The sequence below is a fragment of the Sceloporus occidentalis genome, unplaced genomic scaffold, assembly GCF_023333645.1.
Source record: "Sceloporus occidentalis isolate IW3139 unplaced genomic scaffold, rSceOcc1.0.p SCAF_8, whole genome shotgun sequence".
In the NCBI taxonomy this organism is placed as follows: domain Eukaryota; kingdom Metazoa; phylum Chordata; class Lepidosauria; order Squamata; family Phrynosomatidae; genus Sceloporus; species Sceloporus occidentalis.
In genome coordinates, this window is record NW_028316988.1 from 23,146,702 (window position 1) to 23,204,161 (window position 57,460).

General features: G+C 50.4%; 5 protein-coding genes across 6 annotated transcripts; 2 read left to right on the forward strand and 3 right to left on the reverse strand.

The window, feature by feature from the left end:
* Positions 1–9,703: 9,703 nt before the first annotated feature.
* LOC149308230 (growth arrest and DNA damage-inducible protein GADD45 beta-like) lies at positions 9,704–12,819 on the reverse strand. The gene is made up of 3 exons (XM_089535364.1): positions 12,486–12,819; positions 11,531–11,789; positions 9,704–10,631 (listed from the first exon to the last, which is right to left on the reverse strand). Exons 1-3 carry the CDS (start codon positions 12,641–12,643, stop codon positions 10,518–10,520), a joined length of 531 nt encoding a protein of 176 aa, XP_089391490.1. The 5' UTR covers positions 12,644–12,819; the 3' UTR covers positions 9,704–10,517.
* A 4,580-nt stretch (positions 12,820–17,399) lies between these two features.
* Positions 17,400–18,452, reverse strand: LOC149308231 (3-galactosyl-N-acetylglucosaminide 4-alpha-L-fucosyltransferase FUT3-like). Its single transcript, XM_089536850.1, has one exon. The coding sequence runs from the start codon at positions 18,450–18,452 to the stop codon at positions 17,400–17,402; it is 1,053 nt and encodes a 350-aa protein (XP_089392976.1).
* Positions 18,453–21,149: 2,697 nt separating this feature from the next.
* LOC149308232 (cocaine- and amphetamine-regulated transcript protein-like) lies at positions 21,150–22,431 on the forward strand. The gene is made up of 3 exons (XM_089536851.1): positions 21,150–21,293; positions 21,861–21,944; positions 22,324–22,431. The coding sequence occupies exons 1-3, from the start codon at positions 21,150–21,152 to the stop codon at positions 22,429–22,431; spliced, it is 336 nt and encodes a 111-aa protein (XP_089392977.1).
* Positions 22,432–25,462: 3,031 nt separating this feature from the next.
* LOC149308233 (zona pellucida sperm-binding protein 4-like) lies at positions 25,463–34,993 on the reverse strand. The gene is made up of 12 exons (XM_089536852.1): positions 34,801–34,993; positions 33,781–33,902; positions 33,147–33,246; positions 30,831–30,995; positions 29,872–30,059; positions 29,086–29,183; positions 28,867–28,994; positions 28,208–28,397; positions 27,352–27,499; positions 26,652–26,745; positions 26,176–26,292; positions 25,463–25,623 (listed from the first exon to the last, which is right to left on the reverse strand). Exons 1-12 carry the CDS (start codon positions 34,991–34,993, stop codon positions 25,463–25,465), a joined length of 1,704 nt encoding a protein of 567 aa, XP_089392978.1.
* Positions 34,994–36,288: 1,295 nt separating this feature from the next.
* Positions 36,289–55,244, forward strand: MAP1S (microtubule associated protein 1S). Of its 2 annotated transcripts, XM_089535365.1 has the most exons (7): positions 36,289–36,471; positions 42,644–42,745; positions 47,086–47,168; positions 47,670–47,810; positions 48,489–51,744; positions 52,293–52,507; positions 53,166–55,244. In XM_089535365.1, the coding sequence occupies exons 1-7, from the start codon at positions 36,303–36,305 to the stop codon at positions 53,319–53,321; spliced, it is 4,122 nt and encodes a 1,373-aa protein (XP_089391491.1). In that variant the 5' UTR covers positions 36,289–36,302; the 3' UTR covers positions 53,322–55,244. The 2 variants fall into 2 exon arrangements, with proteins under 2 accessions (XP_089391491.1, XP_089391492.1); XM_089535366.1 differs by lacking the exons at positions 36,289–36,471; positions 42,644–42,745 and adding an exon at positions 43,025–43,163.
* Positions 55,245–57,460: the final 2,216 nt, after the last annotated feature.

Consider the following 57,460-nt stretch of genomic DNA (forward strand, 5'->3'; position numbering starts at 1 on the left):
AAATGACTCTTTGCGGAATAAGCTCAGCCCCAGATTTGTTTACGAGAGTTCGGGCTGCAAGCCAGAAATCCCTTTTGGAGCTCAGCGCTTTCTTCTGAGTAAAAGGGTCTTCTTCCTGTGGGCTCCATTCAGCCATTATTAGTTTTAATTGTCATCATCATCATCATCGTCATTATGCATTAACTATTGTGCTGCATTAAATATTAAAAATAATATTAAATAACAACAATATGCATTGCAATTGTGTAAATCTACAGCACTATATACATAAAGAATAATAATAATAATAATAATAATAATAATAATAATAATAATAATATCAAACACATCACAAGCAAAGAGCTCAGACCAGGATTGTGTCCTTCTTGGCCAAGGATTCAAGGGGAGACTTTATTTATAGCGCTCTGGAGTGAGAGATCCCAGGGCTGTGTATGTTTATGTCTTTCTTTTCTAAATCACAAGAGTGACTCAGAAAGCCTTGTTTTCAAAAACAAACAGAGAGAAAAACAATGGCCATGTGGCAAAGTCCCATTTATCGGGGGCAAGTCAAACAGGTTTGCATACTCTTGGCATCATTCACCTTTTGCAGGTGAATTGAGGGCACTCAGGAGCAAAGCCTCCCTTTGCATCCATGAGGACCAGAAGCCTTAAAAGCAGAAAAACAACACTTCTCCCGTCTTTTCTGGATCCCCGAAAGATGCAGTCAATCCCTGAAATACACATTTACTGTCAATGGATTGTCAAGCAGAACTTTGTATGAATACAGCTGCAAAATACAGAGAGCATTAATTCTCTTGTTCCAAAATGCCTTCTTTGACACAGGCCACTTTTATTTTGAGTAACTGAAGAAGGAATGACCCAAAACATTTTGCTAATATGATCCTAAATATAAACCTGTTTGTTAATCATTCTAAAACACACACACACACACGCCTAGGTTGACTTGACAACAAACAACAACCATAATAATTGCTACCCACTACAATCATATAATCTGCACAATTTGTACACAACTCGTATTGGTTTAATTGTCCTGTGTGTGTTTTTGTTCCATTATTCTTAGCTGAGGAGTGTTGCTTTCAATGTTGCCGATGGTTTAGTTCCGTTTTGACCTTTCTCGTGTTTTCACTGTATTTTGTTTCCTTTCATTCGCACATAATGCTTTTGGGGAAAAGGTGGGGTAGAAGCGATGCTAATAATATATTTTTAAAGTGCCAATAAAAGCTCTATAATAAGTCATCAGGAGCTGCGTACAGAGTTCTCCAAAACGCAGCCCAGCTGGGTATCATTACAATGCCACCATTAAACTCCGTGGCTGCCTTTCCCTCCCGTCCTTGAAGGCCATTTGTGGCTCAGCGTGGCCTCCATCCGTGGCAGCCTGGATCAGGGGTGATAAGGGGCCAGCCGGACTGGATCTGGGGCCTGGCTCCCTTCCTTGCCCTTTTGGGGTTTATCTCTCCTTCTTCTGCAGTTCCTCCTCCAGGAATCTGTTTTTAGGCTTCCTTGCTTGTTTGCTCTGGGCCTTCCTCCTTCGGAAAGAGATAAAAGCCACAGCTGCAAAAGGAGAAAGGCGCCTGGCGTGATCCACCTTGCATACTTTTCCAGCTATTTTTATATTTGGAGAGGCTATGTATAGCAGCAGGGCAAGAATTCTCTCCCTCCCTTTGTAGCTCCCAAAAAAACCCCAAAGATTCAAAAAGCATTGGGTCTTTTGCACAAAGGGGCCATAGCATGCCCTCCAACTCTCCCAGTTTGTGCCATCCCACTTGGTCAGCTGCTTTTGAAATGCCCCAGTTCCTCCTACTTTCCCCCCTCTTCCTCTCTAGCTTACTTCATTATCTCAGCAGGAAGGAGAAGAGAGGAGAGGAAGAGCAGGATCATGCTCTGCAAATGCCCTGCAAACTCAAGCAAAAGCACACTGCTGCAACATCTCCTGATCTGCGCATTTTCCCCCATCAGTGACTTTTGTCATCTTGACCACACGCTGAGGTCACTTGGCTACTTGTGTCCCAGTTTCCACGTCTGTGAAATGTTGGGAGAGAGAAGGCAGGGTGGCTCAGTGCATGGATCAAGGAGTGACCCATGGGACCCTCTCCAAGGTCCTGGGATCCAATCCTGACCCTGCAAGACTGTGTTGAAGTCTGCGTTCCCTGCAAATGTTGAAGCCCGATTTCCCAGCCTCACCCCAAATATGCCTATCATCTGTCCCTGAGCAAGTGTGCACTTGTAAGAATGCACTCTGCACATGCACAGGGGTGGCCTTTGTTTAGTACAAGGCTAGATACATCAGGATGGGAAAGCAATCCTCTCATTTAAGAATAAATACAAAGGGATATCTGCAGGGGGGTCACTGGCAAGGTCTTCATTCCCCTCCAGCGTGAAAAAGGCCTTGTGCCCAGAAGCTGCTTTTATTTGCACAGAGCTTGGATCTGCAGAAACCAGTGGCCCTTTTTTCAGGCTTGGGAGAAAAGTTGCCAAGGCCTTGCAGTCGTGGGCACCTCTTTCCAGCCTTAAAAGCAGCCAGAAATGAGTTGGTTTCTGCAGACTAGCAGCCATTTGCTCTTTCTCTGTGTTTATCTGGCAACTCTGCAGAGTCAAAGCCTTCCCCTCAAGGCAGCCTTGCAAAACTGAACATTTAGAACAACAAAAAGCGCAATCCGCCAAAAACAGCAGCCCCAAAATGATTAAAACAGCAGCTGCTGTCAGAACGCATATTTAAAAAGCTGCTCAAGAGGAGGCCGGGGCTCAGGTGGATTGGGGCCTAAAAGGGCTGGAGGCTGATGGATGCAACCGCTTCTGGCACCATGATTGCCCTTGGAATGTGGGAATGCTGGGATTTGAAGTTAGCAAGGCTGGGGATTCAAAGTACACCTCCCTAAACTGCAAATCCCAGGACTTCACCGAACGCAGTCCAAGGGGAGTCTGCCTCTTCCAAAGGGAATGTGGCCCAACTCTTTTTGGAAGCATTTTGGGTCGGGAACAGTGGACAAAATAGTATTTTATTTTATTTTATTTTATTTTAAATAAGGCCCTCCGGCCGTGACATCTTCCTCCAGACAGTCCTTTTAAAAACAATACTTTGAAAATAAAAAGGGAGCAGCCCAGTCCTTTCGCCCTTGCCTAGTGCTGCCCTTGTCTGCAGCTGGGACCAAACCCACATATATTTTGGTGTGCTTTTTCCTCTCTGCACTGGAATAAAAACATTGCAACCGGTGGCATTTGAGGTTTCGGAGCAAAATGCCGGAGGAAAAAAACTGGCTGTTTTCCTTTCCCTCTTTTATTTTCCACGGCTCAGATATTATTATTTCATCTGGGTGCTTTCCATCCCGCCTTGTTTTGGAAAAGCTGCAGGGAGGGAGGCAAGCAAAGAGCCTGCCTTCCTCCTCCTCTCTGGCCTGGACAGAATGAACTTTCTGAAAAGGCCCACTTTTGGTTTGGCATTTGAGGGCAAGCACCACGCTCTTGGGTCTGAAAGAGCCTCTGGCTGCTCTGGTTCCAGGGGGTATTTGGGGAGGGTGCAAAAGGGACCCAGGTTTCACACCCAGGGCCCTTCTCCCGCAAGCGGCCAGGTGTGCTGCAAGGGCAGGGCCAGGGCTGGAGGGGAAGAGGACATCCCAGGGCAGGAACACCGAGAACCTTTTGCAGGGAACAGCCAAAGGCAGAGAAAGGAGAAGGGAACAGGACAGGCCTGGCCCCATCCATGCTCCTGTCCTCAGCTCCCCTCGGCCCCTGGCTCTGGCCCTGATCTGGCCCCAGCTGGGAGGGACTGGAAGGGACAGGAGGGCTGTTCTTTCAGGAACTCACAGAGGGATGGCCCTGGAAGGGCACCCAAAGCAGGGCATCCATGCTTCTTTCTGCACACATGCATGCATGCATTCATGCCCATGTGGTCCCTGGAAGTCTCCCATCATTGCTAGAGGAATAATAAATGGAAGGGGCTGCAACCACACTGGAGAGAAATAACCTGGTTTGGCACCACTTTTCAGCATCCTGGTTCAAAGCTATGGAATTCTGGGAGTTGGAGTTTGTTGTGGGCCCAGAGCGGAGCTCCGCTCTGGGCCCCACAACATACTCCAACTCCCAGAATTCCATAGCCTCGAACCAGGGCAGTAAAGTAGTACCAAACAGGGTTATTTCTCCAGTGTGGATACAGCTGAACATAACTTTTCTGGGCATTTTCAGCAGCTGCCTGGCAGGCCCCAATCCGGCATCAGGCCCAGCATTGTCCCAGCCCCTGTCTCCCCTTCCTCTTCCGCAGCCCCATCCCTGCCTCTCATGCAGCCCTTTGCAGGAGCTTCCAGGAGGAAGGCCAGGGCTGGGACGCCTGGATCATCCTTTGCCAATGCCTCTCTCGGTGCAGCCATGTGCCAATGTCACCCTCCTGGCCTCTGTTTTACCTCCGCCTTCCAGGAAGTTGGACTCATTGGAGAAAAACATGGCTGGTTGTTTTGCTGACTCTGATGCCATCGTCAACAGGGAAGGTGATTGCAAAAGGAAGGGGGGGTTGTTGCAACACACAGCTGCACACACAAACACAACGTGCACAAGTACATAGAGAAACCTGGCAGCACCTTTGAAAGCATGAGCTTTCCTAGACTTCAGTCTACTTCCTCAGATGCATATTATTATTATTATTATTATTTAAAGATATAGCTCTGTTGGTCTGTAGAATCAGTATGTAGAGAGATCTTGTAGCCCCTTTGAAACTAATGGAAGGAAAGAAGTTCCTAGACTTCAATCTACTTCTTTAGGTGCGTTTAGATGCAATAATAATAATGATGATGATGATGATGATGCTGTGTAGAGAGATATTGCAGCACCTTTGAGGCTGGCTGAAAGAAAGATGTTGGCAGCATGGGCTTCCCTGGACTTCAGTCTACTTCCTCAGAAGCATCTTTAGTCTAGGAAAACTCCTGCTGCCAATGTCTTTCTTTCAGTGAGTCTCAGAGGAGCCACGCAATCTCTCTGCATACTGATTCCACAGATGAACATTGCCATTATGTCTTTGGATTCTGAACATGCGCAAGGCCAGGGATGCTGGAGGTGCCACTCTGGAAGGAAGGAAAGCTCAGCAGTGTAAGGTGGACCAGCACCGGAGGGGCACTAGAAGTCTTTGCTTCTGGACATAGGAAACCATCCCTCCTTGGTCGCCTTGGTCCTTCTAAAGCAGGGTTCTCAAACATAGTCTTCCAAGAGTTTTGGACTTCAGTTCCCAGAAGCCCCGGCCAGCTTGGTCAACAGTCAGGAGTTCTGGTAGCTGAAGTCCAAACCAAAGGACCCCACTGACCTTTCCCAATCCTCCATCTGAGTTGGACTACAATCCCCCTGAAATCTCCCACCTGGCAGTATCATGATGGGAGTTGTAGTCCATCCTGTCATGGTGGAAACCATAACAGAGGAATGCTAAGTGAGCTATTTTTAACAATTTATTTTTGCAAAGTGTGATGTTTTTGCTGTTCATGTCTTCTGTGTTGTCTCACGCTAAGTGCCTCCATTTATTTATCGAAACACATCTGAAGAGCCTTCAATGCGACTGTTGCTATTGTTGCTGCTCTTAATTGCCTGCCCTTAAGGCGGATTACACATTAAACACAATATCTGCAAATTAAACACCATTTATGACCACAGATGTCCCCAAAATGCCTGGCTCTGCTCTCCCTTTCCCTTGTTTAATTTACAAATAAAGGACGGAGGCAGATAAGGAAAACCCTCCTGTTCATTCTGGCAGCGCTTGAGAAAGCGACTGAGGTGCCTAGCCTGGCTGGGGATTCTGGGTCCTGTAGTGTCCAAAAGAAACCTTTCCCCCAAAATTGTGCCATGCAATCTGGAGGGACATGACATTCCCAGGTTGTCTGCCTTTCTCTCCACAGCAGTTGCTCTGGATGAAACCTAAATCTATCATGTTAATCTTTTGGACCAAGAGAGTGGGCCTCCAAATGTGGCCAGACTACAGCTATTATTATTATTATTATTATTATTATTATTATTATTATTATTTGAAAGTAAAAGAGATTCTTCTTCACTGCTGTTTCTGCTGGCGAAGGGGGTCTGATGAGGTTGCAGTCCAAAACAACTTCATTGCCCTCCAGTTCTTGCAAAGCTTATCTTGCTTCTTTTTTCTTCCTGTAAGGAGTCTTCAAAAGCTGTTCTTGTTTGTGGTTTTCTAAGCAACATTGATAAGCAGTTAATTAAATATGTCCTGGGCAGTGAGTTAGAAAAGCAAACAATCACTTCTGCAAAAACCAATGGCGCAGGTGATGTTTAGATAAGGCTGGTCAGGCAAGAGCAAAAAGCTGTGACTCTAAAGGAGCTGAAGGGAGAAGAGTCCCTTCTTTTTTGGGGGGGGACCTAGGACTCTGGCTGCATTCATTGCCCATGAAAATGGTGTGAAATGCCTGTTTTTGTGATACGTAAGGGCTGCCTGTGTGTCTCTGGCGCAAGAGCCGCCCTTGGAGTGACACACTTCCTGCCGCTGGGAAGCCACCATTAAAGACAGACGTCTTCTACCTAAGAGGCATGTCTTGATAGGATCTTCACAGGGGTGCATTATGGCTACCTGAACAGCACTGAAGTGCATTGGACTGTACCCTCCCTCCCCTGCCACCAAGGAGAAATATTTATCTTTATTTCTGCCCATGTATTTGGGGGCTAGTTGCCTGAGTCTTGTCTCAGGGGAAGTCAAGCAATATATCCCCCCCCCAAAAAAAGAAATTGTTGGTGAAAGGAGAGGAATGACCTGGCCATTGGGAGCCATTGTCCAAGTATGCCGACACTTTGTCTTCTTGGAAGCCACCATCCCATAGCATCCAGTGGCCAGCCAAGTGGCTTGTTCAGTAACCCAGGAGCAGTGCAGAAATTCCCTGCCGTTTCTTGACCCCAAGTGACTGATATTTATTTGCAGGTAAGCTTCCCCTGGAGAAGGAGGCTCTGTGGGCCAGTAGGTCTAGTGGTCTTTCCAGAATCCAGACCAGCCCTGGGAGCCTGGCCTCTGTGCCTGAATGACCAACCCAACCAGGCCCCCGAAGGCCCTGGAAATGTCCTTTTGTGGAAGACGTCTCCTACAAGTCAGGGAACTATTATCCAAAGACACAGACACACAGAAGAGGATTTTCCCCAGCCTGGTCCTTGCTTGTTTCAGGCAGCCAGCTGCATATTTGCATAGCCCTTTCCCGGTTCTGACCTATTCAGTGGCCTTCCTGCTCAAACCCTGCCTTGGCACTCCAATAAAACCTCCTGCCTTTGCCGTCTGCATTTCTGGCTCAGGGGAAAACCCCAAGCGCTTTTGTAATTTTCCTCCTTTCAAAGCCAGAAGAGCAAGAGGCAGCGGCGGCAGTGTGTCCAAACACCAAAAGATAGGAGCCTTTCTCCCTCCTCTGCTGATGTGAAACCGGCTGAGGAGAGCAAAGGTCTTGTTTGGTTAGCAAAAGAGGGACCTGTCCCATGGATGGGCACTTTCCACACAACTTTCTGCACAATTAAATTCTTCTGTCTTTCGCAGATTTCTGGCACTGCAGCACAGAAACCTGGAACTTCATTTTTATTCCTGTACTTAGAAAACAAAAACTAAACATCTGGCCCCAGCTGCAGGGGCATCTGGCAAAGGGGTGAGCTTGGTCTGTTTTCATTCTCAAAATCGGTTAGTTATTGGCAAAATCAGGCCACTCTCCTTCCCCCCAAAAAGAAGCCTGCCCCAGTTGCATTTTCCTTCAGGAGATGGGGTCTGAAGGAAAAGTGGCCAAACTTGTCTGCTAAGAGAGACCAAAGACCGAGTCCAGAAGGAAAAGCAAGGCTTTGCCCCAATGAGGCACACTCCCCAGGGAATCCCAAAAACACCACAAAAGTGGCTCTGCACAACTTCAGCCACAAAGTCCCCAATCCAAGCTTGCGGCCATCTAGATGGAGAGATGGAAAAATCCCCTTCCTTGGACTTTGGCCACTATCCGGCTCCTGCAGATTTGGAGTGGCTTTCTCTTGTGGGTGTCTCACCTTTGCCCTTTCAAAGCCTTTGCTCCTGACCCACACTGGGTTTGATTTGATCCTGAAGAACACAACACTTCCTCCCAATCTGCTTGAGGCTTTGGGCCCCTGAGTGGCACCCACCCATTTCTCCCTCCAGCCCCTGGGTCTGCAAAGTGGGGAACAGTCCCCCAACTCCTTTGCGAGGGTTGTGTGTGGGTCGGCCATGTGGTGTGTGGGGTTTCCACTGTCTTGTCTGTGATGCAAAGCATTTCCCCACGAGATAGCCAAACCTGTGGTTTTGTGGGGGAGGCACCACTCAAAGCTGCGCAGAAGAGAGAGGAAGGAGGCCAGGAAAGTTGCATGCTTCCCCGCCTCGCTTTTGTTTTTGCTCCATGAGCATCAAGGCAAGTGGGGAACCCCAAGCCATGCGCCTTTTGAGGGGGAGAAGCTGAAACCCAGCCATTGAGAGAATAACGGAAAGATAGACACTCGCTGGGGGAGCCCCAAAAGCAGGAAACACACAACAACCCTGCTTTGCAGGCTTCATGTCATCCTTGTGCTTTTCGGGGAAATGCAAAGGTGGAGGAGGGGAAGATGTGTGTGCAAAGTAGCTTGTCTGCATAGCAGGGGACAGACATTAATTCCTCATATTTGCATCATTTTCCACAGATCCTTTCCTGGAACAAGGAAGACTTTCCAACCCTCCAGAGCTAGTTTTCCTTCCCACAGACTGTGCTTCTTAAGGACTAGCAACCATCCCTTTGGAAACCCAACCTGCACCCAGGACCACTCTGCCCATTGCAAAACCTCCACCCGAGATTTCCAAGAACCAGCGTTTCAGCTCCTGCTAAATACAAGGCAGGCTGCTGCACTTAAAAAACACCTAAAGCTTTCTTCCTTGGAGGAGAATGGGGATTTCCAGTGGGGTGAGAAGAAAAAGCAAAATAATTCCGGGATGGAAATGGAAATAAACAACGCAAGTAGTTCCTAAGTGTCCCTCCCTGTGGTTTGAACCTGGGTTTCACAGGCTTCCTGCCACAAAGGTGTTTTTTTGGGGGGAAAGCGAACACACCCCGCCTGCTCCTGGCCCCAGGCTCAAGCAATCCAAGGGAAGCCAGGTGCCAGTCTCTTGGGCTGGGATCAGCCGGGAAAGGAGCAAGACTAGCTCCCACTCTCTGGGCTTGGCATGCAGGCTCTTCCCTCCTGCTTCCTCCACCCCGAAACTAACCGGAGCATTGTTTTTCTTGCCTTTTTTGCAAAGCAAAGAGGAAACACACCAAAATGAGAAGTTGGAACATGTATGGAAGGGATGGCACAAGGCTGTTCCCATGCCCTCCAACGTTTCACAGGTGAAAACCGGAATGCATTGGGCCTGATAGCAGTATCTGACGATGCAGAAAGTGAAGGAGTTAGGAAAGGCTGCAGCAATTTGCTTTTGCCTGAGCCTCCTGGGAACGACAAGGCTCTTTCCCTCCCCTCCCCTTCATCAACTGAGGGCAAATTGCTTCTGCCCTTTGAACTCAGTTTGCAGCAATGGAAGCAAGCTGAGGACAAAGCAAGAAATTGGGATACTTTAAAAGCAGATGAAAAAGTGGAAGGGCTGCCCCAATAGAGGGTGCATTTTAATGGGGTTGTGTGCATTGCTATTCCAGAAACCCCTGGCTCGCCTTTACTGGATTTAAAGGCTTTCTGCAGATGAAAAGGCAATGTTAAGAAGAAGGCAAATGAAAGAAAATACATTGGATTTCACTTTCAGGATATAACATTTTTATTGTAATTTCCAAATCAGGTAGAAGAATAAATCCAATTTTTAATCTGTCTTAAGAGTGCAAAAAAGTTAAAAGATTTGCATGTGAGTTTGCGTGTGGGATTTTTCTCTCAAAAAGATAATCCTTCGATGCATCCAAGTCTTTGTTAAAAATATACATATAGGAAAGTTTATTTGCCGCTGTCTTTTGAAGTCGGTCCCTTTTTATTTCTGCGTTAAGCTCAGAATAGTGAAGACACATCTTCTCTCTTCCTTCCTCTCCCCATTTCAAGAGTCCTGAGCGAGGGCAAAACGGCAAAACGCTTGGGCTTTTCTTTCTCTCCTATTCCTTTTCCGCGCAGAGAAATGCCGCCGCACTCAGTCTCCGGAGAGGAAGGCAGCTACAAAGGCAGGCCGCTTGGGCACTGACACTTCAGCGCTTGCTCTGCTTTCACACACCACTGCAAAGGAAAACAGAAGGAGAGGGGTCCATCCCCATGTGGTTTGGGCCTGCTGCAGCTAGCCATGTGCCTCCTCTTCCTTCTCGGCAATCAGCTGACGCATCCGCCTCCTCCTCTCCTCGGCCGTCATCCGTCTCTTTCTCAGGGACTGACTCATCGTCATCCCCACCTCTCTCATTCTCTCTCTCTCATTCTCTCTCTCTCTCTCTTGAACGGACGGACTGAGCCTCGTTTAATTTGTTTTTGTTTTAAGAAAAGGGGGCATTCCTCTCCCTCCTCCTTTCCATTGTTGTCTCCTTTGTCTGCTTCTCTTGGCGAAACCAGGAAGACGTGGGCGGGAGGCTGGGAGCTCAGCGCGCCTGAAGGGAGACGTAGGGCACCCACTGGTTGTTCCCCCGGCAATCCTCGCAGTAGCTGGCCACCTCCGCCAGGCCCTGGCTCTTCCAGCCCTCCGTGTGCGGGTTCTGTGGGGTGAAGGGAAGTGGAAGCACCAGTTAGAAGCATGACCCACACATTGCACAAATGCATCTGAGGAAGTAGACCTACGACTCTAGGAAAGCTCAGGCTGCCAACCTCTTTCTTCCAGCTAGTCTCAAAGGTGATGCAAGTGCTCTCTAAACACACAGACTGCTCTTGCAAAGCCTACTCTATTTTCCCGGAAGGAGCTGCAATCCTGCCTCCCCACAGATCCAGCGCTAGCCCCATTCTTGGCCCTTTCCCTCCCAGAAGCCCCTGGGGCAAATGGCACCGCAGGAATTCCCCCTCCTCTTCCCTCCGGACCAAGGAAGGAAGGACATTCCGATCTTGCACCGTCAGCCCTGCTCTCCTCCTCCTTCTCCTTAAAAACAACACCACCCTCTTGTTATTTTCTGCAAGGAAAAAGCAGGACACTCCTGCCAGCTGTGCCAAAAAGGGAATGAGGCGAGGGAGGCACCCAAAACACCTTCTGCTGACCTCCAAAGGGCTGCAGTTTAAGGCTTGCATGAAAATACATAACAAAAAACAAAGGGCTGCATGCTCCCAAGGACCAGGGCATGATACAAGCTCTGCAGCCCCACAGATCCCCTCTTTCCAGTGACAAAGAAGGGGATGCACCCCTGAAGGAAAGTCCACCTTGTTTTGCTTCAGCTTCGGGAGCCTCTATTAAAATGGCAAATAAACACCTTTCCTGGACACACAAACTCCCCTCATCCACACAAATTCCTCCTCCCTGTTGTCTGCCTGCGGAGAACAGTCCAGCCCTTCTCCTGTGACCTGGTCAATGGGGCTGAGGCTGCCAACAGTCAACACCTTGGCATGCCAGGCATGCCGGCCATGCCAGGGCCATGTTTGCCCTGGGGCTGGAAGGAGGAAAGCCACTCACCGTCACCAGGATGCAGTGGAGGTCCTTTGGCTCAGCTTCCCCGACAGGGTTGGCGTTAGTGTTGGCGTTGGGGGTGCCTGGCTGGGCCCCGCTTTCTCCCAGGACGGCCGCCAGGCGCTCCATGCCAGAGACGCGGAGGATGTCGATGTCGTTGTTGCAGCAGAAGGCCTGGATGAGGGTGAAGTGGATCTGGAGGGCAATGTCGTCCTCGTCTTCCTCGTCGATGGCCAGCAGGCAGAGCACCACGCTGTCAGGGTCCCTGGAGGGGGAGGGAAAGAAGAGGGGCACGAAGCGTTAGAAACCCCTTCTCTGGCCCAAAAGGAGGCAGAATGCCAGCCAAACCAAGCCTCCCCCCTTGGCCAGGTTAAGGCTCCTGCAGGGCATTGCTTGGCCCCAAGCCAGGACCCCCTCCTTCCAATAGATGGCTCTCAGAAGCCAAAGGCCAGCCCAGCAAGGCAGGAACCCTGAGGAGATGGAGACCCACTGGCTGGCCCTGGATTCCTGCATGGAAGAATGGGCTTAGCCTTGGCGGCCCTTGAAACCTCTCTAAGTCACACTCTCTCAGCCTCAGGGAAGGCAAGGGCAACACTCCTCTTGGCAAAGAAATAGATAGATAGATAGATAGATAGATAGATAGATAGATAGATAGATAGAGCTGTGCTAAGAGGGCTGGTCAGTCCAAGGGTCAGTGGGTCTGGAGTAAAAGGCAGGGAAAGGGGCCAAGGAGGAGCAAAAGTGGGGCAGTCCGAGGAGGTCAGCCTCCGAAGGACACAGGACTCCTTCGCTCCAGCCAAACACCTCCCTTTCTTTCTCTTCTTCTACTTTTCTTTTCTCTCTCTCTCCTTCTACCTTCCTCTCTCTCTCTCTCTTTCTTTCTGTCTCTCTCTGTCCTTCCTTCCTTCTTTTCTCTCTCTCCTTCCAGCTCCCTTCCTCCCTTCTCCCTCCAAGGACTCACGCATTCATGAGCTTCGCCGCTTCGTAGACTCCGAGGGTGAGGCATCGCTGAGCCTGGGCTGCGGCCAGGAGCCTCTCCAAGGCTTGGCCCACTTTGGCCTCCATCCTTTTCGGGCAGAGAGGCACTGATGCTGCTGCCGCTTCTTCTTCCAGAGTCATCCTCTCGCGATTGTAATCCACTGCGGATGATCAGAGCCAGGCGCCTCTCCTTCCTTCCTTCCCCAAAATCCCAATCAGGAGGAATGCAAGCGTTGCAATTATATCCCAGGGATGCGATGCAGGAGACAAGAGCCACAGGACGACGATGCAGCTGCTCTCTTGCTCCTTCTGCTGAAAAGCCAGACTGGGGAACGGACGCCGGCTGACAGCGCCTTTTATAGTCTCCCGGGAGGGGCGGGGCCCCGGGCAGGGCCCCCTCTCCTGATTGGCCCTCCGCGCACAAAGGGAGCCCCTGGGCGCACCTGATTGGCTGAGGAGCGGGGGGGGATATGGCTTATTCTGAAGGGAGCCAAGGAGTTTCGGTTCATGCCTTCCTCCTCCTCCTCCTCCTCCTCCTCCTGCTGCTGCTGCTGCTTCCCTTCAGAGGAAGGAAGCCCTGGGTTTCTGGGGAAAGTGAGGCAAAGAGCGAAGAGGGCGAGGAGGTCAGGGCTGCTGCACTCCATCCACAAACTCCATCCATCCATCTCTCTGTCTATCTCTCTGTCCTTGTGCCTCGCAGCCAGGGATGCGGAGGGGCCTTCTTCCTTGCCCTGCTGCGGGGCTGGGGGGCTCCAGGGGGCGCTCCAGGGCCTCTTTGCCCAGCCCTACTGCTTCAAGAGCAGCCAGGTGCTTGGAAGGAAGAGTGGGGACCAAAGGGGCCTGGGACGGAGAGGCCCTCCTGGCCAAGGACAAGCAAAGGCAGGGGCTCCCCAAACAACAGACCCACTCTCTCTTCTGGGGATGGCCCTGGCTCTCCCAGGACCTGCCCACAAGACAGAGCCATTGGGGCACTTTGGTCAGTTGCTTACTAGCAGCTACTTAGAATCATAGAGTTGGAAGGGACCTCAAGGCCATCCAGTCCAGCCCCCTTCTGCCATGCAGGAACTCTCAGTCAAAGCATCTCCATTGACAGATGGCCATCCAGCCTCTGCTTAAAGACCTCTAAGGAGGGAGACTCCATTATACTCCAAGGAAAGAGTTTGTTCCACTGTCAAACAGCCCTTACTCTCAGGAAGTTCCTCCTAATGTTGAGCTGGAATCTCTTTTCCTGCAGCTTGCATCCATTGCTCCACTGTGTCATGTTCTCTGGAGCAGCAGAAAACAAGCTTGCTCCCTCCTCAATATGACATCCCTTCAAGTATTTAAACAGGGCTATCATATCACCTCTTAACCTTCTCTTCTCCAGGCTAAACATCCCTAGCTCCCCGAGTTGTTCCTTATAGGGCATGGTTTCCAGACCTTTAACCATTTACCCTCCTTTGGACATGCTCCAGTTTCTCCTTTTTGAATTGTGGGGCCCAGAACTGGACACAGAATTCCAGGTGGGGGGCTGACCAAAGCAGAATATAGTGGCACCATTATTTCCCTTGATCTAGACACTATATTTCTATTGATGCAGCCTAAAATCGCATTGGCCTTTTTAGCTGCTGCATCACACTGTTGACTCGTCTTCAACTTGTGGTCTACTTGGACTCCCAGATCTCTTTCACACTTATAAGTCTCTCATTCAACCAGATGACACCCATCCTATATCTGTGCATTTTATTTTTCCGCCCTAAAAGCAGTACCTTACATTTCTCCCTGTTGAAATTCATTTTGTTAGCTTTGGCCCAGCTTTCTAGTCTATTCAGATCATTTGAATTTTGATCCTGTCCTCTGGGGTATTAGCTATTCCTCCTAATTTGGTGTCATCTGCAAATTTGATAAGTATGCTCCCAATTCTGTCATCCAAGTCATTGATAAAGATGTTGAATAGCCCTGGGCCCAAGACAAAGCCCCACTGGACACCCCACTGGTCACTTCTCTCCAAGATGAAAAGGTGCCATTGTTGAGTACCCTTTGGGTTCAGCCAGTCAACCAATTACAAATCCATGTAACAGTTGCCTTGTCTAGTCCCCATTTTACAAGCTTGTTTGCAAGAATGTCATGGGGAACCCTGTCAAAAGCCTTACTGAAATCAAGATATACTATATCCACAGCATTCCCTTCATCTAACAAGACGGTAATTTTATCAAAAAATGAGACTAGATTTGTCTGGCATGACTTCTTTCTCTGAAACCCGTGTTGGCTTTTTGTGATTATGGCATTGCCTTCTAGATGTTCACAGACTCTCTGTTTAATGATCTGCTCTAGAATCTTTCCTGGTATTGATGTCAGACTAACTGGACGATAATTGTTGGGATCCTCTTTCTTCCCCTTTTTGAAGATGGGGACAACGTTTGCCCTCCTCCTGTCTTCTGGGACTTCTCTGTTCTCCGCGAGTTCTCAAAGATCATTGCCAATGGCTCCGATATTACATTTGCCAGTTCTTTTAATACTCTTGGATGTAGTTCATCTGGTCCTGGAGACTTATATTCGTTTAGGTTAACAAGGTATTCCTGTACTATCTCTTTACTTATTCTATGCTGAAATTCCTCCGCTCCGTTATCCTCATGTCGAGCACCCTTTTCCATTTTTGAGAAGACTGAGGAAAAGAAAGTGTTAATTCTTCCTTTTCTCTGTCACCTGTTAGCATTTTGCCATTTTCTCCATGCAGTGACCCTACCGTTTCTTCTCGGCTGTGCATCTGACCAGGGCCTGCCTGGCCTCCCTCGCAGGGTCGCTGTGTACGAGGTAAAACAAACCCAGCCATTAATAAATGCAGCCCATCCATTTCGTCCTCAAAGCAATGCAAGAGACTTGTGTGCTGCTGCTGCTGGGTTTCATCTATGGACAGAGAAGGAAGGAAAGAGAAGCCCGGCTCCTGCGGGGCGAGGCTGCCCTCTGGTGGCCAGAGCCAGGAAGGGCAGCCTGGTCCAGACTCTGCTGGACTCCAGTGGCCTCCATAGGACTCCCTGCACGTTTTCAAGGGAGCAGAGAGAAGGGTCTGCCTGCTGCTTAATTTGGGTATTTCAAGATAAAGCAAAAAGATTCCAGGCAAAGGCTAAGGAAGAGATCTTGCAGCCCGTTCAGAGGCTTTTGCAGACAGAAGCCATGCATGTGAGGAAGCCAACTTATCCCTATGAAGGCTAATGCCACCGGCGTCTTTATTTCTCTCCAAGGTGCAACTATTGCAGAGTGATATTCCAGGCCAGCGTGGAATATGTGTCTTTAGATTCTAGAAAGTTAGGGGTTTGAATCCCCAAAATGCATTTATTTCCAGGGGTAGCCATGTTTTAGCTATGAAGCAAAATATAACACACTGCAGTGAGAGCTTCAGAGCAACTAAAGTGTGAGAGAGACACGTTGCAAGCTTTGGCTGGAGCATCTAACCTTAGCGTCCAGTATGGCTGAAGAACCATTGCAGTCTTCGGTCGGCCCATTTGCTCTTCCTTAACTGCCACAGACAGAGCTGTTTTTAAGGGGTCTCCAGGGTAGGCAGGTTGCAATTGCTTTTCTCTCCTTGGCATCCGTTTGGACCTTGCTCTCTTGCTTCTCTCTATCTGTCCTTCAGCAATTAGGACTGCCAAAGCGACAAATGGAGAGGCTTCTGGAGCTTGTTGTGCGGAAGAAGGAATGTCTCAGGACCTTCGTGTTGTTGCTGACCATCCTTGGATCAACCTGCTGGACTCATGGTGACCCTCCTGTGGATGAGGCATCTCCATGGCCCTCCGATCCTCTGCTGCTCTGCTCAGGTCCTGCAAACTCTGACCACATCCATCCATGGAAGGCTTTGGCCTTCCTCTCCTTCTGCCCTCTGTCTTTCCCAGCATCATTGCTTGCAGCCAGGGAACTCATGCCCTCTTCTAGGCAACCTTTAAAGCCCGTCTTTCCAATCCCTCTTTGTAATAGATGGCTTCCATTTTGATCTTGATCTTCTCTTTCCGAAGGAAAAACCTAATGCCCCCAGCCCCATTTTGCCCCCATTCCCCCAACAGGTGTGCAGAGGGCAGGTGAGCCCATCATCGGCTTTCTAGTTGCCATGGCAACTAGAGGGAGGGAGGGAGGATCTGGGAGGTTGCTATAGCAACAAGCAGAGCATCCTTTGCTCCTCCTCCTCCTCTTTGCTTGGTCCAGATCCCATCCTTCTGCTCTGCACCTCTATCATCTGAGAAGCTGTGCCTTCTGGGACTTGGAGTTTAGAATAACTTCCAAGAGTTTTAATAATAATAATAATAATAATAATGATGTTTATTTATATACCGCTTTTCCAAATTAGATCAAAGCCTTTCTAGATAGAGCTGAGTGAAGGAAGGAAGGAAGGAAGGAAGGAAGGAAGGAAGGCTAAGTACAGTTTCCCAAAAGCTGTAAAAACGAGGAGGAAATGTGTGTCCACAGCACATGCAAAGGAGTTCCCCACAGAGAAATTACTTGCTGGGCCACTACAATTTCCAGAATCCTGCAGTGAGGCTGGGTATTTTGGGAGCTGTAGTCCAAAAGTCACTTTTCTATGTTCTGCCCTAGATTACTGCCATCTGGCGAATATGTTAAAACCCTTTGGGCTGCTCCTCAACACTTTAGCTTTCTCAATGGTTAAAGTGGCCAACCGCTGCAAATCTAAGGGCCCCTCACTTGCCTTGGGACCTTCTGGGGCCACACAGAAAGCATAAAACAAACCCCCCCAAGTGCCCAGGAGTCCATTTCTGGTTCTAAAAAATGGGTGCAGTATCTATTTGTGCTCTGGGAAATTATTTATTATAAAACTGGTCCCCATGCCCTTAGATCTGAGCTGTCCAAGGTAAGAGCCAGGGACCTCTCTTGACCCCTCTGACCGCCTCTTCTTGGAGAGTGCAGCTGGTTAAGCGGAGCATGTCCTTTGTTCCATGCAAACAGAATTCCCTCCACTCCACTTGAACCACTGGCACCATCTGGAAAGGCTGCTTTCCATTGCAGGACATGGCAGGCTTTGCAGAAACGGAGCGGCCAGGATGGACTCCAGGACGGGCTCCAGCCACCAGCTCCACCTGAAGCAACGCCAGTATTGGTTGGGGCTCCTGTCCAGTTTGTGCAAGAAGAGGTCCAAGTCCTTGGCCATCTGGAAGTGATCAATGTGAATGAAGGCCCTAGAGGGCAGATGACGCTGGTAGTTCCTCCAAGGGGGCCCCTGGACAATGGGCATGGTCAGGGCGGTTAAGGTGTTCCTCCAGAACTGCATGGTGATGTAGTTTTCAGGAACAGAGTCCTCAAAGGCCAGGTAGAACTTGTACTTGAATAAAATGGAGAAGCTTTTGGGAGCAGGGAGGGTCTGGTTGGGGCCGTCTATAGGGAGGTACCTGCTCAGGTCCTGGAAGTACTTCTCCAGGTGGGAGCCTAGGTTCCAGTGGCTCACCACCCAGGCCACCATCTTGCTCTTCAGTGGTATGGCTGGCTTATGGCACTTGGCGAGGACTCCGAGCTGCCTATAAGGGAGGAAGATGTCCCAATCTCTCCTGTAGGTCCTGGTGAGGTTGAAGAGGCTGTCCATGGAGGTGAGGTTTGGGGAGAGGCTGGAGGGCTCCATGTTGAACCAGGTCCAGTGCTGGAGCCATGGTCTCTGGCCTTGAGGGAGCAGCCGAGGGGCCCTACAAACACCCCTGTGGTGCGTGACAATGGCGTCGGCCCTCGGGTGCCAGGTCCGGTTAGCGGTGAAGTGGCAGTTAGGGATCCCCAGTGCTTTGGAGCAATTCTCCAGGTGATGATGCTGACCAAAGGACCAGATCCAGAGGAAGATGGTGAGGGCCAAAGAGCCATTGTCCATCCGGACTCTCTTTCTTGGTACATGCCAGACAAACTTGTTCTCAGATGGTTGCCAGGTGGAAATGTGGAGCGAAGGAGGTGACTTGGAGGCCATTTGGAAGTAAGTGAGAAACATGATGGCGTTTCACAATATGTATTGTATGTATTTATAATGATATATTTGTAAAAAGAAAAAAGAAAACAAAAAGAAAGAAATAAGGAAAAACACAATGGTGATGATAGCCACCTGGATGAGAATGTCATAAAGAAATCTCCAACACTCCACAATTCTGTCTGGTCCCTTGAAATCCATGGAGCCACCTGAGGAAGAGGAGGAGAGAGAATGTGCCACAGACATTTTACAAGAGGGACTTTCCCATGCTGGACATTTGGTTCCAGAAATGGACAACTGGGTGCCACTGGACAACCAGCCCACAACTGGACAAAAGCCATTTGGGGTTGCATTGGGGTTTTGGAACATTCAGCCAATGTTCACCAACAAAATCTGAAAAGTCTGTCCCCGTCCTAGGGTTTTGTTTTGTTTTTATCTATTTTGCTCCCACACTGGGAGAAAAGCAGGATCTATATTAAACCAAAGTGGGCTGTGTATGGCCCTTGGAGCTCCATTTATATGAAAAATTGATATTATTATTATTAATATTGGTACCATCAACCCACCTTTTCTCCTCCTTTCCTGTGTCCTCACAGGGGCCATGGCACAAATCCCCAAAGCCTTGTTGCACCAGGCAGGGCATTATGACTTTCGATGGTCATTATTGGCTCGTCTTGTCACCTATCTCCTTGCTAGCAAAGCCTTTTAAAACAACCATATCCTCCACTGGCTCCTGTCTTTGGGTTGACCAGCTGTGGATTCAAATGCCACACCAGAGGCCACGGTTTGTGAAAACACAAGAGTTTGCATGCCAGTGAGACGAGACTCTTGGTCTCCAGGCTGCTTTGTGACAACATGCTCAGTTCTGCATCATCCTGACCTCGTGGAGGAGATGAACGGAGGATTGGCTGGGCTGATGATGCAAATGGCTTAGATCAGGCTTAGAGTAATCTGATTAATCAAATGCTTAACTTTGTTGAAATTCAAATAAGGGCCTTATTTTGGAAGGGAAAGAGAGAGAAGATTCCTAGGAGGGTGAAATCCCACCTTTAAGGCCCAGTTACTGGAAGTTTAAGATAAGAAGCTGCTGGTGTTTTGGACCCAGGTCCCCATGAAGTGGAAAGTGGCCCTTGGGCTGAAAGAGGTTGCCCAGCCGTCATGCCAAAGCAAGGCTGGTGTGGGAAATTGTGTCTCAGACACATACGCATGCCCCTTGGTTTTCCTCTCAATCCTTTTCTAGTGGGCTGAGCAAAGATGGCTCTGTTTCCTTTTCATCTCCTGAATCCACAGAGTCTCTGCAAACAGTGTGACTCAGGGCTGTGGCTCTCTGGGGATGTCCCTGGTCTGAAAAATGAGTTTCTGAAAAATTCATCATGACAAATGGCATGGCATGGTCTTGGAGAAGCAGCTGGAAAATAAAACACGGCTGGCCTGTGCCATCCTCTCTCGCTTAGCTTTAACCCAATTTGGAGACGACTCAGAGCTCAGTACTGTGGGTTCAAAAAGCAAGAGACTGAGAGAATGACTGACTGCATAAAGGGAACAGGCTTAGGCACAATGCCCAGCATTGCCCACTGATGGTTTATGCTCTTAATTTTATTTATAGTTCAGTTACATTTTAAACTTTTGCATATTGCAAATTGTTGCCTGCCTTGCTCCTGTATGTGTCACATCCCTCCCTTTTCTGCAGAACCATTCCTGAAGATGTGGAGGCTTTGCATTTGGGTCCTGGCCGGGGATCTTCAGCCAATTATGATGTTCCCCACGGCTCTTGGCCTCTGGGTCTGAAGCCATGACAGACCCCTGGGACATCCCTTGCACACCTTGACAATTGCCCTGGTTCAGTATCTGAGTCATGTTCCTGGATCTCCTGGTTAAAGGAGGCTTAAGTGGCTCAAGGGCTGGCTCTCCTCTGCCAATGGCTCTGTGACTTATCTCCAGCTGCTAAGCCTCCCTGGGATTAAATCCTCCCACTTGGTTAACTCCAGGATTCAAAAGACACATCATTTCCCCGCACAACTTTTGTAAACATTGAAGGACTGTCCAAAATCCACCCAGCCGCCTGTTTGGTCTCAGTGAAGGATGACCCTTGCTCTCCGTCTGGCCAAGAAGATCCTAGAAGTAGGAACTGACCTGAAAGCTCCTAACAACAATACAGATAAAAACACCAATGATACCAATCTCAGGATATTTCTTTGTGGGAAGCTCATGCCACACCTTCCATCTCAGTTGTGCCAAACCACATCTCAATGCCATAATGCAACCCACAGTGTCTCCATCATCACAACGCTCCCTTTTCCCTGGGGGCCTTTGCTTTCTGACTCGGACTCTGAGTGAATGTTTGCTTTAAGATATTGGGTGACCCATCATGGCCGCAGGCGTGACGCAGGACAGGGGCCTGGAGGGAAATGGACATCGACGTCCCCCACGCTCAGCCCCTCTGGGATCTATGGGGTTGGAGGAGGAGGAAGGCACGCAAGAGCTTGGCAGCTGAAATCCTTGCCGTGTGTCAACAGGAGTTTCTGAAAAATTCATCATGACAAATGGCATGGCTTCCGGATGGACATCAGAAGCGATGTCCTCCCCCAGACTGCAGAACCATAGCAGGCACACGCCTGCAGCTCCCTGCCAATCACGCTTTTGCAAAGGGAGAAGCAGGTATAATAAGGGCCCCCAGAGCTGCCTTGCCACCCACTTGGCACAACCGTCCTTCCAGGGACCATGGCTGGCTCTGGGTTCAAGTCTCTCTGCTTCGGGTACCCCCTCCTCTTCCTCCTCTTCCTTTTGGGGGTCTGCGAGGAATCTGCAGAGATATGGGGTGCAGGCGAGGCAAAAGGAGATGGAAGGCAAAAGGAGAAAGAAAGGGTAAGAAAAGGGCAGGGCAACATGAGTGGAGAGTTGCAAAATGGTGGTGGTGGAGGAGTGAAATTTAAAATAAATACATAAAAGCAACCTGTTTTTTCTAGGGTGAGTTCTGCTGTGAGACAAAAAAGTGATTTTGGGTGCCCCCAAAGGATGGCCAAAGGGCACTGGTATCTCCTTTAAGACCAAGGGATTTCTAGAGCATGCATGTCTTTGGCAGAGAGTGTGTTGGGTCTTTGTGGGGCTACACACAATTTTGCAAGGAGGCAAAAACCTTGCCAAAGCAGCGAAAAAATAAATTGGTCTATAATAGTCACCAATGTAATTTGTTTGCATCCAGTACCACCCTTTCCCTTTTCCTCTTTGCTGTGGCATCAGATGAGTTGGACTACATCTCCTATCACCCCCAACTACTGTAACTGGGTGAAGGGGGTGGAGGGAACACGGCGTTCTTTCTATTCTCTGTTCAGAGCTCTTGCTTTTAGCTGGCTGTTATCGTGTCTGCTATCTGCTGTCTTTTTAAGTGGATGATGATTACGTTGGTGGGGATGATGGGTGTTGGATTTGCAGATTGAAGTCCTGAAGGAGGTCTTGGAAAAGCTGAGGAATGGCCTGCTGCTGACCATTGAGAAAAAATTCAGCTGGGTGCCCTCGGTAAGCACAAACCCTCCTACAGCCCTTGTCAATCCTCTGCCACCCACTTTGCCAACTACTTTTAAAATGCCCCATTTCCCTCCTCCTTGTTTTCCTCTTGCTCTCAGTTGCTGCAGACTGAGTTCAGACTGCAAAATCACTTTATACTTCACAGTTAATTCAGCAGGAGAGGAAGAGGCAAAGTCTTGCCCTTCCTAAATGTAGCCCATAAATCACAAGGTTTCTATGGTTAGTAGTGCTGGGTATCCTTGCTCCTCCTTTTGGCCAGCTGCGGATGTGGCTTGGCCACTTGTGGCCTACTTTCCATCTTTTAGAGGCTGTTGGAGGTTCCATGGACAGGCCATAACTTTTGCTCCCTCTCTCCTGATGGGCTTTGCAGTGCGATGCCGGGGAGCCGTGTGCCGTGCGGAAGGGTGCCCGCTTTGGCCGGCTCTGCAACTGCCCGCGAGGGACGTCCTGCAGCGTCTACATCCTCAAGTGCTTGTGAGGAGGGTCGAGGAGCGCAGGGGTGGTGGCGATGGACATTTTGGGAAGGGAGGCCTTCGCTGGGAAGCCCAGATGAGGGCAAAGGGGGCCTCCACCTTTGCACAGGTAACCCAGTTCCTTGTTTCTGACTTATGGAGACCCAGTGGTGGTGGTGAACCTCTGGTGCACGTGCCAAAGGTGGCACTCACAGCCCTCTCCATGGGCACGTGCCCCGTCACCCCACCACAGAATTTGTGACTGGAAAGCCAGAGGGACATGGCACTTTGTGATCAATAAGTGGGGTTTGGGTTGCAGTTTGGGCACTCAGTCTCTAAAAGGTTCTCCATCACGGCCCTAAAGCAAACCTATCATGGGGTTTGCTTGGCAACTTTCTTCAGAAGGAGTTTGCCATTGGCTTCACCTGAGAGAGTGTGACTTGCTCAGGGTCAGCCAGCAGGTTTCATGGTTGAGCTGGGATTCGAACCCTATTCCTCTCCAGTCATAGTATTCAAACCATTACGCCATGCTGGCTCTCTAAGGTGAATTGCCATAAACTGGGAACAAAGTACACAGGCTAGTCCATTCCCCTGAACCATGGCGCTCTCCAAATTACACATCCCAGGTTTCTGCAGGAGGGAGCCATGGCACCGAAAGTGGGAGCAATGTGATTATACACACACACACACTAGTGTTTATGTTTTATGAACTACAGTGGGCCCTCCACATTCTCTGGCGTTTTAAATGTGGAAGGCCGACTCACTAGTCTAAAGAGGAAGGGCAGTATAATGGAATATTTGACACATACATTTCTTATTTTTGTGAACTGATGCGAAGAGGAGCAGTATAATGAAAACAAATCTTAAAAATCCTAGAAGAAGGCAAGGAACTGCATGAAGAAGAGCTGCTTCACCTTGTGTCTCCTGCATCCTTCCAGGCCTTCCCAGAAATCAGTTCAATCTAATATCTGTACTCTCCCTGCTTTATATAACCACTGCCTCTACTAGAAAATTGCTGTCATTTTAACAGGTTGAATTTTTAAACTGTATTGTATTTAATCCTGTTTTAAAGGGGGGGGGGTCAATTTATTTATTGAGAGTATGTATTATTCTAATATATTCTAGTCATGTAAGCCGCCTTGATCGCTGCAGCAATTTATATTTTATTATTTTTATTTATTTATTTTATTATTATTTATTATTATTTTGTCTCTCTCAGACAACGAAGCCCAGTTGTGTCCTGGACTTGTCCAACTAATTGATGGCCGTTGAGAATCTGGATTGTTAAAACCCATCTGCTCACAATATTGTCTGCCATGTTCCAGGCACAGCTTGGTATGGGAGAAAAGAGAAAGGGTAACAATAAAAAACAAAACAGGGCAATGCTTGTGTGTGTGTGTGTGTGTTTATTTTAGGGTTATGAAACACAGCTTTGGAGCAAAATCTGTCTGCTCCGGAACCCAGACCAAGACCAACGGAAGATGCACTCTAAGCATTATGTATTTATTTTTTAATGATTTTTATTGAATTTTTAAAAGGTGTATAAAAGTGCATATATTTATTTACAGGTATTTCCACCTCACTCTTCAGCCAAAAAAGCCTTGCTAAGAGGGACAGCATCCACACTCAGAGCTCAGCATCTGCCCAGTTCTTGTAGGTCTGGCTAAAGCTAGGCAAAGTTTCTTGTCTGCACTACAGCATTGCTGACTGGGGATGCTGGAAACTGTAGTTCAAAAAAGATTTCTCCACAGTCCTGAGGGGAAAAACACAGTCCTGAGGGAGAAAATTTGTTTAACAACTGTCCCGACTTGTCTAGAGCTTTGGGGGGGAAAGCGGGAAAAGGGCTTGTCAATGGCACCTCAGAAAATTGCGGACTAGGGATACTGGAAATTGTAGTTCAGAAAAGATTTCTCTACAGTCCTGAGGGGAAAATTAAACACTTGTTTAACAACCGTCCCAACTTGGGAAATTCCGGGCTTCCAAAAACGCAAGACTTCTTGGAAGTATGAGGAGAAAAAAGGCGTATTTTCCCACAAAGTAGTTTGGGAAATGGATACACACTAAAAATCTAATATCCAGTGGTTCCTGAATTATACCTGCTAAACAAATAGGAAAAAAAATATTGGAAAATTTTGTTATACATGAAAACAGTGACCTGGTTAATCTACACATAAAAAAGGAAAAACATGGAAATTCCAATGGAAGATGATTAATAAAGTTATACAATATGGCTGGGATGGCTATACTGACAAATTTGCTAAATGATAAAACTACTGAACAGTGTGCGAACAGGAAGATGGGATCCTATTATGGGAAAACAAATGGGGAAAGTCAGTGCTTACCTATTTTGAATGAGATTTTTCTCTTCAGCCTTATATTAAATGGTCTAAAATCAATGTATTTTATTTGAATTATGTAGTATAAAGATTGAATAGGAAACCAGATTGGGGAATAGTTTAGAGAGGACCAAAGATAAGGTAATAAATGTAAAGTTAATTGTAAAAATATGAAAAGCTTCTTAATTACCTCATACCAAGGGTTAGGCCATCATGCTATTAAATTTTGGTTGGAAATGTTGGTGTGGTAATGGAATATGGATATTCATTTTTAATGTAAGAACAAATTTATAATTTTTATTAAGTCATTATTGAATTTAAGAAAAACAGGAAAGCGTGAGGAATTGCAACATGAGGCATAGTGTGGTGGAGTGGTTTGAGACTATGGCTCCGGAGACCAGGGTTTGGTTCCTCACTTGAGCACAAAAACCCAGAGTGACCTTGGCCAAGTCACACTCTCTCAGCCCAGAGGAAGGCCATAGTAAACTCCCCCTGAAGAAACTGCCAAGAAAACCTTATGATAGATTCCCCTTAGGGTCGACATAAGTAAAAAATGACTTGGAGGCACACAACAAGAACATGTAACTGGTTTTCTTTTGTGTGTGTGTGTGTGTTTGTTTCTTTTCTTTTTGTGGTGTTCTTTTTGTCTGTTACTAATATATCCCAACCATTGCAAAAAGCCACAAAGAAGCAGCGTGAGGTTTGCCACCGTTTAATGTCCTTAGGTAGAGGAAGGGGCCTGCCCTCCCTCCGGCCCGATCCCCCAGTGTCTCTTGAGGGCCACGGCAGTCATGGTGGCTACGGAGAGCACGGTCACTATCCCAACAACAAGCGACAATGCGCCGTCCCACCGAAGGCCACCCTCTAGGAGCGGTCTGGATCCTATGGAGGGAGAAAAGAAAGAGTGTGAGGGAAGGGTGCGAGAGGGTCCTGGGTTCAGTAGATGCTTTGGAAGAGGCAAGGTCTCTGCGCCACAGAGCTTGCATCCAGCCAATTCCCTGCCCTGGCAGCAAGCGGTGGGTTGTACGATGGCCCTTAGAATACCCTTCCCAACTGACTCTGAACTTCTAGGGTTCTGTTCCAGCTTTTCCTTGGAAGGTGTTGGCGCTGGCTCTCCCCTTGCTGGGAACAAGTTCGTAAGCAGAGTTTCAGCACCCACCTCTCCCCAAAGGGACAGGGACTGGACTAAATGACCAGTGGTAACGCTTTCCAACCCTGAAATCCCACTCTGGTTTTGCCTTGGAAAGTGGGGGACTCTTTTCTTCCTTGGAGGCTTTCAAACAGAGATCAGATGGCCACCTTCTGGGGGCCCTTAAGCAATGGGTTTCATAGCATCAGGAGGAGGCTGGACTGGAGGACCACTGGGTTCACCCTTCCAGCGCTCAGATTCCATGAACGAAGCCCACCCACAGTCCCCCCCTCTACCATCCTTACTTTCTGAGTAGGAGACCTCCACAGCATCACTCAGGAAGTCCACAGCCCCCTCCGAGGTCACCAGCGTCTGCAGCTTTTGTAGGGCTGGACGGTGCCTTTGTGCCACTCCTCGCTGTCCTGGAGGGCAGGAAAAGAGAAGGGGAGGCATTAGCAGGTTGGCACTCCAGACCCCCTCAAAAAGCCAAGGTGAGGGGCAGGAGGAGTCTTAAATCAGTTTTTTCCCATCACAAGCTGACACCTAGCAGACATGTTGAGACTACAACACCCATTAGTGGTGGATCCCCAATGGGTTTTAAAGGCATTCTCTTTCAAAGGAATGGAGGGATGGGCCCTGGCATCTGACACAGCTTCCTTTAAAGTCTTGGCTGAATCTGAATTCAGATCCACTACCCCCAGTGAAACAGAAACCACTCCCTGCTTAAAACTGGGGCTGAACCCCCACCCTAGACCCCCAGAGACCCCCAGAGAGGACTCACTTCTCCCTCGGGGCAGCGTTGGCACCTCGCATCGGATGCTACAGGCCTCCAGTCTAGATGGCGCACAAGCCGAGACGCTGCAATGGAAGTAGACCTGGGTTGGGAGGGAAAGAAGACACTGGAGCTGCAGAAGATTTAACTCAATCTTGTGGAATTAAAGCATGAGAAGGGATATGTATATTATTTCTCCCTCTGCTAGCAAATTTCCTATCAAAGCAATCATGTTCAGAAAAACGCCTGCCTGGTTCACAGAGGGATGCCTGCACTCAGATGATGCACATGTAGACTATCTCCTTTTTTGTACCAATATTAGACTCTTCCTTCTCGTATATGCCCCTACAAAAATTACAACAACATACAAAGATGCATTTCAGGACGAAGACTCAAAGTGTACAAAAGCTCGTGCTACCAACTGCTTTCTTTCAGTGCTGCAAGACCCCTTTCCAGACTGATTTTCAAGTATTAATGGTTTGCTACTTCCAGGAGTAGTGATTCTCTTTCTAAGCAGTAAAGAGGCAGTGTCTCTCTTATTTCTAATGGTCTTGTTTAAACCAGAAATGAACTTCTGGACACTTCAGTTTGGGGATGGGGTGTGGAGGGGGGCTTTTTCTCCTCTCCAAACCCACCAAAATTGACTGCCCCTGTTCCTTAGATAGCTCTGACTAAAACCCGGGACCGCTACCCTCCCCTCCGCTCTTACCGGCCCGGTGAGCTTCATCTGGGAGGCAGAGTCCACAAAAGTGAAGGTACTGATAACGAAGCGCTGGTAGTGCGATGGAAAGGCCAGCCCTGAGTCCACTCCAATGGGCACCAGCTGGGTCTGGTAGTTGTCTCCTTTATAAGGGCACCTGATGGGGAGAGATTTGGTAGTGAGATTTGGTAGACCACCAGGAAACTACACAACTTAGGCATAGTCTTCACTATTACAATGAGAAAAGAAACAAAAGCAACTGTCTAGCATTCACAGATGCAGAGCTGGTGCAGACTGACCAGCTGTCAGCACCAGTGGCTCTCTACCTTTGGAAGATTGCTTCAAGGAGGCTTAAATGTACAGATGTTTGATGACTGATTGTAGAAGGGCCACCAATTAATGTGCTAGGCATTGCAAACTGTTGTGCTGGTATGTGTGCATTTCAATTACATATGTTTTAATATTTTGATTGTTTTCTAAATCTAATTTTAGCTTAACAAACCAGGGTTGAGCAAGGGGCAAACTGAATTCTTGTTGGCACCGAACACATATTTCATACCGTCCAACATTTGACAGATGAAACCTGGGGAATGTGTGGCCAAGCACCATCAGAGTGTACTCAAGTTATTAAAGAGGAAGAATACACAAGCCTGGAGAGGCTGCAGCAGTTTGCTTTTGCCTGAGCCTCCTGGGAATGGTGAGATTCTGCCACTCTCTTCTCCCTGCTGGAATGCAAACTACTTTTGCACTCTGAACTCAGTTTTGCAGCACTTGAAAATAGCTGAAAATAACAGTAGAAGGACGGACAAGAAACTGGGATATTTTAAAAGCGCCCGACCACCTGTCCTCCCGCTTGCTCACTGACCCGGCCTCCAGGAGTGGCCATTCGGGTTTCTGCAAAGGGTTGGTGCTGGGGGTGGCCCAACACTCATGCAGGAGCAGCACCAGCACCGGGTCTCTCCTCCCAAGAAGACGGACTTCAACGTGAACTGGGTCACGGAGGACTTTCATCACTGGGTAGTCTGCATCCGTAAAGTAGGAGGAGTAACTCTCGTCTGAAGAGTGAAAGGGGGCAGTTATGACTAGGATGGAAAGCAAGGGAGGGAAAGACTCTGACCCACCCATTTATTCAGCATGTGGGTCTGCTGGCAATCCCTGGCATCGCTCCAGGCCTCCTTCCCAGCACTCCTGGAATACCAAGCTCAAGGCAGGACCACAGGCCTAGAGATTGGCAAAGCAACCCAGTACCATAACTGACTTTGTGGGCTCCTCTGATCTGGATCAGTGCAACTGAGCCTGTTACAAGGTTGTCGCGATGGTGGAGAGGATCTCACCCAGCCCACAATTGCTTTGTTTTGCCTGCCTGGGACTACCAGAACCATGCTGCTTCTCCGTTTCTCCCTTTCCAGCGGAGGAAGGCAGTGGTGGTGGGCTTTTGCAAACCCCAGATCTAGCACTAGGGATCTTTTCTGCAGGGGTCCCATCTGCATGGCTTCCCATCTGCAAGCCATGCGACTGACTCACCACGGGCGATCCTCATCTCCAGGGCAAGAGGCCCTTGTTGGGCCACAGGGGCCAGGGGAGGAGGAGGAGCCACCAGGACGCTGGCCGGGAGGGACTCCTCAGCTGAGTAGCTACATCGGATGGTCAGCCTGGAGGGGAGATAGGTTCATTTTGCTCCAAGAGGAGACTTTCAGGGTTCCTCCCCATCTCCAGAGGCCCACCATGTCCATGCTCCATTACCTGAAGGCACTGTCGCGGGTGATGGATCCCAGTCTGGATGTAAGGACTTGCTGGACTGCCAAGAGCTCGTTCTCATAAACATGCTCGCTTCCAGTTTCCTTAAACAGAGAAGAATAGCTGGGGCATTTAGGTTTTTCTGTGAATTTGAGTGCTGCCTTTTCCCAGCTGCATCCCACTGGCTGTTGTCAGGTCTGAATAACAAAATGTCTGGGTTGGAAGGGGTCCCCAAGGGCTATCCAGTTCAACCCTCTGATGCAGTTTAGAACCCTCCAGCTAAGGGGGGCCCACTGCTGTCCGAGGGTAGCCAATCCCCCAGATGAACTGTTCTGACCCCTAGGAAGTTCTTCCCAGCATTTAGTCCGAATCTGTCTTATCTCCCCCCCTCCCCGATGTGATATGTGGATATTATAATAATTATATTAACAAGAAAAATTCAGGCAAGAATACCTCAGGGATTAGCTAGGCAAATGCAATGAGCCAAACCATGCTGAAGCACCTTTTAAGTTTCCACAGGGGCTGCTGTGTCCATTGTGGATCTTTCAAGAGATGGGGCACTTCACAATGTTGAGACCCAGCTTTTGGCCTCTGTGTCAGGGGGTGGGAATGTATGTGTGGGCCATAGGAGGGTTGTGGGCCTGGGCCCTAGCCCAAACACACAGCTTGGCCCATGCCTGTGTGCCCAAATCATGCGGCTGTGGAATGGGAATGAGCCATTGGGGGCAGGTGTTTGGGCCAGGGGTGCGAGTGTGTTGGGGGGAGGCTCTCTCTTAACACCCAGCCCCTCACCTTGGCAGTCGTCCCGCAGGCAGACAGAGGAAACTGGAAGACGACAAACATGTTGTTCTTGGCCACAGGGCCACAGGCGGCCCCTTGGCTGCTCAGGAGGCGCACCGAATCTAAGCTGAGAGGGGGGTGAGTGGTGTTCTTGGAGACTGCAATGGAGAACATGCCATCTGGGGTGCAGCGGACTGTCACTGTCAGAGGAAGAGAGACAAAAGTCTAGATTTTAAACGTCAGAGACTGAGCTAATTCCACACTGGCCTTTTCCTAGAAGAAGTAACTTTCTGGATTACAGTCCCCAGAATCCCCCAGCTGGAAGATGCTTTGAGTTAACCATCCTAGCAGGTAGATGCTTTGAGTTGCAGAACAAAAGAGTGCTCCCCAAATCCTGATCCTCAATATGCATACTTAACCCATCATACCTTGGCTCAGCTTGGGGTGTGTCTCGGAATCTAGTTGTTGTTCTCATCATCATGATCATACCCTACCAGCTTTCCCCCAAAACTGGGATTTATGGAGGCTATGCAAAATGCAAATCAAATCCCCCAGAAGTGTAGAACAAATGAGTCTTTTTGTCAACCTAATGGCCCTTAATGTCTCATGCTACCACAAAATTTCCCCTGTAACAGGAAAAGCTTGCAAAATTTGTTCTGGCAAGGGCAGGAAGGGAATGACTTTTCTTTCAACTGCTGTTAAAATTGCTGCTAAGCTCAGAAAGGAGAAGGAGACAGCGTTACCAGGCTGTGGCCTGGTCCAAGTTGTAGTGCTTGAGTCCTGTGTAGTCTCAGCTTCACTACAACCCTGGCAAGGACTATGACTTTCCACAGCCAGGTCATTCCTCCCTTTTAGGGAACAGAAGTAAGGCATGGAAGCCCCCATCCATCCGCACATGGGAGGAGGGCACTGCCTTGTGGAAAAGGTTTGCTTCCTTTGAGGGGGGAGTCCTCCAGGGCTCCTTCCTTCACCTTTGTGGGCATAGAAACAGGGAGCCAGCCGGTCCCGGGGGTTGTAGCAGCAGCCCAGTTCTGCACACTCCGTGGAGCTGACCGGACGGAGGCTGCCAGCACTGCAGGGGAGTCGGTCTGAAGGTGGGATGGCCGAGCAGAGACTGAGGCCGGGTGGGTCCAGGGCTGGAAAGAGAGAGAAAAGGCAGCCGGTCAGAGAGACAACATCCACACTCCCTCCTAAAGCCATGCACTTGCACACTCCTTCCTGGCTTACTCTTATTTTGTTTGCTTCCCTTTTTCACGCTGCAGGGAACCTAATTATTATTTACCCTGTTTACTCAGCCTTATATTTGTTAAAAGTACCCATTTAAGCTCTCAGGGCTCCTGGAGTAATGTATGACAGGTAAATAACATTGTTTCAAAGCCTAGTCAAAGCAAAGGTTTGAAATCAGATTTTAGAAAACCCGGCATTTTTTATGTGTGGAGTGAAGCAACCTCCAAAACTGTCTGTGAGGATCTGCAGCTGCTGAAATGGCTGCTGGGTCCCCAATTGAAGTGGGGGCCTGGAGCTGCTGCACCCATTGATCATCTGACCCTGCGATTGATCAAGGAACACCGCTGGCCAGCAAACTGCCAATAACTGAGGCTGAACAGCAATTGGGGCATGACCCACAGAGAATGGGGCTTCTCCACATGGAGCTATACATACACGTGCCATTAAGGGAGCTTTGTCTCCCTGGAGCAGACAATTCCTACACATACACCCTCCTTCAGAAAGCAGCCTTGTTTTGCAATGAGGACGCAATGCCACATTTCCAACGCACAACATTTTTGGCCGTTTTGTGCATTTTGCAACCAACCCCCCACCTGCAGCCACCGTCTTCCAGCCACGATCGGGCTCAACTGCCAAGGCAAACAGATGCCTTCTCACGCTGCACCTCTCCCAGCCTCACTGGGACTTTGAAAATAAAAAGCTTTCTAGACCTGCCCTGGCCCAGAGTCTCCAGCTTGTATGGGTCATCTCCAGGCAGGAGACTGGGATGAAAATGCTGCAGTTCTGGTGGGCTGAGCAAGAGAAATGGGCTGGGTGCAAATCTCCAACTCATTAAGGAGAGCACTTCATGGATTTCTTGCTGCAAATTGCAAGGGCAGGAGTGTTGTGTGTGTCTCTGCATTTACACAGTTAGCTTCTTCCTTCATTCTCAGTTGTTGTGGTGCCAGGGCTCACCCTCTGCTCTGCACCCACCTTCTGTCAAGAAGCAAGTAAACTAGATTAAATATTTTTTATCTTGTCTACTTAGGTAGGCGAGAAGCAATAAACCCCTCATTTCACCTTGATCTGTGATTCAGAAAAGGCTTCTGTTTTAAATTGAAAACCAGAAAATATTGTCTGCGTGTGTTTGAATGACAAGCTGTGAGCCAATGTGGCCAATACATTATGCATAAGATTGGCTGGCACCACCAGAGGACATCCCTAACGCTCAAGTTTTGGCCAAGAAATCTCAGTAAATGGGAAAACCCTCAATTGGCAGCCCTATTCCTACCCCATAATATGGGGTCTGGCTGTTGGGGTTGACAGTTGTGACTAAGTTCCTTGCAAACCCAAGCAGAAAGGGCCACAGGAGAGCTTGCGGCTGATGCCAGAGGGTTGGCAGAGGTGGGCACCTGTCAATACCTGCCAGGCTTTTAAAACAGAAGGCTTTTTAAAGTATTCTTTTGCACCGAACTGTTTTTAATGACTCTGTCTTTTTAACTTGCATTTTTAATTTAACCAGGTACTGTATTTTAATTCCATATTTTAATAATGCAAACTTAAGGCTCCCAAGCTATTTTTGTTTTTAAAGGTCCGTCCCTTCTTTTTGGACACCCTCAATTTTATAGCTATAAATTCTGGCAAACTTACTCCAGAAGAATGATGTCTGGTTTTGATGCATCCCCCAGTTGCCACTGTCCCTCCTCTTCACAGCAACGGTGAGGATCCCATAAGAGGACAGAACCACCAAGAGAGTTGCCACGGAGTGTAAGGAGAACATAGTGGACATAGCGTGGCAGGCATAACTCTGCTCTCCTCCTTTCCTCATCCCCCCAGAAAGGTCAGTGGGTCCATAAAGCTCTCCTGGGCTAGGCAGAAGCTCCCTTGCACGCGCATCACCCCCATTGTGATATCACAGCCCCTCAGCACTGGGGTGGCAGGGTCTAGGCCACCAAAAAGCCTTCAGAGCCAGCCACTGATAGGAGCCACGGGCCACTGCTTGGAAAGAGGTGACTGAGAGGTGACAGCCATCTTTAAACATGCGGAAAGATACAAGAAAAGAGGCAAAGCATCAAACATACCTAGAAGTGGCTCTGGGCACCTCAGCTCCTCTTTGTAGGATGTCATCCGACCATCTGCCCCCAGGCCTTCAATATGGACGGTTGTGTGGTAGGCCCCATCCTGTGGAATGCAAGTCAACAACTACAGCTTCCACACCAAGGGCTGGGCTTTTCCCATTCCCTTCACCATTTCACAGATGGAAACTGGGACCTGTGTGGCCAAGGGAGTGCAGTCAAGATGGCAAATGCTTTTAGCAAGGAAGGATAGGCTGCAGCAGCTTGCTGTTGCCTGAGCCTCCTGGGAAGGGCAGGATCCTAAGAACTGACGTGGATGCAGCTCAGTTTCATCTTTAGCAACTGGAGAAGGCAGAAGCCTAGATGTTTGGATCATTTTATATTTTTTAGTATGTGAATGTGTGTGTGTTACTGATGCTTTGTATATCTTAATCTCTACCGCATCAGTGAACACACACACTAAAAACAACATTGGGTATATCTGGGGGGACTACAACTCCCATAATTCTGATGGGGCATGGGGGGGATTCTGTGAGTGACAGTCCCTCCAAGGCCACTTTTCCTGTGCTCCAGGGACAAAGAGGGATTCACAATGGTGAGATGTCCCCTCCTCGCCTCCTTGCACCAGTGAAAACCTCACCTGCGTCTTGACGTAGCACCCAGCGAAGGCCACCGTTGCCACCATGGAGCCCTTGGGGCCAGGGGCCACCCAAGTACCACAGGCGGAGTCATTCTTCAGGAGATGGAGCTTGCCCTGGGGGTCTTTGGGAAGCCAGAGAGAAGATGGGAGGGAGGAAAATGAGTCTGAAATGCCCAAAACAATTCCACCCACAACCAGGTCACACACCTTTCATGCACCTTAAGAAGACTTTGCTCAGGAGCCTTCACCTTCTGAATGGCAACTCCCATCAGCCCCAGCCAGCATTGCCATTGTCCCCATTGTCCCAGTTGCAGGAAGAGGGAAAGGATTCCCGGGGAGCCTTGTAACTCAACAGGGACTCTAACCACTGAACCACACTATCGTCGCATCCTTGCGAGGGGCTTTTAGCATCAGTTTCATTAAGGTGGGAACCAGCCATATCATGGGTCAGGTCTAGGCTCAGGCCCCAGTCTTTGCAGAGAAGGGACTTAAAATATACCACTTTGAATACATTTGCAGAAACCCCAAATTCAGGTATTAGCAATTAAAAAATAAAGAAGTAGTAAGGCCCTGCAGGTGCTTCAAAAGGAAGACATGCCAGACGGCTATCCTTCACCCTTATGAAAATGCTTTTGAAACCTTTCAGTGCAAAGGAGACCTTTTTGGCTTTTATGCTGAGCTATTTTCAAAGTAAATATAGTAGGCAGAACAGAAAAGGTAGCAGAAAAAGGGGGATTTTAAGAACTGCTGAGCTGTGCTGCTGAGTGACCTTCCTCATTAGCAATGCCTTGCAGTCTTCCAGAGAAATGTAAGAAGAAGGGCAAAGTTTGCAAAAAAGAAGAAGGAGATAAAACCAACAGGGCCTTGCTCCTGAGTAAAGGCACTGGAGGACTGGAGCCTTGAGTCGGTGTTCATAGACAGCCAGGCCACCTCTAAAGTAAGCTTTAGCTGCAAATACAATTAAAAAGCATTAAATTCTGAATGGCCCAATAATACCCGGAGGAGGCCTTCCAGCCTTACCCAGGAGCCTGACTACAGAGGAGGAGACCCTTGGCCCTGGGTTCAAAAGGAGGCGCATGCCTTGCTCCTCGCAGTGGAGCAAGGAGGCCTCCCAAAAAGCGCCAGCCCTGCAGAGACACCCCTGAAGGGTCCCCAAAAGGAGGAGAAGGAGAAGAGGCAGAAGGCAGACCCCATCCTCCATCAAAGGCACCATCCTCAAGGAAGGAAGGGTAGCACCCAACAGGCTCCTAGTCCTCAGGGAGGCTTTTATAAAGCCAATGGGTGGCTCCTTTTGAACTGTGGGATTCTGGGTACTGTAGTCCCAGGAAGTGAGTTTTCTGCACCAAGGACTGGTTCCACTCCACTCAAGGCTTCACTCCCATAATGGCACATTAACTAAAAACCAAGATGGCTGCTCTGTGTGTCTGTGTTATAGATTATAGATTATTGATTATTTTAAAATCAGAATTTTAACCAGAAATCAGCAGGGAGACCAAGGAGTCGATTGGAAAGGACACAATTTTATTTTTAGCTGCTGCTGTTATCCCTAGAAATAAATTAATCCAAATAACTGGGATCCCAAATTCAAAGTGAACCAAGTTTTTATAGCATTTTGAACAAAGAAAACTAGAAATCCCATTTTCATTGGGAATTAAACACTTACACCTTGTAGATTTGTTGGGTGTCCTAGAGTATGTCTCTGTCCCTCATGGGTTAGCGATCGATCAATTTTTCTATCTATATATGTTTCGTTTCACTGTCCTCAAGCTGTTTATGCAGTGCTTCCTTTTATTTGGGTTAAAATCTTAAGTTAGGAGCCGTTTCCAAATGGTTTACATTCCAGAACAGAGCATTTTAACCATTCTGTGGACTACGACTCCCATTCCCCCATTTCTGTCTGAGGATGATGGGTCTTGCAGTCCAACAAGGTATCTGCTTTAATTGCCTAGGCTAAAAGACTATGGAATTCTGGGAGTTGGAGTTTGTTGTGGGGCCCAGAGCTCAAGGCTTAACTCTTTTTCTGGCTCAAGGCTATGGAATTCTAGGAGTTGGAGTTTGTTGTGGGGCCCAGAGCTCAAGGCTTAACTCTTTTTCTGGCTCAAGGCTATGGAATTCTGGGAGTTGGAGTATTTTGTGGGGCCCAGAGAAACTCTAAGTCCCAGAATTCCATAGCCTTGAGCCAGAAAAAGAGTTAAAGCGGTGCCAAACCGGGTTATTTCCCCAGTTATTTCACTCTCTCAGCTTCAACAACTATAAAGACAACAATTTGCATTGATATTTCCACAATGCTGATGAGAGGAGTGGCATTGAAAGGAGGGCGAGGTCTGCGCATGCTCAGAACCACTGCCTCCTCCATTCTTGAAAAGGAACCAATTAAGAAACAACCAAGCCCCGCCTCCGGCCCCTCCCCTTAGCTCTCATTGGCCATTGGTGACGCGAGTGGGCGGTCCGGCGCAAGCGGAGGCTTGAAAAGGCACTGCCAGTGGGCGTGGCCAACGGACGCCTCTGAGGCGCCGAACAAGATGGCGGCGGCTGCGGTGGCGGGAGACGGGCCCCGAGACACCCCCGCCGCCTCCCTTTCCTCCTCCTCCTCCTCCTCTTCTCCGGGGCGGTTCTCGCTGGTGGTGGTCTTCGGCCCCGGAGGAGGGAGGGCCGGGCTACGGAGGGCAGTGCTGGGGTCCGTCAGAACCGGTGAGGAGGAGAAAGAGGGGGCCGGAAGTGACGAAGGGGGACCGGAAGTGGGGAGTGAAAAGGGGGACTCTTGGCTCATGAAAGGCTTTGTGTCAGAGGAAGAGCGAGACCCTTCATGGGAGACCCACCTGGCAGGGCTGTCAGGGCTGGGGCTGGAAAGGAGGATCTCTCTCTCTCTCTGACACAAAGCCTTCCATGGCTTTCATGAGCAGCCCCAGCACAACAGCCCTGCCAGGTGGGCCAGGCCGTGGGTCTCCCTTGGAGGGAGGTGGGCCTTTGAGGGGGAGGAGGAGGAGGCCTGGGGGGGCGCAACAAATGGCCTTGTGTCAAAGAGAGGGGGCCTGTAAGGGGGAGGAAAAGGGGGACTCTTGGCTCATGAAAAGCTTTGTGTCAGAGGGAAGGAGGGAGCACAACAGCCCTGCCAGCTAGGCCAGGCGGTGGGCCATTGAAGGGGAGGAGGAGGGGGCTTGTGGCCTCAATCTGTGGCCTGGTCCCTCTCCCTCTGTACCTCCTTTCCAACACAACAGCCCTTCCAGGTGGGCCAGAGGGAGGACAGAGACTGGGCCTGGGGGGGGTTCTCTTCTGGGGGAAAGAAGGGCATGTGGGGAGGAATGAGGGGAACTGGAGGAGAGGCAGGCAGGCATGCCCTCCTCTTCCTTCCTTGCTTGGAGTTAGTGGTCCAGGACATTTTTCGCCATGCAAAACCCGTGCCTGTCTTCCCACTCCTTCCAGGCAAAGCCGGGGTTCCCATTGAGAGCCTTGCCCTCCTCCTCTTCCGCGATCCCATGAATCACTTCCTCTGCTATCTGAGCAAAACTGACCAGGCCTGGCGAGAAGATTTTTGCAAAGGACATTTATAAACAAAATTCTAATGCGCATTGGTAAAATCCTAGCCCAGAGCGAGCAGAGTCTGTATCTGGGCTTGTTTGTTTTTAAGAGTACACTTGTGTGACAGCACTTTTCGGTCCCACATGAGAATAAACCCCATTGGAGTTGGTGGAACTTGCTTTCAGGCAAACATGGATACGCAAAGCGAAATAAACATGATATCCATGCACAAAGAGAGGATCAGGTTGCACCAACTGTGTCCATTGTTTAATAACCTGCCTTTTGGATACATATAGAAAGGAACAGTGAAAACAGTTTTTAAAATGTGTGTATTTATCTGGAGGAAAGTTAATAAGAACCTGCAGCCTGGTAAAAGGTACTGCGGAGCAGAGGACCGTGAAGACAAAGTGGTTTTATGAAGGCCGCGGAACGAACAACCCTGGCATATAATTGGTGAGAGAGAGCCAAGAGCCAGCAAGGAGGGTGTTAGAATAAATACCTTCAAAGTCTTCTTTTAAAAGGCTTTGTAAAGAGTGTGAGACTGTAAATCCTCTTCAAAAATACATATCCATCATTGTGGTTTTCATCATCATTGTGTAAAGTTTAATGCAGTTTGTTTCACAGCAGAGCTGTGCAGCAGTCAGCTGCCTATCTGAAAAGTGGGGTGTGTGGATCTGGCATAGAAGGGCATGGGATTAAAAGTTTTAAAGTAAAAAAAATGTTGTGAAGAAGGTCATGCCGAATGAATCCTAGTTTTCAGTGAAACAGCTGTGAGCACAGGCCTGGCCCAGTCCTGGTCATGGGATGCAAAAGCCTCTGAGAACTGAGAGCCAGTCTTTCTCCCCACAATGAAAGGGAGGCTGAGGAGCCTTTAGCCGCTTGCCTGGAGCATGCCTCCAAGTGTTTGGAGGGAGAAAGAGTCCTCTGTGGGTCTCATTTTGGAAGGAAAAAACAGCCCTGAGGAACCCATTGAAGAGCGATAGCGTTGAAAGAGTCATTGAATGTACAAGGAAGGCCCCGGGCGAATGCCTGGCCCATGGTTATGCAGAGGCACAGAGCGTTTGGGGAGCTGGGAAAGGGGGTGCTGCTCTTGCTAAAAAGAGGAGGTGGGGTGCATAGAAATCCCTTGAGGGTTTTATTCTCACAACCTCCCTGTGCACTGCCTCAGAGGTTTTCGGTGCCAAACAGCTTCTGCTCAGGGAGAGAGGAGATTCTGGGAGCTGTGCAAAGGAAAGGGAACGTGGCCCTCAGGAAATGAAGGAGGGCCCAAAGGGCAACAGGCCTTTTTCCTGGGATGGATGAAATTAGGGAAGAGCTGGTGCATGGTGAAGGCTTGAGGAGCTCCTTTTCTAAGGGGCCCTCCTCCCTCTTTCTCTGGCCCTATTGTGACCTGAGCTTTTGTTAGGCTCCTATCCATGCTTCCCAGAGCCTTGCCAGGAGCCCTGGTTCCTTTCCTCCCGTGGAAGAGGCTGTGAGATCTGTATCTAAGAGGAGATGCAGAGCCGCTGGGCCAATCTTCTCCTCCCCTCTCCTGTGGTGTCAACCAAGGACCCGCTTTGTGGCGCTCCAGTGTTGGCGGGGGCATTTAAGGCCAGCTGGCACATCTGTAGCCAGCACTTGCTCTCCAGGGCTGCTTCCCATCGCATTCTCAAGAGCTACAGCACTCAGCCTGGACTTTCCCATCTGGGCTGCTAAGGAGTGGGTTTTTCTGCATTTCCCTGTGAGGTGATTCCAAATCAAACTGGAAGAGGACTTGGGGCTTTTTAAAAAGACACAAGACCCCAGCCCTCCCTGGATTCTCTGTTGCTGTTTGCCAGAGTGTGGAGGATTGCCCAGAAGGAGGTGGGCAAGAAGGCAGGGCTCTGGCTGGAAGAAGGTGGACGGGTGCATGGAGGGATCTGGCCATCAATAATGGACAGTGGTTGCTCGACTGGGCTCTGAACCTGCCATTTTTGCCATTTTCAATGTGACCTCATCTGTGGGTGGAACGTGAGCTTCGCAGGGCATTTTCCAGAATAACCACCAGAGAGGGGAATTTGAAGAAACTGCAGGCACCTTCCTCTGTTACTCTCTCTTGGAAGCCAGACTGCCAAGGAGGAGTTCTCCTTCACCTGCCCCTTCTCCTGGCCCACATTTGCAGACTTTGACTCCTGCTTTGTGGCTAAAGCCAGATTCGCAGGAATCAGGAAAGCGGTTGCTGTGCATCGGTCCCAGTGGCCTCCCCCCATCTCTCTTTTCCAAAAAAGGCTCTATGTTGAAGCACATCATGGTGCAATGCCAAGAGAATGGTTAAGCGGAGAGGCACCCTCCAGAGATGCCGAACTGCAGTTTACATCAGGACGTGGCCTTGCTGGCTGGGGCTGATGGGAACTGTAGTCAAGCACACCTAGAGGGGGGCTTTCTAAAGATATTGTCTCCATCATGGCATCCAGCCCTCTCTAGCAGCTGAGGTCATATGCAACACTGCTGCTGCTGTGCTTGACACAAAGGGTCCTGTTTTCTGCTGGGGGGGGGGACCCACATGTGGGGGGAGAAGTGAGGGAAGAGGAAGCACTCCAGCTGGCTACCCAGCTGATATCCAAGGGACCAGATGGGCCCTGCTCATTCAGGGTGAGATAGAGGCTGGCAACCAAAGTGTCTCTCTTTGTTAAATTTTCCTCAAGAGCAAATTGCTTTTAATTATGTCTTCCCTGCAAGGCCTCCCCATTGCCGCAGGGCCTGGCTTTCTCTTTTCTGGCTGCGGCTCATTTGCTCCTGCAAGGTGCCAGTAGGTGAGGAGCCTCCCATTCAAGAGGTGCACCTGCCTCCTTCCTTGGCAGCTGGAAAGAAAGGCGCCACTCGCCTCTCCTTGGCAAGGAAGGCCACGCAGCTTTGCCTCTCAGGCATTTGGATTGGAAAAGCAAGTCAAAGGCATATCCATCTTTCTAGTTCTTATGGTTGTATTGAGAGTTTTTTGTTAGCAGTGCTGATGTGTTGAGATAATTTGACAATGATCTGGAATCTGGATGTCATTTTGCCCTTAGTCCTGTGTATGAGGAGGCAGATTGCTCTGTCTAAATAACATCCACTGCCTTGTCCCTTCTGTCTCCTGGAGGGCCGCTTCCCATTTCTGCTGGGCTTCCTCTCTCCTGCCACCAAACAGGAAATGAGTGCAGTGGATTTTCTGATATTTCTTTCCTCCTTTTTAAAGGCAAAGCGTCCAAGGTTTTTTGAAGGGGGAGAGGTGAGACTGAAAAGCCAGGCTACCCTCCCATCTTCCCCTCCGTCTAAGCAGGGCCTTTTTGTGCCACTGGTCCTGAGAAAAGAGGTCAGAACCCAAATGGCCTCCTGTTTTAATCCCCATTTTCCCTCTTTTCAAGATCCCAAAGTGGCAAACAGCAAACAAACAAAACCAGCCTCCAAACAGATGTGGCCTTCAGGTTAAGAGTTTTCTGAATTCTTGATTTGCGTGTTGCCCAAACCCAGAACTTTCTGGGCTCAGCAGTTAGGGAAACTCCTCTTTGGCATGCAGATGGTCTCTGGTTCAGTTGCTGGGATAGAAATAAGACCACCTCCCAAACCATTGGGAGGCATTGCTGCCAGTCAGCATCCATGGTAGTGGGCAGCAGTGACAAAGGATCTAGAAGGTCATTTCTGGTGTTCTTGGATTTGCAACCCAAGTAGGAGGCATGGTGCCCTCTGGATGTTGTTGAACTAGAACTCCCAATGCTTCTCACTGTTGGTGGCTGCTAGGAGTTGTCTGCAGGGCCGTCTGGTTTTAGGACTGAAATTTGGGGGAGCCTTGCTTAAGCCACATTGAGTGTAAGAGAATGACAGAGGTGTCTTTTCTGAGTAGTGGCTTGATGTGCAGAGGGTTTGCTTGGCTTAACATAATGGGAAACACAATGGGATATGCCTTTTCTCAAGCAAAGCTGTACTTGTGAATCTGAGGATTTGCTTATTGGGCTTTGAGTTGATGGCTTCTGTGTGGGTTTTCTCTCTCTCTCTTTTTTTGTCAGGCCACTCCACATTTGGTCTTCCAGGGGTTTTGTGGACTTGCAAAGATCAGATCATTTGACAAGTGTTGGCACTAACCATTTGTTGGGGGCTGGGGCTCTGTTTCAGGGTGATTGCTCTGGCTGGTTGAGTGTGTTGGGTCTTTTGTCCATTTTCGGCTGCTGAGGGATCACATGAGCAGATGGGGCCAGGAGCTAATCTGTAAATGGTCCAGCTTTGATTTCCCCTCTTTCACATCGGCCTCTTCTCAGTCTGGCTGGTGCTCAGGGCTGACCCTTGTGCATTTGCTCCATTTGCCATCTGCACTCACTGGCACATACCGGCTGGTCTTTGAGCATATGCTCTTAGCCATTTGCCTGCTGGACGGCATGTGTTTATGTTGGGGAGGGGGCTGAAGACATTGTGGAGGCTGGGTGCTAAGCTTGTTCAGCCTCCAAGGGGTCCTTTCTGCTGCCAAAATGAGGCAGACCCTCCTGGTCTGATGGGGGGGTCTTCCCCCAGGCAGCTGTCTCTGGAGCGCTCTCTCTGAAGGCAAGAGCACAGCCCCAGCAGACATGCTGGGGCCTCTTGCAAGAGCTGCAGCCTTGTGTCTTGGCTGATGCAGGTTGCGCTGGCATTATGTAAGCCGCCAGTGTTTCAGCATGTGTATATTGGGGAAGAAGGAAGCCCTTAGACCTCCTTGCCATGGAATGTGTGGCTCCCCTCATGTTTCCTTGACTGCCATGGGCCTCTTAGAAAAGGCAGCCTTTCTGCCACAGAGAGTGAAGCACTTGAGGTAAGAAACCCGCCAATTGTGCCCGGGAAGGGAATATTGCTTGGGAACTAGCCTGCAGGCTGCAAGTAAATTTCAGAAAAGGGTGATGCATGGTCCTCTGTCTGTGTGCATGTTTGTGTCTATTGGCAATGTCTATGGAGCTCCCTGGCCCTGTTCAGTCCTGACATCTTGCAACCTAAAGCTACGTTGAGGATGCTTTTACGACAATGTGCTGTAATGTTTTTAATTGTACAGTGTGCCCACATCATATGTGGCTTTCAGCATATGCTGAAAGCTGTGCAGGGAGAAGGGGTGTCACGTCCCATAGGGACGAATGGGGCATGCGCAAGCCCCATTCATTTAACTGGGGATCAAGCATAGGCGGTATTTGCTTTACATGGGGGAGTCCTGAACGCATCCCCGCGTAAAGCAAGGGCTCACTGTACTGTTTGAAAACTGTTTTTTATTTTGAATTGTGAGTTCTGATTTATTTCTTATGGGTCTTATGTTTACCTGCACTGGGTACGTTATATTTCTTTCTGCATGTAAGCTAAAAAGGCGGAGTATTCCTCACAACAACAATTTCTCTTCTAGGAATCCGTTCTTGGGATATTGACCTCACCGCCTGCAACCTTGACCAGCAGCTCAAGCTTTTTGTCTCCCGTCACTCAGCTACTTTCTCAGATATTGTGAAAGGTAAGAAGTGGATCAGCGCCAGCTCCCATCTCCAATCTAAGGTGTGTGAGATGGAGCCACCCTGCGCCGACGCTCTTCGGTTCTCCTCCAGACTGACTGTCCCTTGAGGGCCTGGTTCCGTTTTAGAGACGTTTCCATGAAGGCTGCGTTCCACTGGTCGGCAGAGCCAAAGTACATACATATCTATTTTTGGGGCCAATGAGGTGGTTGGAGGCCATGAGTGGCTATCACTTGCCTTCCTCTGTTTTGTCTTCATCCCAGCAGACTGGTATTGAGAGGTAGACTGCTACTGTAGTTGGAGGCTCCATTCTTGGCTTTCCTAGTTACTGCATTTTTGGTCCATTCTGCTGAGTTAGACTGCAGTCCGCCTAGTCCAGCAAAGCATGACGGGAGCAGCTGCCTCTCTCCAAAGTCAGAGGTAGGCTGCCTCTGCACTTGGAGGTTTCATTTAGCAGCTGTGGCTTATGGTGGGAGTTCGAACTGTCTGCAAAGAACTCACATGGCTTTATTTTGAAGCTGCCCTTGGAACCTTGGTTGGACAGTGGGACAAGTTGTCCTCTCTTGGAGGCTCCTCCTGCTGAACCCCCCGCCCCAGCCACAGTTCCCCCAAAGGGGAACCTCCGGAGGTAGAATCAAAAACTGATCCATGGCTAAATGTGTTCACAGTGTCCTTGGGTGGCTGGACAAACCCATGTTGCCACCTGGCTTTGGCCAAATGCTGGCCGGAACAGCTGGAGAGCAGCTGCAGTTCTCTTTTGGGGCAGCTCCCAGTCTTTCCTCTCCCCCCCCCCCCCCCCCAAGTCCTGCCAAGCCCTTCAGGGCAGAGACGTGCCCTCTTTGGGATTTGCTATGGAAAGCAAACATTTTTTCACTGGGGAGAAGGGGAGACAAAACAGCTCTTGTTGGGCCCTTCTGTCCTGTCGCCTCAGCTGACCGTGGGCGGCTGGAGCTGGAGGGAGCCGGACTGGAGACTACGGTTCTTGGCAAAACAGACCCAACTGACTATGACACACTGCTGTTCTTGGAAGGGGGCTTCAGAAGCCCCCTGCCTTCTTCTTCCACACCCCTTTCTCTCTCGTAGAAAGCTGGGGGGGGGGGGTTGTGTGGGTCATGTGAGCCTGCATCTTGCTCCCTGTCTTTGGTCAGACAGTTACCGCACACATGAACATGTCAGCCTATAGGATTGGGGAGCAGGGAGAAGGGGAGGGTAGTAACCTTCCTTTGTTTGCTGCTTGGCAGTCAGCCTTGTAAGGTAGACTGCCTCTCAACATGGGTGCCCTACTAAGTTGTCACAACCCTTTCACTCCAGTTCATTGTGGAGCAGAGGCCCTCCTGGTCCCTCAGTCAATAGCCTATCATTTGGAGAACTCTTTTCTCTTTCTTTTCCTTTTCTTGTCCTCTCATTTCATGCTGGGGACTCAAGAGTTCAAGGTTTAGGAGAGAATGATGAAAAACACTCCCCCCTTTTTCCATATAAGACATCATTTTGAAAAGTCTCTCATTGTGTTCCTCCTTACTTTTTCTAATTAAAAAGCTGTAATTTCCAAGTCTGTTTGCTTGCAGAGTCAGATTGTTGGTTGATCAGAGCCAGATCGTTGGTTGGCATCAGAATGGGGTTTTGAACAGGGGATGGGGAAGAAGATGACAGAGCCAAGCTCTCCTTTAACTTGCATGGACTTTCTCTTTAGAAAGGAACCGGTGGGTGAGACCTGTGGTTTGCTTCTTATAGGGCTGCTGTCTGGCAGATGAGGGAGTGCATCTGTCCAGTCTCTGCCAGAAGCCATTGTGCTGAGCTCAGGGGCCCTTGCGCTGGTGCCAGCCCTGGTCTTGCTGGGCATTGGCTTATAGAACTTCTGCCTCAGGATACCTCTCCCTAGAAGAGGTTACCTTGTGACAGCAGTGTGGCCAACAAAGATTGTTCTCTCCCTGTAATCCCCATCAATTGCATTGCCCTTTTGCCCTGGGAGTCTGCCAGCTGGCCTTGTGCTCTGCCTTAAGAGGCCCTTAATCTCCCGCTTGGCTTGCCTGTGGACTTGGGGCCAGCTCCAGCCAAAGGGTCTAGTCAGGGGTCTTCTTCGTGGCCCAGTGCCCAGCCCCAAATAGCTCCCCCTCTGGGACCCTTAGGGAGGAATGACTTTGTCTCTTGGGGTGCCTTCCATCTCCACAGTCAGATGTCACAGCTCTTGTGCATTGGCCATAGGAGTGACACTCTGTGGCATTTCTCTACAAAGGCTGGCTGTGGGCTCTGGAAGGCCCCTTTGCCACAGGAAGCGGCCGCTCTGCGAATCAATCCTGCAGTGCTAAAAAGCCCCCAGGGTCCATTTGAGCAAAGGAAGCCTTCCACCAGTGAGCGGCTTTGGTCTGCCTTGCGGTCAAAGAGGATTAGAATAGGACTTGCCATCCCCGTCTTTGTTCCTCTCAGATCAGGGCTGCCATGTCTCTGTCCCATTCCTCCCCAGTTGTTCCTTGGGGATTCATTTCAGCCACCTCATGCAGAGGCTCAGGCCTGATCAGTGTGTGGGTCAAAGATATCCGGCTCAGTGGAAGAGGGAAGGACAATCTTCCATTGCATGGGGGCCTGTTCCCCATGGTCTCCTCTTCTGTCCTCAGAAGTACTCCTCAGTGGAGTTGCACAGGGGGCTGGAGTGGCCTGTGCAGTTCTTTGTGCCTCCTGCCTGGTGGCTGTATGGACAATGCCTACTCCCAGGCCCTGGCCACCCCAGGCTGCACCCAATCAGGAGGTCTTTGACCGGAAGCAGGTTTCTCACAGGCCTACCACTCTCCTTTCCTGCCCCAGCTGCAAGGCAGGAAGCTGATGTAACACGGCGCTTGTGCAGCTGTCTGTATACTCTCACATCCTGAACCCTCAGCTGTCTCCTTCACTGGACAGGCCTGAGCCCCTTCTGGATGTTGCCAGTTGCCTTGGGCACTGCTAGGCTGAGACCTCCAGAGCCTTCTGTGACTTGGACTTGGCTCTTCTGCCAGGCAATGCCTAAATTACCCCCCGTCAATTTTCTGGCACTGCGTGTCAGAGTACGGAAGATGGCAAGGGGTCCAGGGTGGGAAAGGTCCTCCCCAGAAAATTAGAGGGGGGAAGGATTTGCATTGCACTTTATGGATTGCTGTACATTCTGCCCCCTCAGTCCTTTTGAGTCCCCCTCCCCAGAAGAGAGCATCTCTTGGGACTTTGGGAGGGAGCCATTGGCTCCATTTCCACCCCTATCCCAGGCTCAGCCTCCTGCCTCTTCTCTTTGGGTGCCTCACAACCAGAGCTTGGAAAAGTTCCTTTTCCAGACAGCAGATTCCAGGGGGCTGTGTTCAACCCTTGCTGCTGTGCATCCTCTGGCCTGCACAGCTGCAGCTGAGTCTCAGTGCAGCTTGGCTTGCTTTTAAGGAGCGATTGGGAGAACTGTTCCAGTCCTCTGCCTTGCCCTGCTGGGGCCTGGACTTCCCCATCTGCACATGTGCCTCCTTCCTGCAGAGCAAGGCCTTTCCTTCCTCCTTTTCTCTGCAAGAGGCCTTGGTCCCACTTGTCACTCAGGAAAAGCCCTTCCCCTGATTTCATGGCTGCCTGTGTGGGTAGCCAGGCTTCCCTCAAGGAGTAGGTGGGCAGAAGGACCCTACCCTGGTTCCCTTTCCCTGGCCTCCCCCTCTCTTCTTCAGGCTGGAAATGCCAGGAGACTTAACATGGTTAAGACTCTTTAAAGGAACCTCAGTGTTGTTTTTCCTCCATCCTTTTGCATTGGAGGTTTTCTTAACTGCAGAATTCAGATGCTCCATAGGCCTGTGGGAGGAGTCTCAGTTTCTTCAGAAGCCTCTCTTATCTGTCTCTTCTTCTTGCTTGCCTTGCAACTGTGGGTCCAGAGTCCCTGTGTGTGGTTGGGGGTGGGAGAAGGACCCATCCCTGGTTCCCTTTTCTTCCCAGACAGAGTGAAAACAGGCCTTCTGCCTGAGATCAAAGGTGTGTGTGTAAAATTTCCAAAAAAACTGCCCCCTTCCCCACAAACACACTGTTGGTGTTCATTCAACTGTGGTGGGTTCCCCCCTTTCATGTTTCTTCCTACTTAAAGTTTTCTGTCTCACTCATGCCAAGTTTGGGATCCCCCCCCCCCACCGTCAATGCCATCTCCTCGTGTGTGAAGGGTGCCATTTTGGCAGTGTAGGGACCAGGAAACCCACCTAGAAAATGGGTTTGCTGCCAGTATGTTGCCAGAAACCATTTGGTCTGTGCTGCCCCCTCCTGGGTATATCTGGTTCTGGTTTGGTTCAGCCCTGCCTCTTTAGGCTTGCTCTTCTCCTCCTTCCCTTCCCAATGCTGTTGCCTCTTTGGTCCCCTGCAGGTCAGCGCGCCCTCCACCATCGCGGAGATGTCCTGGAGACATTAGTTCTGCTGAACCCCTCGGACAAGTCCATCTGCGATGAGGTAATTGGGAGGAACCAGCCCCAAGCTCAAGCCCACCACAAGCAGGAAGAGTGACAGCTGGCAGTGGTGGCACAGAAGGGTTTCTGCGGTTGCTGTCTGAAGGAAGGGCGGCTGGGACCCTCTGTGCAAAGCACAAGTTCCTGCACTGACTGGTAGCAGCAGCTGCTTTCCAGGGTTTCGTTCCTGCAAGAGTCTTCCTGCCCCAGCTATCCTGCCTGGGGATGCTGCCTGAATGAGGATCCATCTGGAAGCAAAATGAGGATGAGTTCTCCCCCCCTCCCCCACCATTACAGGCACTCCCTTCCCAACCAAGAGGCTTTCATTCACGATTGGTTGCCTGAAGGCCCTTTGCTGTGGCAGAGATGAGGATCTAGGGACAGGGGCCCTCTGCTTTTTGCTACTGGCCTTCTCCATTTATTCATCTGTCTGTCTGCTCATTCATCCTCTCTCTCTCTCTCTCTCTCTCTCTCTCTCTCTCTCTCTCTGGTCTTGCTTTTCTAGCTCCGCAACCTGATCATGGACACTTCCCAGCACAAACTGCTGATCTTTGCTGGCCCTTGTGTGGAGGAGACTGGGGAGCTGGTGCTGCAGACGGGCTCCTTCTCCCTGAGGGACTTCATCCAGATCTTTGCTGACAAAGAGGTGAGATCCGTGCATTATTCCCCCCCCACCCCACACACCCCCCCCAGACAGTCCCTTCTCCCACTTTGGGCCTCCAGAATATGGGGGTGCCCTGCCAGTGGGGGTCCAGAACTCTGCACTGGACCTTTCACTCTGGACACCAGGCCTGTTAGGAGCAGGGTAGCTGCTGTACCTCCTCCTCTCCTATTTCCCTGAAGTCCCTCTGTCAGTTTCGGGCTGTGTCTCTTTCAGGCTGTACCCCTTCCATCTGTAGGCCAAGATGGGTTGGTGGATGGGCTCCAATGTGGTACAAAAAACATTTGCAGAAAGAAGAATGTTCAAGTTCTCATTGTAAATATATGAAGGCAGGTGAAACAGACCAAAAATCAGGAGTTTTCAGTGGTCTTCAGCTGTTTCTCTGCTTCCCATTGTTGAGGGGGAACATTTCTAGAAATATTTAGAATCAGTCTTAGCATTGTGCAGGGCTGCAAGGACTATCTCTTCCAGGCCCCTTCTGTCATGCAGGAACCCACAGCTACACCAGTCCTAAAAGAAGGTGCCCATCCTCTGTTTAAAGGCCTCTAAAGAACAGAGTAGATGTGCTGCCAACATGCCTAACTCAGGTCCAAAACCTCAAGATGGCCTTCTCTATTTTAGCTTTGTTCACTTCTCCCTCCTCCTCCTTTTGCTTTTTTCCAGGTGGGAGAGTTCCTCAGTTGTGCCAGTCCCGCAGCCAAAACCAGCTTGACAGTGGTTTGCCCAGATTTCGGGGAATGGAGGGATCCCCGGCTGAGCCAGCACAACCTGCTCGACTTTATTGACCTGCACTTCAACCCAGGGGCCGTACTACCTGAAATGGAGGGGCTACAGGAGTTCCTGGAGTATCTGTCGGAGTCCTTGGACCCCCCCTCGCCCTTTGACCTCCTGGAGCCACCCAGCACTGTGGGGTTCCTCAAGCTCTCCCGGCCATGCTGCTACATCTTCCCTGGGGGGCGAGGTGACTCCGCTTTCTTTGCAGTCAACGGTTTCAACGTCCTGGTGAATGGGGGCTCTAACCCCCGCTCCTCCTTCTGGAAGCTGGTGCGCCACCTGGACCGCATCGACTCCATCTTGGTGACCCACGTCGGAACCGACAGCTTGCCTGGGGTGAACAGCTTGCTGCAGAGGAAGCTGGCTGAAATGGAGGAGGACCACCTTGCCTCCCAGGGCTCCCAGAATGGCGACTGGATGAAGAACCTCATCTCGCCAGAGCTAGGGGTGGTCTTCCTCAATGCCTCAGAGAAGCTGAAGGCCATTGAAGGAGACTCAGGGGTGCTAAAGAGCTGCGATGAGGCCAGCTTGGCTCTCCAGTACCTGGACAGGTTGGGCATCAGGCCCCACCCACTCTCCAGGGGTCCTGGCCCCAGAGCAGAGCCAACCGTCCTCTTTGAGAAGATGGGCGTTGGACGCCTGGACATGTACGTGCTCAACCCAGTGAAAGGTAGCAAGGAGCTGGAGTTTCTGATGCAGGAGTGGTGCGGGAAGGGCACCCCCAAGGGGCTGGAACTGCCCTTGCAGTGCCTGACCTCCATCTGCGCACTGCTGGTATGGCATCCCGTCAGCCCCATGGAGAAGATTGTTCGGGTCCTCTTCCCTGGTTGCACTCCCCAGAGCAAGATCTTGGAAGGGCTGGAGAAAGTCAGGCACTTAGAGTTTCTCAAGCACCCAGTGGTCACCCAGAAGGACCTGGAGTCATTTTCCTCTCCTGCCTTCAGTGTGCAGAGCAAGCAGAAGCGACCGGGGAGCCAGGAGAGCCTCCGGTCAAGCTCTCGGCTGAGCCTCTCGGAGTCGAGCGTGTCTGGTTCCAAAGAGAAGAAGGAGCTGCCTCTGTCAAAACTTTCCGGTGCCAGAGAGAGGCCCAAGACACCTAGTGAGACCTCAAAGGCCAGTGGCGAGGAAGAGAGGACCACGAGGGAACCCCGGCCAAAGACGGCGTTATCGACAGAGAAGCTCTCGCAGGATGTCAGGCCCAAACAGTCGAAGGAGAAGCTGGCGACCAAGAAGGAGATGAAGAAGCCAACCCCAAAAGAGGGGGGAGCTCCAGAGAAAGAGTCAGGGAAGAGAGAGGCGAAGCCCATGAAGAAGGAGGGTAAGGCTGAAGGGCCCCGGAGAGAAACCCCAAAGAGAGAGGAGGCCAAAAAAGAGACAAAGCCGCCGGCCAAGGAAGTGAGGAGACCCTCAAGCACCACCAAGATGGGCAGCAGCTTCAGAAGAACAACAACCCCTCTATCCAAGAAAGAAGCAGAGAGGCCAAGATCCAGGTACTCAAGGGAAACTGCTAAAAAGCTGCCTTCTAGCACCACCAGCAGCAAGGGGGGCCCTGCGGAGGGGTCAGAGTCATCACCTGAGAATGGAATGCAGGGGGCAGCAGGACAGGGGCCACCGGGGGCCGAATCCACTGATGAAGGCATCACCACAGCTGAGAGTGAGTTGGACCCCTCCCCGCTGGATGGAATGGATTGCTACAGCAATGGCCTAGAGCCCCCCCAGAATGGATTGTGCCCGGAGACCAACCCAGAGAGTCCACAGCCTTTTTGGCACCGGGGAAACAGCTCCCCACTCCAGGGCATCAGTCCCCCTTCCCCGCTGCCCAAGACCCCCAAAAGTGACCGGAGCGTCAACTTGGAGATGACCCCAATGGACGTCCAGGCAGGGCTCAACCACTGCCCAGAGGCCGAAGAGGCCTGTGGCAGCTCCGAGGAGAAGACCCTTGAGATGATGTCTCCGGCAAGTTCTGGCCCAGCCAGCGCCGGCCACACTCCATTCCACCAGTCCCTGACTGAGGATGCCTCCATGGCAGAGGAGCCACCCATTGTCTTCAATGCCTGGAAGCCTGATGGGCCCGGATCTCGGACCTCCCGCGACAACTCCAGCTCCTCTCAGGAGAAGCACTCGGGGTGCCTCTCCCCCAGCCTCTTCCGTGATGATGCCCCGGACGTCTCTCCCACCATCACCACCCCATCCCTGCCGGCTGAGGTGGGGTCCCCGCACTCCACCGAGGTGGATGAGTCGCTCTCCATCTCTTTTGAGCAGGTCCTGCCCCCCGTCAGCGAGTTCCCCCAGGAGGAAGCGGAGAATTTCCGGGCCGGGGGGCTCACCCCGGATTTAGACCCTGCTGCGGCAGCAGGCAAAGGTGGGATGTCCCTGCCCATCCGTCCTTGCCACCACCACCCATACCCCAACGCTGCCTTGTGTCTGGATGGCCACGCCTTGCCCCGCTGTGGCCGCCGCTCTGACTCCCCCCATGATGTGGACCTCTGCCTTGTGTCCCCCTGTGAGTTTGAGCACCCCAAGTCGGAGAGGTCTCCTTCAGCCAACTTCAGTCCCCGAGACATGTCCAACAGCAGCGATTTCTCCCAAGAGCTGACCAAGCCGCCTTTGCACAGGAAGGCAGGAGCCCCCCGGGGACGCAAACCCCACCCGCTGGTGGACGAGACACCACCCACATCCTTCAGCGAGTCTCTGCCCACCCTCTCGGACTCTGACCTTCCCCCTGCCACTGAGGAGTGCCCCTCCATTACGGCCGATGGAGGGCTGGATTCAGATGACGACCCGGAGAACCTGGCCCGGGCCCGCGACCCCCTCCCGGTGCCCCTGAAAGACCCTTGCCCGCTACCCGCCCAGCCAGGCATCTGCATGGTGGACCCTGAGAGAGAGGGGGCAGCCAAGGCTAAGCGAACACCCGCCCGCGTAGGGTCTGCGCCCCCAAAGGCCAATGCCCCCAAGGCTGCCACTGCTGCTCCAAACAATCGGGCCAAGCCTTCTTCCGCCAGCCTGGGAGAGAGATCCCGCTTGTCTGCCCTGGGCAAAAGCGAGCCCTCGGCCTCCCGAGCCAGTGGAGACAGCAAAGCCTCCCTCGGCCAGAGGACCACCACCACCAGGTCGCCCCTGGCAGCCGGAAGGGCATCTCCAGCAGGTGAAGAGCTTGTTTGCCTCACTTGGCATTTGTCCAGGGGTGAATGGGGGCAGAAATGGGAGTCATGAGTGGCAGCTGGTGGGGTGGCTGGGATGGAGGCCATCTGTGTCTTTTCACATGGGCAGAAATGGAGGAGATGCCCGTGCTAGTCCACTGAGGTCTCTCGCTGGTTAACAAGAGTGTTTTAAAGACTCAGATTATTTAAAAGAAAATGTTTAATGTCCTTCCTTTCTCCCAATGTGAGAAACAAAACAATGAATCATAGAAGAGTTAAGAAACAAACCATTGTGTAAAAAAGTTTACAGCTGTTTTAAAAGATTGTCAAAATGATAACGGTGCACCATGCACCCATTAACAAGAAGCTCTCCCCTTATGGCTCTGCTGTAGCCACAGTATGGATGCTAGTGTAGCAGAGGGACTGGAGGCTCACCTGTAAGTCCTGCTATGGGGGGGGCATCCGTAGGAAGGCCTCTCTGAGCCCCCTCCCCACCTTCTCCACGGTCTAAACCTCTCCCCTTGTTGCCTTGCTCTCCTCATTGCCCTTCCAGGAGCCCGGCCTGGCCCCCCACTCGCCCCCATCTACTTGGAGCTGGCCTACATCCCAGGCTCAGCCAGCGCCCAGCGGGTGGATGAGGACTTCTTCCGCCACGTCCGCTCCCAGTGCTATGTCATCAGCGGCGAGGACCACATCAAGGAGGGGATTATGCGCGGCATCCTGGACGCCCTCCTGGCAGGGAAGCAGCAGTGGGCGCACGACACACAGGTGGGCCTATGGATAGGGGGCAGGTGGATAGGGAAGCATAGCAGTCCCTAGCCCAAGCCAGTTGCGCCAGTTATGGAGCCTCTGTAGGCCTTGGGATCAGGGTTTGGGGCACATGGAGGGCAGCTGCCCAGAAGCCACAGAAGTGAGGGGAAGGGAGATCCTGAGCCAGTATGAGTGTTTAGCAGCCAGAAGACTTGCTTTGCTACATACAATTTTGGTTTTGCAGCAGGCTAAGATGGCTGCGAACACCTCCTTTCCCTTTTCTCCTGTGGTGCAGAGTGAGACCACTGGCTCTACCTTTAACAGTTGCCAGGTTTCATCCCCTGGCAGCATTTCCACCCAAAAGCAATGGCGGAAAGGCACAGAACAGCCCCCACTCCCCAAAAATCTGGAACGACTATAGCATTGTGGAGGGGGTAGTCATAGCTGTCTGGGCATTCCTCACCTGTTGCCATCTGGCTAGGAACCTTCTGGGAGTGGCAGTGATAGCAATCTCCAGCATGCTGCATTCCATGAGCCCCACGAAAGGGCAGATGTCTTTCCCTGCCTGCCTGTCCACCTGGCATCCAGGTGTTGGGATGCGATGGCGCTCCTTGACCCCTTGTGAGCCCCTCTCTTGTTTCCTCTTCTCCTCCCTTCACCCCTTTCCCAACCTCAGGTGACCTTGATCCCAACCTTTGACTCGCTGGCCATGCACGAATGGTACACAGAGACCTTGGAGCGACAGCAGGCGCTGGGCGTCACTGTCCTGGGCAGCAACAGCACGGTGGCCATGCAGGACGAGACCTTCCCGGCTTGCAAAGTGGAGTTCTGACTCCGGCGGCACTTTGGACCGCAGGTGGGAGGCCGGTGCAGAAGGGGCTGGAGACGGGGAAGAGTCTCCTCCACTCTTTGGCATGTTTGCGGGTAGGCAGAGAGAGCATTTCCCTTTTCTTCCTGGCGTGCCGGAGGAGGGACGGAGGGAAAGTTGTTGCAAATTTTTCGGGGCACATTTCAAGTTCCGGAGGCAAATTGTACCCACTGTTTGTCTGGTTTATTGTTGCATGTTCACACCGCCAGTGCTTCTAGTCCTGGTGAAGCCTGAGGGGAGGGGCCCACAGAGCTGGGGGGATTCTGGGAGGCTGCTGAAAGGCACCCACACGCTGCTTTTGACCAGGATCCCACAGCATGAGCCCTCTCCCTATTTCCCCTGGCAGGAGCTGAGGTTGAGATGGGAGCCAATGCTGTCATCCTTCTGCTTGACCTCTGTGCTGCATTGGGTTCCCAGTGCTCTCCCCAGAGCCTTGTCTGTTGGCATCTTGTGGTTGGAGTGGGTGGGCTGCAACCCAGATGTGGGTCTGGAAGGAGGCAGTGGAGGCTGTTTTGGATGCAGTTTTGTTGAATGGATCTTTTTATTCGGGGGAAACAGGGTAGCACATGACACAGCATCCCATCTCTTACTCTTTCAAGATGGGCATCTGCATCCCCCTCCCATTTTAAACAAATTCTTGACTTGGGGAGGGGTCTTCCTATTCTTCTTCCTCTGATGTTACCGGTGTCCCCTCCCAGTCCCCCAAATGTGGAATGGGTGGCCTGCCTTCCTTGGGTCTCCCTTTCAGAGCCTGGCTGAGCTTTAAGAACTGCAGGGGAGGCTTTCCTGTTGGGCTGTCCAGTCGTCTGTTGTTTCGCCTCCTCCCAAAACCACAATTTAGTTCCCTGGCGGGCAGGGGGCAGCTGTGGGACTTTGTTGAGCCTCCCCTTCCCATCTCTTTCCAGGTTGAAGGAGGCCCTCCACACTCCAGATTTCTTCTTCTTCTACCTCTTTTCTGTTGTAGACCCTGGAGAGTGGGCCTGCGCCCTCCAGAGCTGCTCCGTCCAAGACCGCTCTTAGTGAAAGGCGGCCAAAGGTGTGGCACTGCCCCTTCCCAGGTGTCTCCGCCACTTGTTCTTATGTGTCTTTGTGCCCCCCTGCCGCCGCCTCACCCTCATTCGTTTGAAGGAAAGATTTTTGGGATCTGCTGCCTACAGTGCAGCACCCCTTTTGCAATGTGACACTAAACCTTCCATTCCCTTAAGGAAAGGAAAGGCATCTTGTTTGTTTTCTTAAATGTCTATTTTGTATTTTTTCTATAAAAAAAGTCAGAAAAACCAAAACTGTTAATGTATTGAAGGTTTTTAATTTATAGAGCCCTCACCTCTGATGTTGGGCAGTGTTTACGAAGGCAGAGTGGAGGGGGGGTGATGGAGAAGAAGGGTTTGTTGTGGGGCTTTAAGCCTGGCTCCCTCCCCTCCCGCGTTACCCTCCTGCCCCACCGGATTGGGCCCCTCCCTGTGTCTCCAGACTTGTATGATGTGTGTTTAGGAAATATAAAAAGTATTTTTGTGGGGTGGAGAGACCAGAATGTGTTCACCACCTTTAGTGCTTTATATATTCTGCCTAGTTGGGATCCTGGTTTTTTTGGGAGCGACCGGTTCAGAGGCAGGAGGGGGCCCAGAACCCCGTCTTCCGAGCAGAAGGAGGACATCACCCCTTTTTCTGAAGGTGCCTGAGACCCTCCCTTGGCACTCACTTGCTTATTCCCCGACTGTAGGAGAGGGAAGGAGATTGTGTTTGTTGTAGCCGTTGTCACACTTAAAAACTGTGCAGCGTTCTTGCAATGTTGCGTCTGTACACACACTCACACAGACACGGACACCTGCGCGTGCTCACACTGTGTTAAACTTACTGCAAAAAAATTAAAATAAAACATTAAAGAGATGAGCAGCTCTCTTGTATGTGTGTTGTGCAGTTAATCTTTGTGGCTGAGACCCGCCCAGGTCTCCCCCATTTAACCCACCACCTTCCTGGGCACAGGGCTCTGGCACTGAGGAGGGGGATCTGGATTTGAAGGAACCCCTTCTCTTTAAGAGACTCCTCTCGTTGGACTTGAGAAACCCCAGAGCACCCCCCTAAGCAAGCATGGCATGGCTGCTGTGAATTGCAGTCCCATCAAAACTTGACTTTTCTAAGCCCTTCTGGGTTTGGGATCCATCCTTTCAAGCCCTGTGCCCCCTCCACGCATGCAACTTGTCCAAAATGGTATCTGCCAGATGTGCCGTGCCAAATATTTCTGTTTCCTCCATTCCTGTGGGACGTGTCCCACTGCAGCATTGCCTGTTCCGTGGCAAAGGACAGGGTCTGAACCATTGGTAAGGTCTGATTTCTATTGTCTCCAGTCAGAGCAATAAGGCTGCCTTTCCACATTCAGTTCTGCATACCTCACAGCCCTACACAAAACCAGGGTTGTGGCGTAGTGCGATGTGAGAGATGGACTATGCCCCCCTCATGCTGCCAGACATTGGAGCTCCAGGGTGCATTTCTGCAACAGATGCCCAGCCGCGCTTTGTCTCACATCCCTATGCACACCATTTGAAAAATGTCCACAGGGCTCTCTGTATCTCCTGGTTGCGTACGGAGAGATGGAAGGGGAAGTGTTGCCATGGCAACCGCCTGGGAAAAAGATACTGGCTTGGAAGCATCTCTGATCCAGGAAGAGCAAAGCACACTGATGATGGAGGACCAGGGCTCCTGTCCAGAGACAGGCTGACCAGCAATGGAGGGTCCGCGAGGCCTACTCCTGAGTAAACGGATGGAGCCGGTCAGTGTCATTCAGTTGCATGGGAAGGAAGGGAGACCAAAAGCTTAAGGGGTCTCATCCTTCCCAGCAGTTGGGGAAGGAGCAGCTCTCATTCCCCACCCTTCGTGAATAGAATTCATTTTTAATTTTTAAAAAGCGTCCTGCTTCTAAGACGCAGCCAGGATGCAGGTGTCTCAGAAGGAAGGACCAAGGGACTGCGTTGTTCAGTGATTAGCATTAATCTGATGTAAAATCAATTTAAATCACGATAAAGGATGTTCTTGGTTGGTAGCAAGTTTTCCATGCTTGTTAAAAAATCCTCTTCACCTTTCCAAGGAATGAGTTGGAAGACATTTTCTCTGTCTCTCAAATAAGACCTTTTCTCTTTATGTTCCATCATTTCCTAAATGCCAAGACCCGATGCAGCTCTCAGCAAGGGTTGAAAATCCATAACTGATGACAACTAAAGACACAAAAAGTAAATAAAGTAGTAAGATGTCATAGAACCAATACTGAATTTTAAAGCAGAGCAATTTGGAAAGGGCTTCTCTGAAATTAATTTGTCAGGCCCAGTGCCCCTTTGAGAAAGCACTTCCCTTGTGTCCAGTGTCTTCCATGTATGTTCACATGTGTTTGCATGCGGCCCTCTAGATGCCGGTGGACTGAGACTCCTATTATCCCTGACTATTTGGGGACCAATGGGAGTTGTAGTCCAACACCAAGAGGGCTGTATGGGTCTGATTGTTTTGCATGATCACCATACGGTGGCCATTTGAATGCTCAAATGTAGAACTGGCAAGCTGACCGTTGAGACGTCAAAGGTGGAAAACACGCAGCCCTCCAGATGGGGCTGGACTGCAGCACCCATCATCCCTTGGCTTTGCTGGCTATTTGTGTGGGGGGGGGGGGTTCAGAGTGACCCAGAGCCTCTAAAGGGCCTTCATTGTCCACTTAGCAACTCCAGCCTCTGCAGCGTTTTGGATTTTGGCAAGAACAACCGTCTTTGTAATCCTTGTTTGATTGAAAAAGAAAACATTGCACACTTTCTTTCCCTGCAGCCCTTGCCTTTGAAAACAAAGGGAAAAACACAAAGCAGAAGTCATTGCTGATTCAGGCTTTGCTCAGCCTCCAGGGAAGACTCAGATAAACATTGCACGTCGCCACCCTCTCATTCCTTTTTTTGGAAGTGTGCTGCATGGCATGTGTTTGTGCATGGTATATACACAAACACATGAAATGGTAGAGGGAGCACTAGAACTCGGGATCCGCGGACCAGTCCCTGAAAGCAAGGCCCTGCTGCTGCAAATGGTCTGCAGCATTACGCCTTCCTCTTTCCATCACATGGTCAGCAAAACCA

Bases quoted from the DNA above. Each gene is read 5' to 3' on its own strand.
- LOC149308232 (XM_089536851.1), top strand. From the start codon at position 21,150: ATGGCTGGCTCTGGGTTCAAGTCTCTCTGCTTCGGGTACCCCCTCCTC. The intron at 21,294-21,860 runs GTAAGAAAAGGG...TTGGATTTGCAG, and splicing joins GGCAAAAGGAGAAAGAAAGG to ATTGAAGTCCTGAAGGAGGT. The intron at 21,945-22,323 runs GTAAGCACAAAC...TGGGCTTTGCAG, and splicing joins AATTCAGCTGGGTGCCCTCG to TGCGATGCCGGGGAGCCGTG.
- LOC149308231 (XM_089536850.1), bottom strand. From the start codon at position 18,452: ATGTTTCTCACTTACTTCCAAATGGCCTCCAAGTCACCTCCTTCGCTC.
- LOC149308233 (XM_089536852.1), bottom strand. From the start codon at position 34,993: ATGGTGCCTTTGATGGAGGATGGGGTCTGCCTTCTGCCTCTTCTCCTT. The intron at 33,903-34,800 runs GTAAGGCTGGAA...GGCTTCCCAAAG, and splicing joins CTCTGTAGTCAGGCTCCTGG to ACCCCCAGGGCAAGCTCCAT. The intron at 25,624-26,175 runs GTAAGGATGGTA...CTCCCTCCATAG, and splicing joins GGAGGTCTCCTACTCAGAAA to GATCCAGACCGCTCCTAGAG.
- MAP1S (XM_089535365.1), top strand. From the start codon at position 36,303: ATGGCGGCGGCTGCGGTGGCGGGAGACGGGCCCCGAGACACCCCCGCC. The intron at 47,169-47,669 runs GTAATTGGGAGG...TTGCTTTTCTAG, and splicing joins ACAAGTCCATCTGCGATGAG to CTCCGCAACCTGATCATGGA. The intron at 52,508-53,165 runs GTGGGCCTATGG...TCCCAACCTCAG, and splicing joins AGTGGGCGCACGACACACAG to GTGACCTTGATCCCAACCTT.
- LOC149308230 (XM_089535364.1), bottom strand. From the start codon at position 12,643: ATGACTCTGGAAGAAGAAGCGGCAGCAGCATCAGTGCCTCTCTGCCCG. The intron at 11,790-12,485 runs GTGAGTCCTTGG...CTCCCCCTCCAG, and splicing joins GCGGCGAAGCTCATGAATGC to GGACCCTGACAGCGTGGTGC. The intron at 10,632-11,530 runs GTGAGTGGCTTT...TTCACCCCACAG, and splicing joins TCCACTGCATCCTGGTGACG to AACCCGCACACGGAGGGCTG.